General features: G+C 31.7%; 6 protein-coding genes across 12 annotated transcripts in view; 1 reads left to right on the forward strand and 5 right to left on the reverse strand.

Annotated features, from left to right (window-relative positions):
- Positions 1-10,141: 10,141 nt before the first annotated feature.
- On the forward strand, positions 10,142-11,229 carry LOC149496626 (uncharacterized). The gene is made up of 2 exons (XM_089720393.1): positions 10,142-10,622; positions 10,826-11,229. Exons 1-2 carry the CDS (start codon positions 10,142-10,144, stop codon positions 11,227-11,229), a joined length of 885 nt encoding a protein of 294 aa, XP_089576519.1.
- Positions 11,230-14,875: 3,646 nt separating this feature from the next.
- LOC105647139 (disease resistance RPP13-like protein 4) lies at positions 14,876-20,569 on the reverse strand. Its single transcript, XM_089720085.1, is given in 3 exon segments — positions 14,876-15,732; positions 15,734-17,615; positions 18,696-20,569. Coding segments are annotated over 3 exon segments (3,606 nt in total). The 5' UTR covers positions 19,778-20,569; the 3' UTR covers positions 14,876-15,090.
- A 3,275-nt stretch (positions 20,570-23,844) lies between these two features.
- Positions 23,845-27,812, reverse strand: LOC149496627 (disease resistance RPP13-like protein 4). The gene is made up of 3 exons (XM_089720879.1): positions 27,739-27,812; positions 27,613-27,660; positions 23,845-26,557 (listed from the first exon to the last, which is right to left on the reverse strand). The coding sequence occupies exon 3, from the start codon at positions 26,530-26,532 to the stop codon at positions 24,013-24,015; it is 2,520 nt and encodes an 839-aa protein (XP_089577005.1). The 5' UTR covers positions 26,533-26,557; positions 27,613-27,660; positions 27,739-27,812; the 3' UTR covers positions 23,845-24,012.
- Positions 27,813-29,735: 1,923 nt separating this feature from the next.
- Positions 29,736-39,630, reverse strand: LOC105647141 (putative LRR receptor-like serine/threonine-protein kinase At1g53420). Of its 3 annotated transcripts, none has more exons than XM_089720451.1 (28): positions 39,400-39,630; positions 39,224-39,289; positions 38,911-39,067; positions 38,652-38,723; positions 38,500-38,571; positions 38,299-38,370; positions 38,146-38,214; positions 37,984-38,055; positions 37,609-37,680; positions 37,420-37,491; positions 36,684-36,755; positions 36,427-36,498; positions 36,211-36,282; positions 36,027-36,101; positions 35,123-35,194; positions 34,331-34,387; positions 34,050-34,133; positions 33,424-33,504; positions 33,295-33,306; positions 33,165-33,205; positions 32,540-32,892; positions 32,289-32,418; positions 32,022-32,141; positions 31,813-31,934; positions 31,527-31,731; positions 31,216-31,450; positions 30,962-31,115; positions 29,736-30,156 (listed from the first exon to the last, which is right to left on the reverse strand). In XM_089720451.1, the coding sequence occupies exons 1-28, from the start codon at positions 39,596-39,598 to the stop codon at positions 29,935-29,937; spliced, it is 3,102 nt and encodes a 1,033-aa protein (XP_089576577.1). In that variant the 5' UTR covers positions 39,599-39,630; the 3' UTR covers positions 29,736-29,934. The 3 variants fall into 3 exon arrangements, with proteins under 3 accessions (XP_089576577.1, XP_089576576.1, XP_089576578.1); XM_089720450.1 differs by having other exon boundaries at positions 32,232-32,418; XM_089720452.1 differs by lacking the exon at positions 38,146-38,214 and having other exon boundaries at positions 32,232-32,418.
- A 5,539-nt stretch (positions 39,631-45,169) lies between these two features.
- LOC105647142 (putative LRR receptor-like serine/threonine-protein kinase At1g07650) lies at positions 45,170-49,149 on the reverse strand. Its single transcript, XM_089720394.1, is given in 10 exon segments — positions 45,170-45,268; positions 45,636-45,789; positions 45,869-46,094; positions 46,175-46,382; positions 46,484-46,598; positions 46,738-46,852; positions 46,944-47,139; positions 47,263-47,354; positions 47,357-47,629; positions 49,041-49,149. Coding segments are annotated over 10 exon segments (1,587 nt in total).
- Positions 49,150-70,462: 21,313 nt separating this feature from the next.
- LOC105647143 (putative LRR receptor-like serine/threonine-protein kinase At1g53420) overlaps positions 70,463-72,089 on the reverse strand; it is an 11,586-nt gene continuing 9,959 nt past the window's right edge. For all 5 annotated transcript variants that reach the window (XM_089720802.1, XM_089720805.1, XM_089720804.1 and 2 more), the window contains 5 exons: positions 71,980-72,089; positions 71,670-71,877; positions 71,356-71,587; positions 71,127-71,280; positions 70,463-70,935 (listed from right to left, as the gene is read on the reverse strand). The exon at positions 71,980-72,089 is cut by the window's right edge and continues 6 nt beyond it. In XM_089720802.1, coding sequence (XP_089576928.1) covers positions 70,684-70,935; positions 71,127-71,280; positions 71,356-71,587; positions 71,670-71,877; positions 71,980-72,089 — 956 coding nt within the window. In that variant the 3' untranslated portion in view covers positions 70,463-70,683. The remainder of the gene's footprint in view (positions 70,936-71,126; positions 71,281-71,355; positions 71,588-71,669; positions 71,878-71,979) is intronic.

Consider the following 72,089-nt stretch of genomic DNA (forward strand, 5'->3'; position numbering starts at 1 on the left):
GCCTTGCCCTTTACGGTAATATATCACCTCTGGATACCTTAGCTTTTACCTTTTTTTAATATAGAATTATAAACAAATAAAAGCTTTAATCATGCAAAATTAAAATATTAATATATTATCCATCCATAGCTAACAAACGAAGAGAGGACCTTTCCTTTTTTTTTTTTTTTTTTGAAATTAATTTTTCTCATATTCGTCCAAGAGCTTTAATCGTAAGTGTGATGATATTCTAAAATTCTATCCTTAAGGGCCTATTCCATAACAACTTTTACGAAAGCTATTAGCGTTTTTATTTGATTAAAACACTGTTTTCATTGGTCACAATATTATAATAATTTTTATATAATACTTTTTAGAGATTAAGGGTAGCATTTCATAATGATAAAAAAAATAATTATTTCTTTAAATTATAATAAAATTAGAGATAATTTAATCAAATTACTCTTTGAATGAAGAAAGTAATTAGGTTTCTATTATGGAAAGCAATTATTTGAGCTCCAAACAATTATACGTGGTTATTTATATTGATAGAATTTAAAAATTTCATAAATTTCTAAGTTTATTTATCTAGTTGAAAAATAATAGACTATAATTTATAAAATAAGTAAATTTATCAATTGCATTGTTTGATAAATCAAATCAGCACATTGAAGGTCTAGTCTTCGTTTTATATTATTTTTATTTTGAAGTGCATATGAATCATGTCATCCAACTCTAAAAGAGTTGTTTTCTTTTTACTCTTCTTTTCACTTTTTTTTTTGAAAAAAATAATTTTTTAACTCTTTGTGATTGTATATTTATTTATTTATATATAAACGTGGAGATTGAATATCAGGTAACCTTTCAAGTCTTCTTTTCAGCTTTTTATTTAATGAAAAAAGAAAAAATATTCTGAACGCACAAATTAATGGAATTTTGCTCAAAATTTTTTATTTAATTACATAACTCAATATAGTACGGCTAAGTTTGTTATATTGAATTAGCAAGAGGTCTTCTTACCTATAGATACACATGTAATATAACTATACATTTCATATATGTTATATTGTTAATTTAATTTTTTTTTTTTGTTATGAGCTTTTGGTTAAAGAATAATTCAATTGAAATATTTATTTTAAATTATAATATATGAAACATGATAAATTCATTTATTATGATAACAGCGTTTAAGTATTCAAGTAGAAAAGTAAAAAATTAATCGTACAGACATCTTACAATCCCGAAAAAGTAAAGGAGATGAAAAATGTATCATCCACAAGAGCTGCTATAGGTTGATTGATGTGATGTGTAGGCATGCGAATTTTGAAATTGAGGTTTAATTTTTCAATGTATTTGAATCTAATACATTCTAATTTGAAATTGGTACATTAACTTGTAAAAAAGAAACAGAACACTCAACTATATGGTGCAAAGACACTTAAGGTAGGCTTAGGAAGACCAAAGGAACGTAGACATTATTAATTAATTAATTAATTAATTTAGAAGAGAAATTAATAGATTGGTGTGGTTATAATTATTAAAGAAGGAAGATAATAAGTGTGAGGAAATAAATAACAGAAATATCTTATTACAGCCCTATAAATAAATAAACAATAAAAAAAAAGTTATAAGCCACAACTCTACAAATAAATAAATAGTAGTAAATAAAATTATTTAAGTAGGGAGATTAAAGGGTTTTAGAATAATTAATAAAGCGATAATTTTATCATATTTTGTTATTGAAATATTAGAGAATACCATAGTTTAATTTAGCAATAAAATTTTTATACATGAAAATGCTATTTATCCTGATAGTTTATTTTATATAAATTCAAACTCACCTAACATTTATTGATAATTTTCATGTCACATCAAACAATATGAAAAGACAATGTAAGACAAATTGCAAAGCTGGATATGGAAAATGCAAAGTCATTATATTAGAAAAAAATTTTTAAAAATAAAAAATAAAAGTTAAACATTTTTAGAAAAATTACAAGAAGAACATGTATGCAATGATTTAATCTTGCAAGAGGCTAAAATGTTTTCATGAATATAGACTATATGTTCTATACATCCCAATCTCTCTTTCCCAATGAGTTTTCTCTCAATTGTCTTTTCATTTTCCCTTTTTTTCCTTCCACTGCCTTCTGTTCAAGTCTACATTATTTTTTTCAACTACAAATTGTGAAAACCAACAGAAACTTCAAATATTGCACTCCCCTGCGCTAGAGGTGAGTAATTAATAAAGATGTGTTGGACAACAGCTTTTTAAGTAGTTTTTAACATTTTGACTAATTAAAACACTAAATGATATATTATCGAACACTATAAAAAATAGCGTTTAAACTAATTTTTAAAGATTAAACGTTTTATAAAAAGTTAACCTATACATTTTTTAACTTATAACGTTTTATAAAAAACTACTCAAACAGGTACTTTAATTGTGGTATATGTAGAAAAAGTTGGTACAAGAAGACCTTCTGTATAAAATTTGAAATGATGAATTGAGGTGGAGTAGACCTATTATTCTAAGTTAACAGCTAAATGCTACTAAAACTGCTAATTCATCGTTAACGGTATCCTTTCCCTAATAATAAAATGTAAATCAAGTTACCCTTAAAAAGAAAAAAAAAATTATAAATCAAGACCCGTATGATCGACACATGAATATAATAAAATTAATAATTCTTCCTTTGGCACAAGGCACTACACTATAATGACGTATGTTTTCACCAAACGACAACAAATGCTGTGCTGCGGTGATGATGCCCAACTGGTCTCAAACCACATGTATATCACCATTTTTTGTCATCATTTGTTGTCACCTACTTGAAAATTATTAGCTAGGGTTTTGCAACCCTCCATCCACACATATACTCCCCTCTTCCCAACACAAACACACAGAAAAAGGCACAACCACATTTTCTTTTCATAAAAAAAAAAAGAATAAATTTTAAGTATTAAAATTTGTGTAATATTTTTCAAAAATATATAGTATTTGGTTACATTAAAAATTAAAAGAAAGCAAAAAAGAAAGTAATAGGTAGACATATAGTTAGGGTTTAAACAGACAGAAAACAAGTGATAGAGCGTTGAAAATGTTATAAAAAGCAGAGCAGTCGTATACTTACAAAAACCTGATGTTACAACATCTCTATAACATGCGTGTTTGTTGGGTTAAATTCGAGGTCTCATATTTTTTTTTATCATTTAAAAAATATAAAGAAATCCATAAATTTATTTTATTTATTTATTTAGAGAATTAAAAAAGAAAGAAGGCTGCAAGCAAGCACGACTTGTTGTGCCAACTTCATCATCATAATTCCAATTTGTGTAGTTCGAGGAGCATAGAATTAGCAGAGAAAGAAGGTTACAATTTTCATACAAAATTAAATTTTAAAAAATAAAAACTAAATGGTTAGTCCAGTAAATTAGCTTTATTAATTTTATAATAATAATTATTATTATGCAGAGAGAAGAAAACAACATGGGACCAGATGCGCCATCGCTGGTTTCCCACTATCCTGACTTGGCCAACATCAAGAAAGTACAAAGACAAAGTAAAAAACAAACCCATTAGAGTACAAAAGCCCCCACCATGAAAAAAATGCACAAATCATCGATGAGATAAGTTGCTCTCAGTTAGTTTTTCTTTTCTCTCCCTGTATGGCTTTAATCAATGAGTTATTCTATGGCTTTAATAAAGTTGATTCCATCGCTATTAAAAAAAGAAAAACAAGATAAGCCGAACTAATTATGAACCTACGTACAATTGCAATAAAGATTCATTCTTTTATTTTAATAACTGTGCAAATTAAATTAAAATTTAGTTCTCTCTAGCTCTCTTATTTCTCTAGTTTTCTAACACTAGTTTTAATTTCCTACCTTCTACTTTCTATTATCTCTTTCGCTTCACCTTCTTTGTCTTTAATCTTCTTTACTTTAATAAAATCACATGTGTTTTTATTAAAGTAACATATCTGTCTTTTTTGTTATGTTATTGTTAGTTGTCTCCATATTTAGATTTTTTTTGTCCCTTCTTTGTGAGAGTTTATTACTAAATAACTATGATATTTGAATTTATTTGATTGGAGACTTTAGATCTTGATTTACAGGTGTGGATCTTTGATCAATAGAGCCTGGTAATGCGGCCTGTTCCTCAATTGATGCTATTGACGCTTAGCAACAAAAACTCATATGTATTCGTCATATGTTGCAAATTATTGAAAAAGAAAAAAAATGATTTGTAGAATTAGGATTATTAATTATATTTAATTAATATTGAAAATAGGTATAATATATTACTTTTGAATTTTTCACTTTTCACAAAAAATTAAAAAAAAATAATTGAACCACCTCAATTCTATAAAAATAAAAAATAATCGACTAAATTACTCTTTCATTAATTCTTTGTAATTAAGAGACACAAAATTTGATAGAGATATCAAGATAAGAGCAAATTGAAATAAAATAATTAATACTACATTAATTTCTAAAGTGTCATCTAAGTGGAATATAAAAAAAAAGTGAAATGTTAAAATTAACCTAACAGAGTAGTTATTGAAATTTGTTGATTGAGAAAATAAATTCAATTGTTAGATCTAATAATAATAATAATAATAATGACAGACTTTTTTGCAAGTCCAAGAAATCGCAAACAAGTAATAAAGAGTGAGTAGAGTATCGTTCCCACGAGTATTGTATACCAAGTATCAAAATTATATTAATCTATTATTATTTAAACGACAATAAGGAGAATAATTCTACAAATAAAAGAAATAAAATAAAGCGATGAAAAATAACTCAAGCAAGAAATTGTTGAGAAGAAATCAATGATTAAAAATTACTAGAGATTATGACTTCACTTATTATTCGCATATAATTTATTACTTTTTTCATATCAAAAACCCTTCTCTTGATAGTGATTAACGAAATAAATCAATCCATGGGAGAAATCTATGCCTAAAAATATTAAGTTCAATAATAAATATAACATGAACAAAGAAAAACAAATCTAATATTATAAATTCGAATCGAAATTAAGCTACATCAAACCCCTAGTATATGAATTTAGTTCAACATAGTAATTAACTTGTCAGGGATTGCACCTTAGGCGAATCCCACATCGGCTAAGCACAAGGTGGAAGTGATGTACATAAAGTGTGGCAGGCCTTGAGCTACTGAGGCGCCTTTTGGGTGGATTGCAAAGCCTGGCCCAATGGACAAAACCGTGCGGGCCTGCGTGGCCATCAGAGCCAAGCCTTGTCCCTATGGCTGGTGGTGGGGCAAACCTCAGCGAGGACGCTGAGTCCATCAGAGCCAAGCCTTGTCCCTATGGCTGGTGGTGGGGCAAACCTCAGCGAGGACGCTGAGTCCCTAAGGGGGGGTGTATGTCAAGGACTGCACCTTAGGCGAATCCCACTTCGACTAAGCACAAGGTGGAAGTGATGTACATAAGGTGCGGCAGGCCTTGAGCTACTGAGGCGCCTTTTGGGTGGGTTGCAAAGCCTGGCCCAATGGACAAAATCGTGCGGGCCTGCGTGGCCCAAAGCGGACAATACCTCAGTAGGCCTGGGATGTTACCTTGAATCTTGCCCTTTCAACTGGGCTATAAACTGAAAGTTCCATGTACAAATGAATCACCAGTTTAGCTATTCAATTGAATTACTGCTTTATTATGAATCAAAAGGATTTATAAATCAAGTCCTTGATGGGAAATGAGTTAATTTGTACATTATATATGAGTTAGGTCGAGAACAACCTATTTCTCTTGGTGGGCAACAACTATTTTCAATAATTGATGTCATTTTAGATAAACTAACATACGAACTATTTTAAATGTTAATGTTGGTTATTATTGGTTATTGCTTGACAGCTATATTCTTGCTAAATAAATGATTCAATTCTAGACCTTGCCATAGACTAGAAATTATATCTTTATGTCATGGTGAAGAAATTTATGAAGCTTTAGTTGGTATATGTTTAAAGTTGAGTTGAGTTACTTAGTAGGTGTATATATTAAAATTTAATTTAAATTAGCATTGGTTCTTAAAGGCTAGTATAGAATTTTAAACAAATGCATAAATAAATGTGGTTTATTCCTGAAGCAAGGATGATGAAGTAAAGGCTTGATGAGGAGTTTTATAATGATTAGAGCCTAAGTAACTATCAAATGAGAGTAGTTGAATTTAACTTATGTATACAAGTTTGTCTATAATTTATTTATTTTGTAATTAGTTAGAGAACAATTAATAATATCATTGGAACATGCTTGGAGGTTATTATAATTTGTAAATTAAATGGTGAATGTTGATATGGTTGTTTTGAAAGGAGGATGGGAATATAGCTGACTGATTGCCCGACGGATGGGCTGTGTGCATTGATTGATATATATATATATTGTGATATTTGAGCAGGTAGATAGTCCAATTTTTAGGAGAGATGCTGCCGAAATTTCGATAGAACTTAGACTAGTTTTAATTAACAATATAATTAATAAGTTTATTTAGATTAATTCTATAACTTAATACATAGTAAATAAAGTGCTCTAATTATTTTACTATCATCATTATTTATTTAATTATTCAATTACTTATTTATTTTCATTATTATTGTTTATTATTATTATTATTTATTCTATCATTGTTGTTTAATGTTAATATTATTTATTTATTTGCATTTGAGTATGAATGTCTAATTGTGCATTGCATTACGATGTTCAACTGATTAATATGTTTGCATCTAATTGCAATGTTTGATTAATTGTGTTGTGATAATGCTATGTTTTGTTTGTGTGGAGTTGGGATGAAGTGGGTCACCATGGGTTTGTGAGGACGGTTGGACTGTCGGCCGGGTAAATGGGAGATCGGCGCCCCCGTGTGTTCCTACCGTTGTGATTTGTATGATATGGAAAACCACAGGTTGGCTTCTTTATTGGGCGCACCTGATAATCTAGATTTGATCGCAGCCCGCAGGGTGGCCTCCTGTTGTGAGCGCCTGATGATCTAGATTTGATGGAGACGACCGGGATGCCTCCTATTGGTATGGGAAAGAAAAGAGAAAATGGAAAACAATGAGAGGGCTGGTCAAGTGAGGATTAGACCGGTAAGCCAGTATGGGGGATCGGCTCCCTGGTGCACATGTTATGAGATGATGGGCCATGTGGGAGGACGGCTCATCAGGGGGTTTCGGTGACGCCACAGACCAATTTCCACGTGATGTGATTATATGAAGATGTTAATGATTGTGAGTGCTGGTATGTGCCATTTGTGTGACTGGCTGCGTGAGCATATAACTAGTCGGATGACTAGATTGATATGTTTACACATTTGTGTGACTGCGTGTGTTGTGCAATAATTATTACTCCTTAGAAAACTCACATGTTTTGTTTGATGTTTTCAGGGAGTAAGTTTTTCTTAAATCCGATTTAGGCTATGTTCCTTCGGCGCAGGGCAATAGAGAAATTTTTCCTAGTTCCACAATTATTTTACTATGTAATTATGTGTATACAAAGCCATGTATACCAAAGAGTTAGTGACTCCGCAGTTGTAGAATTTACATACATCTAGTCGTGTAGTAATACAGATGAAGTAATTCTGTTGACCCATATTAGAAATGTGTTGTATAGTAAATGGGGCTCGAACTGTGTAATGTTGAAGATGATAAATTTAGGCCGAGGTATAATAAAATTTTGAGGTATATTTTTTTCATATTAATATAGGCTGAATGTTTGAAATTTATATTGAGATAATAGATTTTAATTATTCAGGCTTACTACGGGCCTCAGGGGCCTTAAGCTTACTTGGGCCCTAGTGCCGGTCCGGCCCATGGAAACGGGTCGTGACATAACTATAGTCAATTAAACTTGAAAATATTCTCATAATCAACATGAATAATGAAAAATAGAAACAAGAATAAGAGTTCAAAAATAAAAACTAGTCGACAATTGACTTGCATCGCTTCTTTGAATCTTGATCTCCAACTTGATTGCTTGAAGTCTTAAAGAAAGAAAACTGCATAGAAAATAATAGAACAAGAGATGGAATATATAATGAATGGATTCCTCCCTCGATCATGGCTAGTCTCTCTCGTTACATAGGTTTTCTGGAGTATTATCGTGTTCGTTTAGGAAAGTGAATTTCTATTGAATAAGAAATCTTTTGGAGATGAAAAATTATTTAGACTTTGTATTTCTTCCCAATTAAGACTCTCCTAGTATCTAAATAGGATTTAAACTTGATTGGCATGTTAGAAAAACATCTCATGTGGGTTTATGCAAGTAGTATGGGCTATAACTGACGTTCTTAGCCCAATGCAAAATTTGGTCTTCAGCACGAGCGTGCTCTCTAGCACGACTTGGGTGTGCTAGGCTCTGAGTCCTCAAGGTGATTGCAGTACGGGTCATGCTTGGATGAGCACGTTTTGAGATCGACAGCTTTTTGTAGCACAGGCGTGCTCTCTGGCATGGCTTGGGGGTGCCAGATTCTGAACCTCTGTTGAATTTATCTTGAACACAGCATATGGGTGTTGGATAACACGCTTAGGGCGTGCCAGCCTTTTTGCATAGGTACAGTATTTTCTGCATTTTTGGCTGATTTTCTATAAAAATGCTGCAAAATTCTTCAAGATCAAGCGAAATATGATTTAAGGAAGATTTATTGAAAAACATAAATAAAACTAAATGAAAACTTACTAAAGTAATTAAAAATACTAGAAATCTTAACAAAAATTATATTAAAAATAACATTATCAATAAACAATATAAAAATTCACCCATAAACTTATTACTTTAAATTTCAGACACCCTCAACTTTTATTTTGACCTATTAATCAATTTAACTTATAAAATTATGTATATTAAATATTTCAACTTGCAAAATTAGTTTATTGAATAGTTCAACTTGCAAATTTATCAATTAAATATTTATTATATAATTTAAACATGTAAAAATTATTATTCCAAAAGTTATATCAACTACACATCAAATCCATATTTTGCATTTAAAAGCTAAAAATTCTAAAAAATATTGCTATTAGTATGGAAAGGTGTGCAATCCGTTTGGAACAAATGAATTTCACAAAATTTTGTGAAATTGATTTTGGAAATCCAAAATATTGTGTTTGGAATGAAAAAAAAAAAAATTTGAATTCTATGAATTGAATTCTATGGAATTGAGAATGCATAATTCAAATTCTACTAAAATTGATAAAATTTTTAAATAAATTCCACAAAGTTGACCATTAAAATGTTTATTGACAAAATTACCCTCCACTATAAACTCAACTATTTTTTACTTTTTTTTTTCCTTTTTATTCATTTTCTTTGGAAAATTCCAAACTATAACAACCTCTGTTTTTTAATCCAATAATAACTTTAGTTTATATTTTTATATTTTTTTCCTTTTTATTTTTTTTTTGAAAAATTTCAAACCAGTAATGACGTTGTTTTTAAGTCTAGTAATAACATTAGTTATTATTACTATGAAAATTATAAAAAACTGAGCATCGACAATTGTTTTCAATGCAATTAAAAACAATAGTAACATTCTTAATATTTTTTTTTAGTTTTCAAATTAATTACTTAAAATCAACAAAATTTTTTACATCAATTAAAAATAATTATGATGAAAAATATTACTGCTTATATAATTAATCAATTAGTGTGGAATATTAGTGTACTTTTTTATATGAAATTTATTATTTATATTTTAATAAAAATGACAAGTTATTGTATTGTACATAATAAATATAATTGGTGTTTGTTATTAATTTATTAAATTATTATGTCAAGGGTGTTATAAGAAATAAAGAAAAATGAATTTTCATTTAAAAATTTATTCCAAACATAATTTTATATAATTTATTTGAATTCTTTATTTTAAATTATACCATACCAAACATGACAAATTTATTTACAGATAAATTCTATCTGGAATTCAAATAAATTCTACAATCATAATTTATTTATTCTGAATGGATTGAAAATTTATAAATTCAAATATACAATAGTCTTTCATAATGTTCAAAGTGACACAAAATTAAAATCTTAAAAGTTGACGTGTGAATCCATGTATTTGGTCATTCTTTAAAATTCCAAGTATCATCATGCTTACGACTAGTGCTCTCGTCATGAATGATGCACATGATGAGAAGGAGACACATGAGAAATATTAATTTAAGATTAAATGAAAGAACAAAAAAAAGGGATAACCAGTTTCGAGTTAACTTGCCTATTCTTCCTGGTTTTGAGCATATAAAGGTTTCAGACCTTATTTTGACACAAGGGGAACGTGCTTGGAATTTGCCTCTGATACACGGTCTTTTCAATCCTTCAATTGCTGAACTTATCACTTCTATTCCTTTAGTTACAAATATTCAGGAAGACACTCTTATATGGCACTGGACAGACTCAGGAGTATATTATGTGAAATCGGGATATAAAGTCGTAGCACCTCATTATGTGGATGTTGAAGATGATTTGCGGTCAGGTTTCTGGAAAGCTCTTTGGTCTCTAAAAATTCCGCCAAAAGTGAGGCATTTCCTATGGACGTGTTGTCGAGGTATTCTGCCAGTTAAAACAACTTTGGAAAGGAGGGAATGGAGCTTGACACAGGATGCAATTATTGTGGTGCTGCTGAAACGTTAGCTCATGCTCTTGTTGAGTGTCCAAAAGCAAGATTCTGTTGGCAGTTTTTTGGTGTTCAACCTAATATTGGCAATTTTCCAAGTTTCTTACAGATGTTCGAACATTTACACAGGGTCTGGAAGAGCGAATTTTTCGAGAGTTTTATTATGGGCTTGTGGAGTGTTTGACTAAGCCGTAATGAGTTCAAATGGAACCAAGTGGAAGAGGGACCTTATCATGTGGTTACTCGAGCTAGATGTATGCTCGCATCTTGGAAGAAAGCCCAGCTGAAGTTGTCAGGTTCGGATACAGGCATAGGTGCTTCTGCAGGGGATCAATGGTTTCCGCCACCCACTGGCACTTTTACAATAAACTTTGATGCAGCTCTTCTCCCCTCTGCTGGCCATGGAGCTGTTGGTGCTGTAATCTCAAACTGCCATGGCGGGTTCGTATCAGCAGCAACGTCTTCACTGCAAGGCTGTTCTTCTCCAGCAGTAGCAGAAGCTCAGGCGTTAAGAAAAGTATTATCATGGGTGCTATCAGGTCACCCTAATCTGACGATTCAGGTTGAGATTGATTGTTTGCAAGTTTATCATGCTCTGAAGAGTTCTACCCACGACTGATCTGAGTTTGGAGTTGTCATCTCTGAATATAAGCTACTCTTAGTCCAATTGCCTTATGTCACCTTGGCTTGGATTAGAAGACAAGCAAATAATATAGCTCATGTGTTGGCTAAATCAGTTCCTAGTGAGGCTTGTTTTCAAACTTGGGATAGTGCTCCCGACTGTATCGATCATTTCTTTCATTAATAATATGCATCATAATTCAAAGGTCAAAAGAAAAAAAAAAGGGAAACACTCTTTCTTTAATATATTAATATTTTGAAGACTTACCTTGATTAAAGCTAATAAATAAATATAAATAAATAAATAAATATATATATATATATATATATATATATATATATATATATATATTAGAAAGGTGTCCAATGTCCAAACGTAACAGTGTCCTGTTGTAGGGCATGATTTGATAAGGGTTTAAAAATTAAAGGTAAGAAGACTTGAGCTCGACCGATTTTCGACAACTATCGTATCCGTTTATTTGATAATTTTTGAAATTCTTGTAGCTTATTAGTCCCTAATAAATGATAATATAGTAATTAGATTATTATATTTATAGATAAAATATATTGAATAAGACTAAAATAATAAATTTTAAATATTATTATTTAAAAAAAAAGAAATACAATGACAATTTAGGATGGATGAAAAGAAAAATGAGACAAAATATCGGACGAAAGGGAATATAATATTACATGATCAGGAACTATCATTTATTTTTTAACCCGAATGAGAGTAATCAGTGTTGAAGAGCACTTGCGTGATTGATTACCACGACTTAAGTTATGAGTTTAATCCTTTGCGACTAAACTCCTCCTGCCAACCCTTTTGCCTCCGAAGGTGAATGAAGATTAGTTGAGTTTACTGTGGACCATAATAATGGACACAGTAAACTCTCATATATTAGGGATTTAATGTAGCTTAATTTTGATTCCAATTTATAATATTAGATTTGTTTTTTCATGTTCATGATATAATTTATTATTGAACTTAATGCTTTCAAGCAGAGTTTCTCCCTTTGATTGATTTATTTCATTAATCACCATCAAGAGAAGAGTTTTTGATATGAAGAAAGTAATAAATTATATGAGAACAATAACTTAATGCGGAAGCTATTTGGTTTGACTCATGGGGTTTTCATAAGTTAACGACCTTAGATTATGAATTCACAAACAAACCATAAAATTTAATGATTTAATTCATGTTTGATTGCTCTATTTGAAGATAGATAGTTAAACTGGATTAAAATAGTTAACAATACATCAAGAGAGCTTGTTACTGATTTTAGAGTTGTTTTTTCTGCTTGAACAATTAAAATTGATTATCAAACTAATAGAATAAATTGGATAAAATTAAATGAAGTCATAATCCCCAATAATTTTTAATCCTTAATTTCTTCTCAACAATTACTTGCTCGAGTTCTTTTTTTATCGCTTTATTTTATTTCTTTTATTTGTAAAATTATTTTTCTATTATCGTTTAAATAATAATAAATTAATATAATTTTAATACTCAATATGTAATCTGAAACAATACTATATTCATTCTTTATTAATTGTTATGATTTTGTATGCTTGTGAAAAAGCTTGTCGGAGCTCGAATCTTCTGATCTTTTATTTTCTTTAAGACCTTAACGATTATCATGCCCTGCCCTTGGCGATAATATATCACCTTTGGATACCTTAGCTTTTACCTTTTTTTGATATAGAATTATAAAAAAAAAAAAAAAAAGCTTTAATCATGCAAAATTAAATATCAATATATTATCCATTCATAGCTAACAAACGAAGAGAGGACCTTTCCCTTTTTTTTTTTTTTTAATTTTAAATTAATTTTTCTCATGTTCGTCATCCATGACAAGAGCTTTAATTGTAAGTGTGATGATATTCTAAAATTCTATGTTACGCACCTATTCGATAACAACTTTTAAAACAGCTATTAGGGTTTTTATTTGATTAAAACACTGTTTTCGTTGGTTATAATAGTACAATAATTTTTATATAATAATTTTAGAGGTTAGGGAAGGTTTAAAAAATTGTTAACCACACTAATGTTTAGCATTTCATAATGATAAATTTTTTTTATATTTATTTCCATTATTTTTTACAAATTAACAAGCCTTATTTGTGATATAAAACATTTCCTTTACTTTTTTTGTCCTTTTAAATTTAATAGACGAACACTAGCTTTAACTAATAGAAACAGAGTTTTGATCTAGTTGAACTGCTAAAAGCTACCTTAAATATTATTGTCGAACATATCCTGATAATTAGATTAGATGTATTCGGTGAAAATGAAAATTTTGATCAATTTATAGCGAACTATTTTATCAACTATAATTTGAGTCTTGCTTTATATTCCATTAGTCTCAAAATATAAATCGTTTAAAATTTTTATGTTAAATTTTAAAAAACAATTATTTCCTTAAATTATAATAAAATCAGAAAGTTAATTTGATCAAATTACTCTTTGAATGAAGAAAGTAATTAGTTTTCTAAATTTATGACAAAATCAAATTTATAAAATTTAGTTATCAACTTTGGAAATAAATAAAAAGTTATGGAAAGCAATTATTTGAGCTCCAAACAATTATAAGTGGTTATTTATATTGATAGAATTTAAGAATTTAATAAATTTCTAAGTTTATTTATCTATTTGAAAAATAATAGACTATAATTTATAAAATTAGTAAATTTATCAATTGCATTGTTTGATAAATTTATCAATTGCGATTTGAATACGGATATATTGTCAAGTCATATATGCATTTACCATTAAATTATAATTTAATTTGCATCAATTATTTCCGTTGTTGTAATTATAATGGTGCATTAATGGTTATACCAAACAATTGATGAGAATTCTTCCTTATCAAACAATAACCTCTACCACTTTGATACTTGATAGTGGATATCCCGTGATGAACCGTTAGTTGGTGGTGAATATTAATATTTAATAAAATTTTGATAACTGTAATTGGAGTTGATAAAATATAATATGCTTATTAAACGTATAACTTTTATATATATATAATTTATATTTATTTGAAAAAATAATTTTTATTAGTAATTATTTGATTTTACATACGATGAATTTCAATACTTGCCTATGAAATTGTTAATAAAAAAAAAATTGCAATTTAGCAGTGGAAATTAATAGTTGAATGGTAATGGATCAACAACACTATAGAAGTAGAAATCCAATTTGGAATTTAGAAATAAATTAACAACAGAATAGTATTGGAATATTAGTAACAAACACAGTTCATTGCTAATATATGTGATAAATCGTGGCCCTAAAATAGCAACTAATATCAATGGTTTGGCATTGGAATGTAGAACAAGATTTCAAATCGTGAATTAGCAGCAGATTGACCATAATTTCGTAACCGAGATTACAATCCGTTGCTAAATTTCATGGTCAAAAGAGAGTGAATTTACAAAGGAGCAGCAACCAATTAGAATGGATGTTAGCAACTGATTTTGGATCCGTTGCGAAAGTCCTTCAGGACATTCTTTTAGTCGCAACGGTTTAATAAGATTAGCCATGTAACATTTTGGGGACTGATTACAAAGAGATTAGTAGCAGAATGTAAAATCTGATTTATAATATGTCATGAGAGTTTCATTCTAATTAAATTGAGCAATGAAATCTAAGTTTCAACAAATTTTACAAAATGCATCAACAAAATACATACATATTATATAGCATGTCAATAAAATGCAAACATATAGTAATATAGTATTATACATAAAAAAAAAAAAAAAAGAACACCTCTTACAAAGCAAGTAAAAAAACTAATACACACATGAAATATTTAACAAGATTAAATAATCTTACATGAAACCCATCTCATATGCTTTAGTTTCTCCAAATCCAGCTCTTGTGCTCAGACGGTGGATTTTTCAAACTGGGACAATTGCTAACCTCAACATCACATAAAGAAGGCATAATCTGCTTTAATTTTTTCCAGTCGTCCTCGAAGAGTGGCAGGAACTTCAAGCACAAACCCACGAGTTTCCATTTCTCTTCACGAAAGTGTTTTATGTCTCCAAACTCAATGGACAAATACTGCAACTTAGAAAGTGTTTTGGGGTTAATCCATTCTGGTAGATGGTTACGACGATAGTGCCTAAGATAAACTTGTTCAAGACCTGGAGGAGGTTTAAGCCGATCTAGCTTTTGCAGATTTGTTGGTTCTTTAGTATTTTCAGTATCAATGGCTAAAACCTGGAGTTTCTCAAGTCTTGATAAGGCCTCCCACTCATTGTCCAAGATTTCGCTCTCATCACTCAACTTAATTCGCAGTACCCTTAGTTGGACTAGGTTTTGAAGCTCAAGAAGGCCACAACTTTGTGAATTTTCTCGTCGATGCAACTTGAATCCAGACAATTCTTCAAGTTTTGTTAGCCTTCCGATTCCTTGCGGTAAGAACATAAGACTATCACAGGATCCCAAGTCCAAAATCAAGAGCTTCTTCAAATAAATGATGGATGAATCATTTAGATTTTACTAAATTACTGCATCCACTCAAAACCAAAAGCTGAAGGTTTCGGAGTTTCCGAATGCGGGGAACATTTTTGAGACCAGGAGCCCCGCTTAGATTGAGATGTGCCAAGCGTTTGAGTAAAATGATCCATTTGAACAGATTCTCCACAGATTTGTCATCTAGCTTGCCATTGGAGAGATCCAAAACTCTAAGGGAACTCAGGGAGATTGGCATGTTTGATGAAATGCTTAAGCTAGACATCGATAGAATTGCCCTTAATTTTGAACATTGACTCAATGATGATATTGAAATATTTTCATCTGTGATACCCAACCAAAGTGAATCTTGCATTATTAATTGTCGTTGCTTGCCTCCACTTTCGAAACTGCAAAGTGCTTCTTCTCCTGCAGTTTTAATGGTTAAATCACGCACAAGATCATGCATTTTACAACTGTGGACTTTTCCATCATAACCACGCCTCCGTACTACTTCAACCAAGCATCTCCCAGCTAAGTCTGCTAAATATTCATACCCCAAATCCATTGCAGTTTTTGAATCCCGGCTCTTGACAAGGCCTTCGCCAATCCACCAGTGGACCAATTGTTCAGCTCGAATCTCAAAATCTTTAGGATAAATAGAAAAACTCAAGAGAAATTGCTTCAGGTGTCGCGGGAGTGCATCATAACTTAGTTGCAAACACGCCATTACTGGGACCTTCTCTTGAGTTAATTTCTGGAACTCATCATGAACTTTTTCCCACTCTTTAAGCTGGCGTTTTGATTTCAATAAGGCTGCTATGGTTTTGATTGCTAGAGGAAGTCCTCCGCATTTCTTCACTATCTTTTTTCCAACTTGGATGATATTCTCATCTTTACAGATATCGTCACTGGGAGAAAATGCAACCTTCTGAAACAATAACCAGCATTTTTCATCTTCTAAAGCTTTTGGATAATGGATTCGAGAACTGTTTACTCGCATACCGATTGCAACTTCTTCATTTCTAGTTGTGATAATGATGCAGGTATTTTGACCTTGTTTTCTATCAAGACTAAAGCATAAATCCTGCCAATGAGATAGATTGAAAACATTCCATATATCGTCTAAAATGACAAGGCAGAAACTTTCATGATCATCACCTCCTTGTGTCACCTCCTGCTGCTGTTTTTTCAGTTCTTCCAATATGCTGTTTATAATGCTTTCTTCATCGCAATCTTGAGAAACAGTCACCCAGATTCTGTTTTGCTTAAATTTATCAATTACTTCCTTGTCATTGTAAATTTCCCAAGCAAGAGTAGTTTTGCCTGAACCTCCCATCCCGACAATGCCAACAAATTGCAGTGGTGGCCTATTCTCGGAGAGAATCCATTTCTTGAGCTTTCTTATGTCTTCTTCCAATCCAACTAATGAGTCAGATAAGGTGAGGTGCTGAGAAATAAATAATCCCTTATCCATCCGTACTTCGTTCTTGTTCAATTGTTGTGATTGACTAATGAGATACTTGTTCATGCTATCCTCTACGTTTTGCAAACGTGAATTTAAATCTTTCAACTTTCTTCCCATTTTATAAGCGAAAATTGGATCATTTAGCGAGAAGCCGTGTCCATCTTTCTTATATTCCTCTCTGATCATGCAATCTGTTAAAATGTCATCAGCATCATAAGCCAAATCTCTCAACTGAGACCAAGCTTCCTTGAGAACTTGTTTCTGTTCCTTGAGCTTATCCATATCAGCAAAGAAACCATTGACAATTTTAAGCTTGTCCTTCAAGTTCTCGAGGTCACATTTGAAGTCAATTGCATATTGAGCTTGATTTTTGATCGCTTCAGTAAGTTCATCTGCTAGTTTTTCAAGAATCACAGATGCTGCTTCCATATTCTTTAATTGTTTGGGCAGCAACCTGTAAAGTTCTCACATTTAACAAAAGAATGTAACTCAACTGCCCTTAGGCTTGGGACTAAAATGAATAATCTGTTAATTTCTTTACATCAACTGTAATATTACTTATACAATAATATTCTAAAAATTATATTACATGTCCGAAAGACCGTTAGACTCCAACTTTAATTAAGAGAAAAAAATTTTAATCACTCTATCTCGACCAACATTGGCATACATGTCTTTTTATTAACAAGCTTTCATTTCTCCATATTTTTTTTTTTTTTTTGCTTTTTCAATTATGGTTATAATTTTTATAAAATTATAAACTAAATTACCTTTAATTTAAGTGTAGAAAAAACTAAGTTATACGATCCAATTTAATTTAATTTAGCATCACTTATATTTAGCTTTAATATTTAATATTTATTGTACTTTATTATTATTTATATAAGTTTTTTTTTTTTTTCACACTTTAGTATCCAAACTATTTCCCAAATAGAGTAGAAATATCAAAGTTAAATTATTACTGCCAACCTAAACAAACACAAAACTAATAAATCCCTGAAATATATATAATTTTTTTATCAGAAAAAATATCTTACTTTTAATTGATTAATTATATCCAGAAAAAATTTATAAAATCTAAAAACTATATCTGAGTCTATACAATCCTCAAATACACCCAAATCTATTTGAAAATGCTAACTGAAAAACCTGGATAACCTTAAAAATAAAATACAAGAAATTTTTGAGATAAGAGGAATGAATTTAAAACCAAAATTCAATCAAAATAAAAGTTCCCGTGAAAGCCCTTAAAAATATATTTATTGACCAAGTCAAAACTTATTAGGATTTCTAAACCAAATAGGGATTTGAAGAAAAAAAAAAAAAAAGAAAAATCTAATTAACTATATACATTAATTACATCACGATCCCTAATTAGAGTAAAATTTAACTTGTGAAGGGGGAGAAAAAAATGAAAAAAGGATTATTAATTGTAAATTATGACCCAAAAAAAAAAAAAAAAAAACAGAAGGATTATGTCAGTGAAAAAAAGAACTACGTGTGTATATATATAAAATTGAGAGCTTTCACGTACCTAAACATTGTGAATTCAACGTCATGCTCTAATTTAGCTTTGGCCTCTGGTAGCAATGAGTCAAATGTTTCATCTTGAGTAACAAAGGATTGCTTTGAAGCCCATTCTAGCACTTTGAGCACTTCGTACTGCACAAGCTCTTCGCTGTTCGGGACGTGCAAAGTAATGTAGCATAATAGAAGCAATGCTGAGTATTGAACAATTTGGTCTTTGAAAAAGATGAGCGAAATTAGGTTCTTTGCTCCTCCAGCTTTTATAATTTTCTTGGAATGATCATGACGGAGATTGTTTTCTTTGCAGGCAAACTTCGCAAGGGTGATTAAGGCCTCCTTTAGAACCTCAACATCTGTAATATCATCCAGAAGATTAACCAATGGAGCGATTATCCTTGCTTCAGCAACTCGAAATATCTTTGCCAAATTCCCAATACTCTTGATGCATGGGATTAGAAGGTCTAAATCTTGATTTTCTCTTTGAAGAATTTTCATGAGTTGATCAACAAGAATTTTGCAAATAGGTGAACTGTGTCTGAATGTGGTTCTTCTTACATCACTATCTTCCTCTACTATGGCAGTGATCTCCATCAATGCGGTCGCTGAAAGGTATTGAACACCCTTATTTCCTTTGTCTAAGAGAACTATAAAAGACATTAGAGCTCCTGAGTCAATGATGGTGCGGCATATAGAAGGATTGCCCTTGAGGAGGTTACAAAGAGCTCTGGCGGTCATAACTTTCATATTGGTCTTGGTCTCAGGGTCTTCATTTTCAACTTGGACTTCTCCACCTTTAAAGCTTGTACCAGGGAGTGAAACATTCTGTTGCTGAGGTTCCCTGGGCTTGTCATCATAGTATTCCTCAATTGCCTTACTTGTATTCAAATGATTCCTTGCCATTACAATTGCAAGAACTGACGTGGCTTTGTTTATAACAATAGCATTTGGAACGTGTTCTTGAACTACTCCAGATGCAAGATGGTTGATTAGCAGGCGAACTACATTACTCTGGCCAAAAATACCTTGGCATGTCGGGTATTTAGCCGCAAGATTTGATATAGTCCAGGACACCTCAGTTTGAACTTTCATAGAACCTTCTTTGAGGATTTTCACAAACACCAAACAGGCACCAGCATCGATAATGCGTTGAACGCTTTCTGAGTCAAAGCCTAGAGTCCCAATTACTTTTGCAGCTATGACTTGTGCTTCTATCCTACCTTCTTTCAGCAACTTCAACAATGGAACAAGCCCTGCTTCCTGTATGATCGACTTTTTATTCAAATCGCAATCTTGTGAAAGCGAAAGGAGCTTATTTGCAGCCTCATGCTTACCATCTATTGAACCATTATATAGTGCACCAATATCTGCCCATATCCAAGCAAGGAGTGGGTTATTAGAGGCAATTGGAGGGAGAGATAATTGTATACCTAGATGATCGTCGCTGGAAAATAATAAGCGATGGAGCCAAGAAACATCTGTTACAGAAAACTGCAATTGGCCTGCACTACTCTGAATTCAGAAGCAGAGACGATTGTGAGGAAGCGGCAGCATTTCAGCACAAGAGAACGGGCCCTTTGGAGTACTTGTTCAGTCTCGTCAATGATTATACGCGCTGGACGATCATAGAATTTACAGGATGCTTGAGCCACCATTTCGTGAAGAATTGCTGCGAGCTTACGAGTGTTGGACTTGATCTCATAGCACTCATCCTTGAAGACCCTTACACCCTTTGTAGATACTATAACTTCTTCAGCTAATTTGATTGATTTTGCCACTATTTGTTTCATGGTGGCTGCCATAGATGAGCTGCTACGCCAGATTAAACAAGGTTGAGAGGGAGAGGTCGATTAGCAGACTTATGTAGTCGTCGAACAAAATAAAGTTCCTGCCAAAGTTGCTTTAGCTAGTGGAATGTGGAGCCCATGTTCTAACTTAATTGAAGATTGAAGATAAAATTGAAAAAGTAAAGGTAACCCCTTCACTATAAAAAAATGTAATAATTGAATATTTATTTTAAAAAATTAATGTAATAGTCTATTCATTTTAACTCTCTCTTTACTTATTTAATCCTTTATCAATAAAAAAATCATGAAATAATTGTATTATGCTCCACTGGAAAGACAAAACAACAACAACAGAAGATACAGTACGATTGAGCTGAACTTTGTGCTCCACTAGAATGACTAATTACGCAACCAGAAGCTGCTATATATGAAATCATATTAACTGCATCAATTAGATGCTCTCAAACCTCTAGAGAATTGAAAATGCTCTAATTTAGCTCTGGCCTCTGGTAGCAATGAGTCAAATGTTTCATCATCATCCAAACTAAATGGAGCTTGAATCTTCTTATCATTTATTTTCTTTAAAACCTTAACGATTATCATGCCCTACCCTTAACGATACTATATCACCTCTGGATACCTTAGCTTTTACCCTTTTTTTTAATATAGATTTATAAAAAGAGATAAAAGCTTTAATCATGCAAAATTAAAATATTAATATATTATCCATTTATAGCTAACAGAAGAAGAGAGGACCTTTCCTTTTTTTTCTTTTTTTCAATTTTAAATTAATTTTTCTCATGTTCGTCATCCATGACATTGACAAGAGCTTTAATCGTAAGTGTGATGATACCCTAAATTTTATCTTAATGACCTATTCGATAGTAACTTTTAAGAAAATCATTAGCGTTTTTATTTGATCAAACACTATTTTCATTGGTTATAATAGTATAATAATTTTTATATAATAGTTTTTAGAGATTAGGAGAAGGTTTAAAAAAATGTTAACCCACTTAATGTCTAGCAATTTATAATGATAAATTTTTTTATATTTATTTCCATTATTTTTTACAAATTAACAAGCCTTATTTGTGATATAAAATTGTTCCTTTACTTTTTTTGTCCTTTTAATTTTAATAGTTAATTATCACATTATTTTTACCGAATACTAGCTTTAACTAATATAAATAGAGTTTTGACCAAATCGAACTGCTAAAAGTTTTTATGTTAAATTTAAGAAAATAATTATTTTCTTAAATTATAATAAAACCAGAGGTAATTTGATCAAATTACTCTTTGAATGAAGAAAGTAATTAATTTCCTGAAATTATAACAAAACCAAATTTATAAAATTTAGTTGCCAACTTTTCGAAATAAATAAAAAGTTATGGAAAACAATTATTTGAGCTCCAAACAATTATAAGTGGTTATTTATATTGATAGATTTTAAGAATTTCATAAATTTCTAAATTTATTTATCTAGTTGAAAAATAATAGATTATAATTTTTAAAATTAGTAAATTTATCAATCGCATTGTTTGATAAATCAAATCAGCAGACTTTCGTCTTCATTTTATATTATTTTTCTTTTGAAGTGCGTCTGAATCATGCCATCCAACTCTAAAAAGAGTCAGTTTTCTTTTTACTCTTCTTTTCACTTTTTTTTATAAAAAAAATAACTTTTTGACTCTTTGTGATTGTATATTTATTTATTTATATGTAAACACGGAGATAGATTATTAGGTAACTTTCCACTGTCTTATTCTCAGCTTTTTATTTAATGAAACAAGAAAAAATGTTCTGAGAGCACAAATTAATGGAATTTTCCTCAACATTTTTTATTTAATTACATAACTCAATATATTACTGTAAATATGAGGTGTGATCTGATTGATTTTTTTATTTTTTTAAAAATAAAAAGCAAAAGATCTTCCTAGCTATAGCTATATATGCAATATAACTATATATTACATATATGTTATATTGTTAATTTAATTTTTTTTGTTACGAGCTTTGGTTAAAGAATAATTCAAATTTTACGTGAACTGAATTTACTTAACTTAAAAAATAATTCAATTGTTGTTCTTTAAAACATGAAAGTGAGGTTTGGGGTCAAGCAGACCACTTTTTATATAACTCCAAGAATCTTTACAAAGGATGGAGAATCCCATAACAGTGGAGGATGGGACTTGACTTTATGAATTAGGTTAGGAAAAAAGGGCACGTTTTAGAATTATTTAATCCATCCTAACAACCAAAACTAGTATTAGTGCTGGACAAGAAGCCAAAAAGAAAAAGTTGATGGTTGCTGCAATATTATATCTTTATTTATTTATTTATTTTTATTTATTGTTTCCATTTTTTTTTACTATTGGAAACGCGATTTGAACATGAACCTATTGTCAAGTCATATATACACTTACTAATAGATTATACCTTGATATGCATCAATTATTTCCATTGTTGTTGTAATTATAATGGCGCATTAATGGTTATACCAAACAATTGATAAGAATTCTTCCTTATCAAACAATAACCTACCTTGATACTTGACGGCGGATACCTGGTGGCTGCTAACTGATAAACCGTTAGTTGATGAATATTAATATTTAGTAAAATTTTTTGATAACTGTAGTTGTAATTGATAAAATATAAAATGCTTATTAAAGGTATAATTTTATATATATATATAATTTATATTAATTTGAAAAAATAATTTTTATTAGTAATTATTTGATTTTACATACGATGAATTTCAATACTTGCCTATGAAATTGTTAATAAAAAAAATTTGCAATTTAGCAATGGAAATTAATAGTTGAATGGTAATGGATCAACAACACTATAGAAGTAGAAATCAAATTTGGAATTTAGAAACAAATTAACAACAGAATAGTATTGGAATATTAGTAACAAACGCAGATCATTGCTAATATATGTGATAAATCGTGGCGCCTAAAATAGCAACCAATATCAATGGTTTGGCAATGGAATGTAGAACGAGATTTCAAATCGTCAATTAGCAGCAGATTAACCATAATTTCGCAACCGAGACTACAATCAGTTGCTAAATTTCATGGAAAAAAAGACAGTGAATTTACAAAGGAATAGCAACCAATTAGAACGGCTGTTAGCAACTGATTTGGATCCGTTGCTAAAGGCCTGTAACATTTTGGGGACTGATTACAAAGAGATTAGTAACAGAATGTAAAATCTGATTTATAGTATGTCATGAAAGTTTCATTCTAATTAAATTGAGCAATGAAATCTAAGTTTCAATAAATTTATCGTGTATGCATAATCGTGAATGTCACATAAAAAACCTTTATATCAATTTTACAAAATGCACCAAACATGTATAACATTACACAATTATGCCAACAAAATACATACATATTATATAGCATGTCAATAAAATACAAACATATAGTAATACACACATGAAAAAAACACCTCTTACAAAGCAAGTAAAAAAACTAATGCACACATGAAATATTTAACAAGATTAAATAATCTTAAATGAAACCCATCTCATATGCTTTAGTTTCTCCAAATCCAGCTCTTGTCCTCAGACGGTGGATTTTTCAAACTGGGACAATTGCTAACCTCAACATCACATAAAGAAGGCATAATCTGCTTTAAGTTATCCCATTCATCCTCGAAGAGTGGCAGGAACTTCAAGCACAAACCCACGAGTTTCCATTTCTCTTCACGAAGTTCAAGATTTGGGCAAATGTGTTTTATGTCTCCAAACTCAATGGACAAATACTGCAACTTAGAAAGTGTTTTGGGGTTAATCCATTCTGGTAGATGGTTACGACGATAGTGCCTAAGATAAACTTGTTCAAGACCTGGAGGTGGTTTAAGCCGATCTAGCTTTTGCAGATTTGTTTGTTTTTTAGTATTTTCAGTATCAATGGCTAAAAGCTGGAGTTTCTCAAGTCTTGATAAGGCCTCCCACTCATTGTCCAAGATTTCGCTCTCATCACTTAACTTAATTCGCAGTACTCTTAGTTGGACTAGGTTTTGAAGCTCAAGAAGGCCACAACTTTGTAAATTTTCTCGTCGATGCAACTTGAATCCAGACAATTCTTCAAGTTTTGTTAGCCTTCCAATTCCTGGCGGTAAGAACATAAGACTATCACAGGATCCCAAGTCCAAAATCAAGAGCTTCTTCAAATAAATGATGGATGAATAATTTAGACTTGCTAAATTACTGCATCCACTCAAAACCAAAAGCTGAAGGTTTCGGAGTTTTCGAATGCGTGGAACATTTTTGAGACCAGGAGCCCCGCTTAGATTGAGATGTGCCAAGCGTTTGAGTAAAATGATCCATTTGAACAGATTCTCCACAGATTTGTCATCTAGCTTGCCATTGGAGAGATCCAAAACTCTAAGGGAACTCAGGGAGCTAGGCATGTTTGATGAAATGCTTAAGCTAGACATCAATAGAAATGCCCTCAATTTGGAACATTGACTCAATGATGATATTGAAATATTTTCATTTGTGATACCCAACCAACGTGAATCTGGCCTTATTAATTGTCGTTGCTTGCCTCCACTTTCGAAACTGCAAAGTGCTTCTTCTCCTGCAATTTTAATGGTCAAATCACGCACAAGATCATGCATTTTACAACTGTGGACTTTTCCATCATAACCACGCCTCCGTACTACTTCAACCAAGCATCTCCCAGCTAAGTCTGCTAAATATTCATACCCCAAATCCATTGCAGTTTTTGAATTCCGGCTCTTGATAAGGCCTTCGCCAACCCACCAGTGGACCAATTGTTCAGCTCGAATCTCAAAATCTTCAGGATAAATAGAAAAACTCAAGAGAAATTGCTTCAGGTGTCGCGGGAGTGCATCATAACTTAGTTGCAAAGACGCCATTACTGGGACCTTCTCTTGAGTTAATTTCTGGAACTCTTTATAAACATTTTCCCACTCATTAAGCTGGCGTTTTGATTTCAATAAGGCTGCTATGGTTTTGATTGCTAGAGGAAGTCCTCCGCATTTCTTAACTATCTTTTTTCCAACTTCGATGATATTCTCATCTTTACAGATATCGTCATTGGGAGAAAACGCAACCTTGTGAAACAATAACCAGCTTTTTTCACCTTCTAAAGCTTTTGGATAATGGATTCGAGAACTGTTTACCCGCATACCGATTGCAACTTCTTCTATTCTAGTTGTGATAATGATGCAGGTATATTGACCTCGTTTTTTCTCAAGACTAGAGCATAAGTCCTGCCAATGAGATAGATTGAAAACATTCCATATATCGTCCAAAATGACAAGGCAGAAACTTTCATGATCATCACCTCCTTGTGTCTCCTCCTGCTGCTGTTTTTTAAGTTCTTCCAATATGCTCTTTATAATGCTTTCTTCATTGCAATCTTGAGAAACAGTCAACCAGATTCTGTTTTGCTTAAATGTATCCATTACTTCCTTGTCATTGTAAATTTCCCAAGCAAGAGTAGTTTTGCCTGAACCTCCCATCCCGACAATACCAACAAATTGCAGTGGTGGCCTATCCTCGGAGAGAATCCATTTCTTGAGCTTTCTTGTGTCTTCTTCCAATCCAACTACTGAGTCAGATAAGGTGAGGTGCTGAGAAATAAATAATCCCGTATCCATACTTCCTTCGTTCTTGTTCAATTGTTGTGATTGACTATTGAGATACTTGTTCATGCTATCCTCTACCTTTTCCATACGTGAATTTAAATCTTTCAACTTTCTTCCCATTTTATACGCGAAAATCGGATCATTTAGCGAGAAGCAGTGTCCATCTTTCTTATATTCCTCTCTGATCATGCAATCTGTTAAAATGTCATCAGCATCATAAGCCAAATCTCTCAACTGAGACAAAGCTTCCTTGAGAACTTGTTTCTTTTCCTTGAGCTTATCCATATCAGCAAAGAAACCATTGACAATTTTAAGCTTATCCTTCAAGTTCTTGAGGTCAGATTTGAAGTCAATTGCATATTGAGCTTGATTTTTGATCGCTTCAGTAAGTTCATCTGCTAGTTTTTCAAGAATCACAGATGCCACTTCTTCCATATTCTTTAACTGTTTGGGCAGCAACCTGTAAAGTTCACACATTTAACAAAAGAATGTAACTCAACTGCCCATAGGCTTGGGACTAAAATGAATAATCTGTTAATTTCTTTACATCAACGGTAATATTACTTAAGCAACAATATTCTAAAAATTATATTACATGTCCTTTTATATATATATATATATATATAACTACGGGTGTCTGAAAGTCCATCAGATTGCAACTTTAATTAAGAGAGAAAAAATCTTAATCACTCTATCCCAACTAACATTGGTATACCTGTCTTTTTATTAACGAGCTTTCATTTTTCCATAATTTTTTTTTGCGCTTTCAATTATGATTATTTTTTTTATAAAATTATAAACTAAATTACTTTTAATTTAAGTGTAGAAAAAACTAAGTTATACGATCCAATTTAATTTAATTTAGCATCACTTATATTTAGCTTTAATATTTAATATTTATTTTACTTTATTATTGTTTATATAAGTTTTTTTTTTCACACTTTAGTATCCAAACTATTTCCCAAATAGAGTAGAAATATCAAAGTTAAAGTATTACTGTCAACCTAAACAAACAGAAAGCTAATAAATCCCTGAAATATATATAATTTTTTTATCAGAAAAAATATCTTGTTTTATTAATTATTATATCCAGAAAAAATTTATAAAATCTAAAAATTATATCCGAGTCAATAGGATCCTCAAATACACCCAAATCTATTTGAAAATGCTAACTGAAAAACTTGGATAACCTTAAAAATAAAATACAAGAAATTTTTGAGATAAGAGGAATGAATTTAAAACCAAAATTCAATCAAAATAAAAGTTCCCGTGAAAGCCCTTAAAAATATATTTTAAGAAAAAAAAGAAAAGAAAAATCTAATTAACTATATACATTAATTACATCGCGATCCCTAATTAGAGTAAAATTTAACTTGTGAAGGAGGAGAAAAAAAATGAAAAAAGGATTATTAATTATAAATTATAACCCAAAAAAAAAAAAAAAGGCAGAAGGATTATGTCAGTGAAAAAAAGAACTATGTGTGTATATATAAAAAATTGAGAGCTTTCACGTACCTAAATATTGTGAAATCAACTTGATAAGTGAGAGCTTTTGTATATATCCTGGAAAGGAAAACAAGTAGTTTTAGATGATTGAGGAATTTGTGGCTTGAAAATGGCAAGCAGAGATCACTCACTCACCTGTTTATGCAAATGACAACTAATTTTTGTACTAAAGTAATAACAATAATAATAAAAGTAATATCCTTTCCTTCAAAAGAAAAAAGTAATGTTCTCCAAAGAGAAATGATAATACATACAAGTTTTAGAAAGATAAAAAGAAAACAACATGGGACCAGATGCGCCATCGCTGGTTTCCCACTATCATGGTCATGGCCACCATCAAGAACAATAGGACAAGTTTACTGCAGTATCTACCGGCTATTAAAACAATTAATATTGCCAAATAAATTCAAGTATGTCAGGGTTTTTTTAAATAATAATTGAAATAATAAAATTTTTTAGTCATGGATATACAGGAGAAACGAAAGAAAATAAGAAAAAAAAAACAACGGAAACTTTTGTTAATAATGTAAGTCTCTGCATTAGTAGTAAAGAAGGAGGGTTTAAAAAAGAAAAAGAAGGTGGTCCTCTGTAGAGTGGACGAAGAGCAAGTGTCGGATGGAGAGAGAAGAAAAAGAAAAAGAAAAAGAGAAAAGGGAAAGTAGAAGAATAAAGGGGATGTAGCTTTGGATATTGGCTTGGTTGTTTTTGTTTGGGATTAGTGAGATTACTGTTTTAGGTTCTGAATTATTGCCATCTTTGAAGGTCTCAAATTAGCTTACTCACAAGGCTACACCAGGGTTCAGGTAGAAAATGATAATTTGTTAGTTGTAAAATACTAAATATCATTAATGGTCTCCTGTTGCTGTTTGGCCTTTGTTTTGTTAAATTGATAGTTCTTTTCCTTAAATTGGTCCATCCATGTTCTCTATTTTTCGAGAAGCTAATTGATCGCAATGACGTGCTCCATGAGTGCACAATCGTATAAATGGTATAGAAAAATTGTCGCCTTCATAAAAATTGATTGAAATATCCAAATCCTTGAAGAAAGTTAGCCTAAAATATCCAAGTCCTTTCTCTAAAGCGAAATGAATATCAGAATCAAATGATATCAAATGATTGAAATCCAATAAACAGGCGTCAACCCTTTTGCCCTCAAAGATGACCTATCTATAAGTCCAGCTTTCTAGGTTCAACAACATGAGGTTATGATATTAGGCTTCATCTTTCAGTCTATAACATAAATAAATATCTTTGTTAGATTAAAAAGAATCAAACCTATTAATTCATGTTTTGCCCAGAAAATTACTGACTTCTTGTAAATACGCAATGCATTTGAAGCAAAATCCTCTTTCCTTTCTTTGAACACTAAGCTTAAGTGATTTTACAAAAAAAAAAATCTCCAATGGTCCACAACTCAATTCACTTGATATTATTTGATTGTTATCAAAGAGATTTTTGAGCGATATTTTTTCTTTCTTCTTCTGTGTGTTAAAGAGAGTTCTATCTCTTTTTTTCTTTTATAATGTTTTTTCAAGAAACTGACTTACATTTTTTTTTAAATAATGGAAAGTTGTTTTATCTTAATAATCATTTTATTATAATTATTTTATATTTTTCTAACAATCTTAAACCCTCTAAATAAGGTTGACCACATATTCATAGCATTAAGTATCTAAATATTGATCAATCAAAATTATAAATGCGCATTAATAAAGAAAACAAGTCATTTATATCCAACTCAAAGCTAACATATAATTATAATCCCAACACTAGAACAAATCCTACTTTAGTTTATGCATAAAATCAGAACAAAACCGTACAAAATAAATCATTACCTGAATCCATTTACAATTTTACACAATATTCAGACGGCTAAAATTGGATGAGACGGGATTGAATATCCATCGAGTCAGGTATTTTTACCATCCCTACTCATACCACAAATTATTTGGATATTTGAAGCCTTAATAAATACAAGATTAATACTATCTCATTCCATAATATTTGTCACATTTGTGGTTTCAAGTTGTAATAAAATTTTTTTTTTCATATTTACCATTTGTATACAACTAATAATTATTACTTTAATTTAATGGTTTTCTTAGAAAATTAGTACTAAATCAAGAGTAATATAGTCAATTAACTCAATAATTTATTTGCCCATCTACTCAAACCATTACATTCTTTTAATATTTGCCCAAAAGGTTGCAATACATATAAAACTCTCCAAAAAAATAAAAAGAACACAATAAAACAACAAAAAAAAAAAAAAAAAACACCACCATAATAATAAATGAAAATAGAGTCTAAAATTAAATTCCAAGTGTGAAATTAAACCTTAGTCATATCCTCAACGGTTATTTTACCCTGAAGCACGCTCACTACATCTGATATTGGGGGTCGAATAGAAGGCCAATCGGTGCACAGCATTGCTAACTCAATGACGGTAATGGCTTGATATAGCGTTGTTGATGGTACTCTCCCTGATGGACGCTCTTTCAATGTTTCATCAATTAATTGTTCGTACATTTTTTGCTTGCGACACATGTCGGCCTACATTTAAACAGTTTTGCTATTTAGTTTAAGGCCCTGTTCGGCCTTTCAGCAGATTGGAATAAATTAAAATTCTTTTTTTATTAATTGTACTGTTTAATAATAGCTTTTGTAATAGGTTTTAAATGTTGAATGAGCTATATCAAATTGGTTTAATACTCATTGGTTTTTTCTCCAAAAGTCAGCTAATTAAAAATTTAATTAAACTACTGTTTTTATCGAATACTTTTAATTTAAACCGTTATATAAGTAGCTACCACATAATAGTTAACAGCTAATAGCTCATTGAACACCTAACAGCTAATAGAACAATTAATTGATACTATAACATCTAACCTAAGGGTCTTTTGATAAAATTAGCTGTTTTGATAATTGTTAAATGTCTTTTCGTAAAATTTAAAAAAGTAAACGTTACATGAATTAATTTTCTTTTCATAAAATGCTACCTTAATATCTAAAAGTTAATTCAACCGTTATGTTACCGAATACTACAAACAATAGCGTTTATTGTTTTAACTAATCAAAACACTAAAAGTTATCTAAAAATTTATTGTCCCGTCTATGTTTTTATTTATCAGCAAATAAAATTTCTTAATTTTATTAGAAAAGAGAAAACCGGAAAAAAATTTAACTAATTCAAGAATCTAACCCCAAGCCAATAGGCTTCCCCAATACACCCAACTAAGACCTTACTCTATCTAAAAATCTGTTGCGAAACAGCGCCTATGCTTCATCATTCAATTATGTTCACCTTATAAAAGAACTAATTAAATAAATAAATAAAAAATAAGTATGCATTCATTACCTTTTCCAAAAGATAAATACTATTGTCAGGATCTCCAAGGTTTTTATCAATCTCTTTCCCACTAATGATTTCAAGTAGCAGAAGCCCAAAGCTATACACATCAATTTTCACTGTTATGTTCTTTTGAGATGCATACTCAGGTGCCATGTACTTCCTGCATGTAACAATAACAATTATCCCTTCTTTTTTTTTTTTTTTTTTTGTTGTTGTCTATAAAGCAATAGCGAAGAAATTTTTGTTGTTTCGGTACTTACAGTGCACTTCTGGGATCTTTAGTGAACATAAATGGATCATCTTCCTCATAAAGTTTTGCCAATCCAAAGTCTGAGATTTTAGCATTATAATCTCTATCAAGCAGAATATTACTGGCCTTGATATTTCTATGGATTACGGGCGGCTCCATTTTATGTAAAAACTCCAAACCTAGGGCTATTTGTTCACAAATTTTGTATCTTTTTTCCCAACTAAGATGTGCTGAACGATTAGCATCTGCATATAAATACTTAATAAGTTATAAAATGGATATAAGATCAGTGAGCTCCTGGGATAAAAGAAAATTACGTACCAAATAAGACTTCCTCAAGGGATCCGTTTTCCATATATTCATAAATTAGCAAATGCAAGCCTCTTTTTGAATAAGAACCCAGTAATTTAACAAGATTCTGATTTTCTAACTTAGACAATGCAAAAACCTCTGCTCTTATTTCAGCAGCTGCCTTTGATTGAGGAAAAAGCTTCTTCACTGCTACTGTCAAATTTGGCAGTACAGCCTGCAAATAGAGCAGTGGAAGGAGAAAAACATAAGGAGCTATAATTAACGCCAAAAAAATAACAAGATAAAAGATTTCAACCTTGTAGACTATTCCAAAACGACCATCCTTGCCAATCTGTGTTTTTGGGCTGAACTTTTGAGTGGCATTAATTATTTCTTTAACACTGTAAGCCTGTGTTTCTGAAAGCTTTATACGTGTTTCTGTGTTCCAATTTCAAACATCAAATCAAAGAAGTTATAGTGTATGTGCGAGTGTTTATAAAAATTATTAGGGGATGAATGTCTTACTGTGCAACTCTCTGTCTCCTATCCATCCCATTCTCCACAGGAAAGCTAACAAAAGGAACAGAAAGAGGACGCAAGCTGCCGCAATTGCAACTATTTCCCAAGCTTTTAATTTTCTTGGAGCTTCAAAACCCCAAAATGCAGTAGCCATTATGAAGTGAAAAAACTAAAATGTGAGATCACACTGAAGCAACAAAATGTTCAACATTATACCATGCGTTATGGAAATAGCTGAAACGAGAGGTCCATTTTTATCTAGAGATCCCCTACCAGCCCAGAAGAAGTCTATCTGCAATGGTTCGTGGTCACGTATTGTAGCCGTGAAACTTTTCATAATGTTTTTATACTTAGCTCCTTTAGCCTCTTTCTGTATGTTGAAATCCTGTAATACTTTCTTTTTCTGTAATTAAAATCAAGAACTCGAAAATTAGTTAAGAGTAATACTTCAATCGTCGCAAGAGCATTATAACAATTTCTAACCATTAAAAAGAATCCCCTTTAGAAACAATTAGGCAAATTACCTGAATATGTACATCAAAAATGCGTTTCTTCAGAATACTGTGATCTTCATTTTTGGAAAATGAAGTTTCAGCAAAAAAAAGTTTGATACGGTATTTGCCTTTATGCAAACAGAAGGCATAATAGGTGAGGGAGATAGGAGCAACACGAGCATTGACGTATAGGTCTCCCTCAGGAACGGAGACTCCACATGTTAAGTTCTCTATGGTGGTTGGAGTGATGAAGTCTCCAGAAACGCTATAAGCCCAATTTCCATCAGGACTTTCATAAAAGTTTGATATTGCAGTATCATTTTCATAATTTTGCTTGTCAAAATTCACTTTGTCACCACCACAGTTTATAGACAGAGAGTGAGCTGCAACAAACATTTATTAGTAATTTCTATATTTAAAAGTTTTTATTTAGAGCCTATTTAGCAAAATTAGTTATTTTGGTAGTTGTTAGTTATTTTAATAGTATTTAGCTGTTTAAATAACTTTGGCAAAAGTAAATGTTGTAGCGTTTAGGGTTTCATCAGCTATTTATTTATTACTATTATTTTTTTATTTCTACAAGCAGTTAAATATATTCTTAATACATGAAAAAAAATACTCACTAGATTTTATAAGTTCTGAATAGTAAACTTACTTTTTTTACGACATTTTTTTCCTTTCTGATATATGTATTCTCTGAAAGATAAATAAATGTGTAAATTGTAATTAGAAACATATAATTCAAGATTCATTACATAAAATTAAAGATGTAAAAGCAAGCATACCTCGTTGGCTCTCTGAATATCCATCAACAACATGCAAGTAGTAAGCAAAAACGCAAGGTGAGTTTTGAAACAATTTACAACCCTCCAAACAACAGATAATGTGAAATATGTTTCCAATATATCTCTTACATAATAATCGTATTTAACGAACGTTGAAGTGTTCCATTTTCATGGTTTGGCATATCTGTGAAATCATTGTGTGAAAGATCACTACAAGACAAAATGGAATTATTCGCTAACGCCACACATAAATATATATAAAGATCAAATTACAATGTTAATTTTTATTTTGATGGATTATACACTTCGATTTATAAAAATACACATATTAAACACTTTAATTTGATCTATTGAATACCTGAATTTATAAAATTAGATCGATTAAATATTTTATTAAATAATTAAAAAATGTAAAAATTATTATTCTAATAATTATATTAGCTACGTATCAAATTAGTATTTTATATGTTAAAAAAAACCTTAAAATTACTGTTGCGAGTGTGAGAGGATGTTTAATCAATATAAAAAATGAAATTGAGGCGAACCCTATTTTAAAATTTAAAATGTCACAATATTTATTTATCAAGGTAAAGAATTACATCATATATTCCCAATGAAAAAAAAAAAAAATTGGACATGAATCTGGCGAAGAATACCTTGGTACCTAGACATGCTATCGAGTATATTCTTGAATAGCCCAAATTCAATAAATTAAGATTCAACTGTGTGTGTATATATATGTTTTGTGTACTTACAGTTCAAGTGATCGATAAAGCTGTGGTGATAGCTCACTGATCCACGGAGGAAATTTCCCTTTAAACTTATTTCTTGATAAAAGTCTAATAGAAAAAAAAAAAATGAACCCATTGGACATATTTCAACTTTGAATATTATTGTAATGAAAACAAAAGAATAATATGATAATTCCTATATAAATTGTGTATAGTAATTTAATTATTATCTATCATATGTAAATTATTCATTTGCATGATTGATTGTGATTAAACAATATTAGGAGAGAAAATATCTCACATACATCGTTCCTGTATTAAATTGTTGGATTTCACCATTTAAGTTGTTGAAGCTCAAATCACTGCAAGAAGGAAATATCAAACATTAATTAAATAAAACTGGCTTTCACTAAAATTAAAATTAGTGATATTAGACGGTTACGTTTTTTTACATAAAGTCTTTCTTGAAAATTTAAAAGTTCTCTATTTTTTTGTCTCCTTTCATGAACGGTCAAAGACGAGTTTTCACTGGATCAGTTTTCCTTTTATTTTTTTTCTGAATAATCCTCATATTTTTGTCCTTTGACATAGATTTTGGTTATTATTAGGATGATTATTGTACATATCTTGAGATTTTTCTCTTAAATCGGGTTGTTTTTTACCGTTTCTGGTTTATCATTGTTATCGTTACAGTGATTTTACTTATAAAATTTTATTGTTTGGATAATTATATGGAAAAATATGCAAATCCTCTCTAATAGAATGAAGAAATTTAATAGAAGTAAAAGATCAGTTTACCCTATTAACTCTCATTGGAGATTTCAAATCGAGATTGGTTTGTTTATTCTTTATATCTTTCAAAAGTCTATATTTCATATCCGTAGAAAATGGATTATACTAGTTGAACATACGAAAATAGTACAGTTAGGAATTTAAAGAATAGATTAAAAATTGTAGGGAAAGAAGTTACAGTTAAATAGCAGTTACAGTTCTGTCATTTTTAGACCATTTAGCAATATATTATTTCCTTATCTAAATAAGAAATTTTAGACCATTTAGCAATATAAAACAAGAACACTGATTAGAATAATACTTACAGATGGGTCAATTCAGGCCATTTAGCAATATAAGGAGGAATTGTGTCATTGATTGAGCAATTCCTCAGCACCCTGTAGCGTTTTATAAAAAGTTAACTCATGGGGCGTGTAGCTTTTAGCATTTCATGAAAAACTACTCAAACCACTAAAAGTTAAATGTTACTAAAATAGCCAACAGCTAATTTTACCGAATAGACCATTCATACAATATTACATTAACCTTTAAAAGCTAGCTCAAATGTTATGTTACCCAACACTATACAAAAATAACATGCAAAATCTACCTAAAACAACCAATCAACAAGATAAAATCTACTTAAAAAATTATTGTCAAACACAACCTAAATATTATGTAATATTTAATTATTTAGCCATTCACATTTAGTATAATATTACTATTTACTCCCATTTATTTACTACTCCCTCCGTTTTAAAAAGATATCACTTCTATTTTCATACAGATTAAGAAAGTAGCAATTATTATTGTTAAAGGACAATTTTATTCATATAATTTTCCTATTATGTTCATCTGAAATAACACATGAATAATTATTATATTATAATAATAAGTGAGAATTAATGAGGGTTATTGAAAATAAGATAAAATTTAACAAGGGTATAATAAATAATTTAAGCATTAACTATAATGCAAAAAAAAAAAAAATTATATTTTGGGACAAACCAAAAAGAAAATATAAACTATCTTTTTGGATGGAGACAGGATTACATTGATATTTAATTCTTCTACTTAACGATAAAAATAACATTCCTTGAAAAACAAAAATAAAAAAAAAAAACCAAAATTTGACCAATCCTTCACCAATTTTAGACCAATTACAACAAAATGCAAAATTTAATATGTTTTTAATACATTGGAACAATATATGTACACAGAAATACTCACAAAGAATATATGTTCGTCATCAAGTCCGCTTGTTTGGGGAAAGCAAAACCAGGATTCCTTAAGCCACTAACCCACCTGAAATCATTGAACCACTTCTTAGAAAGCTTTAACTAGAAAACGACAGCGCTTCAACTGTTTCTTGAAATGAAATTATAAAAAATAATTGTCATTTAACTGCACATACAATTTCTCAAGATCTGGAAGCTTGAAAATCCCTTCTGGTAGATTCCCTTCAAAATTATTTCCCAGAAGATTCCTGACAAGTTTGTAATGGTACAAACATTCTAAATTCTTTAATTTTTAGTTTTAATAGTAAAATTACAAAAAAAATAAACATATTATATCCTAAAATTTTGAAGAACGTTTATTTGTATTAAAATAAATTCTTAAGAAATCTTACAGATGAGTGAGGTTCGTCCAGTTTGCAATGTAATCACGTAGAGGGCCAGATAAATAATTTCCAGCTACGGCACTGCATTGCATTGATCAATTTGGGAACTTGAAAGATATTTACAAATTCACATCAAGAAATTCCTTAAAAATAAAAAATTTCTTTTTGAAGTCTGACTTCAAAAAATAAAGTAAAGAAATTTATAAACAATTATTTATGCGATTTATTGCATAAAAAACCAAATAATAATGATAGGAATGACTTACAAGATTTCAAGTCCAGTAAGTTGGGAATAACTTTGTGGAATTTCACCTGTAAGATAGTTGGAATTCAACCAGCTGCAATCATAAAGTTTTAGTTAAGAGTAGCTGTAATACATTAAAAAAGTAATTTGTAAATTCGGTGGATACTATCTCTATTCCATAATATTTATCACATTTTAAATTTCATGTCTTTTAAAAAAACCATTAAATTTATCTAAGTTACAATAAATTATTGAGTAAATTAACTATTTTACCCTTAATTTAATATTAATTCTCTAAGAAAACCATTAAATTGAAGTAATAATTATTGTTCATATACAAAGGAATGGTAAATATGAAAAAAGTAACTTATAAGTTTAATAAAATATTATTTCTGTTTCATAATACTTGTTACATTTGGAATTTCACGTCTCTTAACAAAACCATTAAATTAATTTAAGTTACAATAAATTATTGAATAAATTGACTATATTACTCTTAATTTAATATTAATTCTCAAAAAAAACTATAAAATTAAAGTAATAATTATTGGTCGTATCCAAAAAATAAATATGAAAAAAATATTTATTACTCCTTGACTAATTTAGTAATTAAAAAGCCTGTAGCAAATTCCTATTTTCAAAAATTACCTCTTACAGTTCCCCTTTTAATGACATTTAGAATTAGTTAATAAGAAGAAAAATATACCTTTTCATAATAAAAAAAAATACGAAAATAAATAAAATTAAATGAAACTTACAAACTTTTAATATTGCTCAATTTTCCAAGTGCTTGAGGAAGTGGACCGGTGAGTTCATTGTCATCCGAAGACCTGATTTTTTTTTTTTTTTTTTTTTTAGTATACAGCATATGGTCTATAGCATATACATAACTTCATACATAAGGATATATAAATAAATTAATTAAATTAAATTAAATGACTTCATACAGAAAATCAAGTTGAGTGAGGTTCCCCAGTTCATCAGGAATTGGGCCTGATAACATGTTACTGTCAAGATACCTGTAAAGCCACAATGTTTATATAATTAAAATTGTATGTACGTAATATTACTCATTCGTCCTAAATATAAATCATTTTTGGGTGATTATTTTATTTCAATGTATAAGTTATTTTGAGTATTTTTAACGAGTAATAAATGATGAATTTCTAATATTACTTATATTCACATTATATACAAACTTTTATCCAGTTACTCTTGATTTGAGATAAATGATAATTTGATCAAATTATTTTTGATTTAGTTGTAATTTAAGAGAATTAATTATTTTCTTAATTTTCATGCAAAAATTTTAAATGACTTACAATGTCTCCAGCGATGAGAGGTTACCAAATGATTTAGGTATGGATTGATTCAAGAAGTTGAAGGTCAAATCCCTGTTGCATGGAGTTTTTCAACAGCAGTTATAAGCTCAAATTCATTTAATGTACTGAAATAATTCTATAGGCAATAAGGGAAGTACTCGCATTCGAATCAAATTTTGCAGATTGCCCAATCCAGTCATTGGCCCATTCAAGAAATTCCTAGAAAGATCCCTAATTTTGCACAAAACTCAACTTAATATATATGCTCACACAGTCAAAATAAAATCAGAGATGTTAAATAATTAATTAACTTACAAGTACTCAAGTGAATTTAAAGCTTGAAAGCTGTTGGGAATAGTACCTCCGAGCTGATTGTTCTCTAGATTGCTGATCAAATAGAATCACAAATGGCATATTTGGTTGTTTCAGTAGTAAAGTAATACTGAATGTCTTTTGTTGAAGACAATTAAACTATTCATGTCAAGATTAAAGAATTTGCAAGTTGATTATACTTACAGGTCTGTCAAACTAGTTAAATTTCCCATGCTTTGTGGTAGGGATCCAGTCAGCTGATTGGATGAAAGATCCCTGAAATTTAAAAAAACAAATACAGAATTAGTGTCATATTGTTTGCTATATTTATAAAAAGAGATGAGATGGGAGTTTACAGAATTTGCAAGTGTTGAAGCCCACTTATTGCATCATCCATATAACCACTTAGCAAGCTACTCATCATATTTCTGTCACCAAAATGAAATGTGAAAATTAAACATATACAAAGATATTTCATTTTGGCAAAAGCTATAATTATTATTGAAATATAAAAATACGGAGTCATGATTGAATCCTCGCAAAGTTCAGGAGACACAAGGATAATTTACCGAATGTCAAGATCAAATTTATGCATTAGGCCACGTGCATACGTACATTTCGGTTATATGGCAAGTGAAATTGCCATCCTTGTCCTTGAAACTGCAATTACACCTTATTTCAGCACCAGCCACCAGGTTGCTGCTATTTTCACAATGTGAAACATTGAAGTCTGTGACGCCTAAACCGGTTAAGAAAGTTGTAAGAGCATCCACTGTCAAATATTTCAAAAAAAATTTACATCAAACCCAGAAAAAGTCAAACAGTGATTTCATATTCTTCAATTTGAACAGAAAGGAGAAAACAAAAAAACGATTAGCACTGATTCTTGAAAGAAAAGAGAGAGTTAAATGTGGGTATGGAAGCTTACACTCGTCACAAGGCAGAGTTTGGTTTCTGTCACAATATTCCCTTCTAGATGTTCCACCACTATAAACTGTAGACAGAATTAATGTTAATCCAAACAAGTAACAATGGAATTAGCTGATTCTTGAAAGAAAAGAAAAGAAAAGAAAAGAGTTTGAAATTGTGTTTATAGACGTTTACCTCTACCACAATCAGGTTTATAGCTGGGACATGTACAGGAAGAATAAGGTCTACCACTTTTACAGTAAGGATTGCCATTAAAAACTGATTGCGGTTTTCTAGTAATGTAAGGTTTATCAGCTCCATGAACAAGTTGCCATTGAAGAAGGAAAGTAAGAATGGGAATAAGTAGAGCCCTCACTGAAAGTTTACTACACATTGTTTATTCTTTGGAAGGCTCTTTCCGTTACTCCTAAATTTATAGAGCCTCAAAGTGTCAATGGCAAGTCTCCTCTTTGGTCCCCATATATACGAATAAAGAAAGGAATCTTCATCCTTATCAACCAAATAGACTCAGTTTAGAAGAAAAAAACCAAAAATGGAAACTAAGTCGTCACGGTCAAGTTTTATTATCTTTTAATTTTTTAAATCATTAACTATAATTAAAAGTGAAATATATAAATTTATCCTTAAATTTTGTTATTTTAATTTTGAAGCAGCTTTAACTTTTATTTTTATTCGTCAAATATTTTAAATTACCATTGTTAAACGTTAATTAGATTAATGAAGCGCCTATTACGTAAATAAATATTATAAAAATTATTATTTTAATATATATTTCTCATTTATCTCTTCATACACATCATCCTTCATTTATTACGTTATCGGTGACAGGTGCATTTACTCTAAGCATGATGACACTCTCAAACTCAACTTAGTAAATTCTCGAAGCAATATATGAAATAATAAATTAAATTGTTATTGAAAAGAAATAAATTATTGTATTCCATTGTACTTCTCACATTTAAAATTTTATCTCCTGTAAAAGAATTATTAAATTTATTTAAATTACAATAAATTATTAAATAAATTGATTTTATTATCCTTAATTTTAATTCTCCAAAAAAACTATGAAATTGAATAATAATTATTGATCATATACAAAATATAAACAAGGCAAAAAAATTTTATTACTCCTTAAAACTACGAACGTGGCAAGTATTTTGAAACAAATTATTTTTTCAAATGTGATGAGTATTATGAAATAGAGGTAGTAATTATTAATTTAATGTAAAGAATATATTATGAAATAAAAGTGGAATATCATAATTTCTAAATAATATAGAGTGTAAAAATCAAATAAAGATACAAAATTTATCGTTTACAACGACTTCAAAATAAAAAAAAAAAAAAAAAGAAACTTTATTTAAAAACGCAATGAACAATAGAAAGACAAATTCAGAGCATAAAAATTTAAAAACTTGAAATGATAAATAGAATGTGAATCATATAGAAAGAGTTATTTTAAGCTTTTATACAAAATAAAAAAGATAGAAAATTAGTATTTGATAGCATATATGCTTTTCAATGTAAGGTTAAATTGTATTATTTGAAAACTAACTAACAATATTATGTAATAATTTTATTTATAATAATTTAGAAATAATAAACAACTATATATTATTATACAAAACTAATTAATATTTTTATTTATGTAACATATTAAAATAAAAAATATTATATATATGTATATCCAACTGAAAAATATAATGCATTATATATTTATTAATTTTGGCTATAATTTAGAGAATTTTATTTTTTTTCCCTTTAATCTATTCCGAGTTAGTATAAATGATGTATTAGAAATATTACTAATAAAAAGAGAAAAAAAATAAAGAAACGGAAAGACCAAAGCATTGTGCCCTTTCTTTCCAATTAGGGCCACGATGACACGCAACACAAAACAAATGAACATTCAAGTCCTTTTCTTTTGAGTCTTTTTCTTTTTCCCCTTCTTTTTATAATAATAATAATAATGGCAATTCTTAAAAACAATTTATTGTATGTAAAATAAAAAATTAAGGCGATGCTAAAGTAATTTCTTTTCTTGATAATTACAAGTAAAATGATAATGAAATATTAATTTGGAAAAAAATTTTAGCAATTATTTTTGTAAGGTTTAAATTTTTTAAAATAATATTTAATATAAATTTATTATTTTAAATAATTATAAAACAAACAAATGATAAAAAAATATTAATTTAATCTTACTATTAATTTGTTTTGAAATTTAATTAAATCTAAATATAATATAAATGCAGATCAATTACTAATTTATACAGAAAAATTCCAAAACTTAATTTAATCAACAACCCATTAGAATTCTGTCTACTATTAGCTGCACAATATTAATTGCATGAATCATTTCAATCAAACGACTTTCTAAAACAATAGTAAAAATGTTGTTGATTTATATAACCTACACTCTGCAATATTTGTCACGTTTAAGAAAATAATTTGTTTTAGAATACTTTACATTTATAGTTTCAAAGTTTCAAGGAGTAATAAATTTTTTTAAATATTTACCTTTGTATATGGCCAATAATTATTTGGTATTTGAATATATTAAATTAAAAATAATATAGTCAATTTACTCAATAATTCATTATAATTTAGACAGATTTAATGATTTTTTTAAGAGATAATGAAATTTTAATTGTGAAAAGTATTATAAATTAAAGTTAGAATATGTCTTCAATTGTTCAGGTGAAGTCTCAATTATTGCGTAACATTTCTGTCTCAAAAGCATAAATGATTGAAAAAAGTAAAGTTCCATTAATATCCCACTCTTGTAGAATCTCTTTACAAATTTATTGGAAGCCTGAATTGGGTAACGTGACCATTGAACCCAAACAACCATTGGTGTTGGGAGGAAAAAAAAAAAAAACAAAAAGCAAAAAGAAAAAGTTGATAAGTGAGTAGTACAAAACAAGTATCCTTTTTAAAACAGTGGTAGTTTGTTTTTTTTTTTTTTTATTATTAAGCTTTTTATAAAACAAAAAGGCAAAAATAATTGATTGGAATTTGTAATGTGATTATACTTGATATTCATTCCTAACAAATAAGGTAACTTGTCTTACTCATATGTTACTGTTATATAATATTAGTTATTTTAACGGTGCTTATCGATTTTTTAGCAATTAGCTAAACGTAAAAGTGGTGATGGAGCGGTGGTCAAGGTTTGGAATGATGATAAAAAGTTGAGTTTGATTAGCGTTCAGGGGAGATTACAATGGAATTACAATTACAATATGGGGTAAAAAAAATTCATCAAAACATTATAATCAATTAGTAATGTAATATTTATTTCATTATATAGTTGATTGCAATGAACCAAATGCAGCCTTATAGAGTATTAGAATACTGACATAGCAAAATACTAAAATATTATTTTACCTTTTATTTTAAGAAAAACTATTTCTTTAACATAATTGATAGAGAGTTTGAATTAATATAATTAATGACACTCTTCAATTTTTCAATGATTAATAAAATTAATAATGTTATTAAAATTTTTGAAAACCTTACAGGTTTTTCTTTTTAAATAATTTACGGTTTTTCATTAATGTTTCATATAAACATGTAAATATTAATAGTAGCTCACGCAATTGGTTCCTCCAGGTTTTAAAATCATATGTGCAATTTTCACTTCACAAACTAATCTAATTAGTTAAAATTATCATAAACAGCGAGTTAGGTATGTTTGAGTTTAGCAAATTATGCATATTCCAAATAGTATATAATAAGGGTGATGGCCTGAGATCTCAAGGTTTCAATTTATATTTTTATGTTTGAAATTAATAATTTTTAACATATATTTCCGTCTTATACGGATTGAGGTTATCTTTCCCGGGTTTTATATTATTCTAACTGTCGTAGATAATGTAAATTGTATAATATTCCACTAAAAGAGTGTCGAAGATATCAAAAGCGTCAAGACGAGTGATTATAAATATTCATTGGAAGTTCTTTATCCATTAATGGGCCGACCTAAAAGAGAGTGAGTATTAGTGAATTAATTAATTAAATAAATAAATAGAAGAGTAGTGGATATAACCCAAACCAAACGCCACTTGAGAGGGTTAAAGAAAAAATGGTTTTGGTTTGATTTTCCTTTTTGTGTGAACCTTATGCAACATGTAAGGAACCATGCAAAGTGGTCACCAGATGCTAGTTATTTGTGTTTCATACTCTTTTTGGTTCTTCGTTGGAAATTTGATGCTTACCTTACAACAACACACCCACAGACACCTTAAGTTATTAGTAAAAGCCTCTTAGGAGATTTAGAAACTCTCACTCCCCTGTCTGCATGTGGTGGCGTAGGCGTGACTATGTTCAATTCCTTTTGGGACCACCTTCTTATTTCCCTCACCTTTTTCTTTCTTTCCATCCTCTCTATTTACTGTTCTATCCTCCTCCTAATTATATATTCCCCAATTTCTAATCTCTAATTACATTCATTTTCATATTTCAAATCCCACTATTTTATGATCAAAACTTATTAGTTAATTAGATCCGGTCTATGGATTTATTTATGAACCAAACTAATGAAAATAAAAAATTTTTAAAAATTATTGTTAAAAATACTCTCGTTTAAATAAAAAATTATTTTTCATTGTTTTCAACTGCAAATTAATCCCAATATAAATTAGCATGCCTTTACAAAATTGCTATGGTACTCTTATAAAATATTACAAACTTTTTATGTGTAAATAAAAAAAGTAAGAGAGTAGAAATTAAGCTTTATTAAAGTTTTACTATTTCCACTTGACTGATTAATAAGCAATAACATCTATTTTTAGGTATATATTCAATTAATCTTAGTCATATATAATAAGACAAAATTGATGAGAAAGTAAATAAATAGAAATAAAAAAATAAATAGGTGGAGAAAGTAGAAATAGAAGTCCTCTACCTCTGGAATTCTTCTCTATTTATATCTTCCTATCCTTTCTTATCTATGAAGCCTTCAAAGTTTAAAGATGGAAAAGGAGCAGATGAAGAAGAACATGTTTCTCATAGGGTAGAGCTACTATTAATATTCTTTTGTTTTTTTGATAACTAATAAAACTAATAATTTCATTAACATTTTGAAAATCTTTCACTTTCTTTTTTTAAATAATTAACAATACTATTAATATTTATATCTACGTAAATATTCATTCTCTTCATTTTCCTTTCTATTGATATGAAATTCACATGGATTTATCTTTCAATATAAATAAAACTATAAAGAAACACAGAACCATATGTTCAACAAAAAGAAACGAGACTCTCTTTGCAAATAATATCAAGATTATTTTCACGGCATTTTGTTAATGTGAGCTTGATTAATGTGGCAACAACAATGTAATTACAAAATGTATTCGATTTCTTATAATCAATCGAGATGTGATTTTGTGATTTGTAAATCAACCTTTAACTATTAGCATGTTAGATCCACACGGAAGCATCTTACGTGTTGTTATTAATTAGGTGTTTATCTTTATGATTAATTATAGTGTGATTCGACACGATATCATTTAACTCATAAAATTCATGTTTTCAAGATGCTATTTTTTTCTAATTAAAATTAAAATTATAATTCATTTTATAATGTGATTATGTGCGAAATTCTATTCAAAGCATTAAGTTTTACAAAATATATAAAACAAAAAAGAAAAAAGAAAAAAAGGAACATTGAAAACAAATAAACAACACCATATATAGGAGTGCATGAAGCAGAGTTCACATAAGAAAACTCCAAAGTAAATCAAAAATATTAAATTAGACTTGGGGAAGGATCCATATCTCTGTTTCTACTGACTTGGGAAGCCCTAGTTTCAAGTAATGTCCTAATATCCTCAACGGTTTTTTGGCCCTGAAGAACACTTATGACATCTGATATTTGAGGCCTATTAGAAGGCCAATGCTCTATGCACAATATTGCCAAGTCAATGATGGTGATGGCCTAGTGTAGGGTTGTGGGCGACACTCTCCCTGATGGATGTTTTTTCAACGTTTTATCGATTAATTCTTCATAATTTTGATGCTTGCAACATTTCTCGACCTGCAAGTGCATTATCTCAGTTAGGGATTCGAACTTGAAAGTATATATTCTTTTCTTAAATTTACATGAAAGTGGTAGTTTTAAACTTGGTTTGATAACAGTTTGTGCCCTAACTTTTAACATTTTGACCAAATCATCAATCAATATTCTATCTCTATTAATTGTTACATTCAGTAACATAACTATCATAACAGGTTTTGAAAGTTGAATGAACTTTTTGTGAAACATTAAATACTATAGTATTTTACATTTCCAAAATATTAATTATTATTATTATTTTTTTTAACATTCGAGCCTCACTCTTCTCCCATCCCTTCCCCCTATAACTATAGATGGTGATTAATAAATAGGAGGAGCCTGAATTTACCTTTTCTAAGAGATAAATAGTATCCTCATCATTTCCGAGATTTTTATCAATCCTTATCCCACTAACGATTTCAAGGGGTAGAATGCCAAAACTATAGACATCGGCTTTCACTGTTATTTTTCCCTGAGATGCATACTCAGGTGCCATGTACTTACTACAAGAAAAAATGAAAAAAATTACTTTTAATCAACTTCTGAAAGTAAAAAATAAAAAATTGATGGCTCAATACTTACCGTGTGATTCCTGCTTTGGCTAGCATAAATGGATCATCATCTTCATAAAGCTTTGCCAATCCAAAATCTGAGATTTTTGCCTCATAATTTTCATGAAGCAGAATATTACTAGCCTTGATATTTCTGTGGATAATGGGTGGATTCTTTTTATGTAGAAACTCCAAACCCAGGGCTATTCATTCACAGATACTGTATCTAGTTTCCCAACTAAGTGGACGATCAGAATCTACATGCAAGTCTAATTAAACCTTTGAATAATGAAATTTATTTGTTAGAGTATTGAGCTCGTGGGATTAAAGAAATTACCAAATAAAACTTTCTCAAGAGATCCGTTATCCATATATTCATATATTAGCAAATGAAGCCCTCTCTTAGAATAGCAATCCAGTAGTTCAACAAGATTCGGATTTTCCAACTCCGACAATGCCATGATCTCTGCTCTTATTTCTTCAACTGTCTTTGATTGAGGAAAAAGCTTCTTCACTGCTACGATCAAATCTTTCTGCAATTGAGCCTACAATCATGTATAATGCAGGGAGAAAATATTAAAAAAATGACCAATAACTAATTAAGGCCGATATGTACATGTATATACATATCAAGATAGAGGTTAACCTTGTAGATTATCCCAAGACGACCATCTCCAATCTTGGTTTTTGGGCTGAACTTTTGAGTCGCATCAATTATCTGTTTAACAGTGAAAGACTGCATTCCAATCCTTACGCGTGTTCTTATTTTCAATTGCAAACATCAAATTGAACAAGTTATTAAATTAAATAGAAACATGAATCTTAAATTTTTATAATCCACCTTATATATGTCTATGCATGTGTTTATAAAATTATTAAGGAATGGATTTCTTACTGTGCAGCTCTTTGTCTCCTATCCAACCCATTCTCCACAAGAAAGCGATCAAAAGAAATAGAGCAAGAACACAAGAAACTGCAATTACAGCTATTTCCCAAGCTGTTAATTTTCTTGGAGCTTCAAGAACCAGAGTGCAGAGCAGTCATTAAGTGAAGAAAGAAACAAAAAAGAGAGAAAAATGAAGAGAGAAAATTATTGAACATTATACCGCGTGTTATGGAAATAGCTGAAATGAGAGGTCCATTTTGAAATGTTCGACTATATACAGATCCCTTGCCGGCCCATAAAAATTCTACTTGCAACGGTTTATGGTCAGCTACTGTAGTCGTGAAACTTTTCATAATGTTCTTATTGGCACCTCCGGCTTCTTTCTTTATATTGAAATCCTGTAATATTAGCTCTCCCTGTAATCAAAATCAAAAGGAAGACCTAATTAATTAGAACATTTCATTCACGACAATGGGATTACAAAAATTAATAAATTTAGCAAGTAATGATATGATTAGTGTGAGAAAATTAATGATTACCTGAATATATACATCAAAAAGGCGTTTTCCCACGATATTGTAATCTCCCTTTTCAGAAAATAAAGTTTCAGCAAAATAAAGTTTAACCTCTATTTTCCTTTATGCAAGCAAAAAGCATAATATGTGAGAGAGACAGGAGCAACGCGGGCATTGACATATAACTCTACTTCAGGAACAGAAACTCCACATGTCAAGTTATTTATGTAACCGCTTGCATTGATGGTCGGTGCGTTGTAGTCTCCAGAAAAACTATAAGCCCAATTGCCTCGAGGGCTTTCATAAAATTTTGATAAAGCTGTATCTTTTTCATAGTTTTGCTTGTCAAACTTCACTGCCTCACCACCACAGTTTATAGACAATGAGTGATCTGCAAAAACTTTATTAATCAGCGACAGTTGCAAAAAATATAATTGAAGATTGGTAAGGGAATAACAGAAAAAATAATAGGGATTGACTTGTCTGTACCGAGTTTATGACTCCACCAATGGACCCTCAATGAAAGATACAGTGAGCGTTTTCAGGTGTATTTGGTTCTATCTGTTAAAGTTACAGCTACAGCTATTGATGCAAGTGTTGTTGACAATTTTTGGAGGTATTTTGTTAAAGTCATTTAGATTTTGTTGTATTTTGTTGAAATCAAGAGGTAGGTGAACTACCTTGCTTTTAGGTAGGTTTGGTGAACAACCTTCCTTGACTTATGGAAGGTTGGTGAACAAACTTTAGACTAGCTCTACTATAAATATTTACATTATGCTGCAATGGAATTAATAAGAAATTAATTGTTTCTTCACACTCACAAAATCTGCAGCTTTTTCTTTTTCTGCAGAATTTCCTTCTCTTCCTTAATTTTCTGCTCTTCTAAACCAACAAGTGGTATCAGAGCAACCTTGATCTCAAAGGGCTATGTGTGTGTTTGAGTGAAAGTCATAGAGAAAGCCACCAAATAAACCAGAATTTGTGAAGTTTTTCTGTTTATTTGCTTTTCCTCAAATGGCTTCCAGCAGCATGTCTCTTTCACCACCTCATTTTAATGGGGAAAACTATCATGTTTGGGCTGTGAAGATGAGAGCTTATTTCAAGGGGCTTGCATTATGGCAGTATGTGGAGGAAAACAGAGTACCTCCACCTCTTAATCAAAATCCAACCCTTCAGCAGATTATACAACATGAAGAAGAGGTTGATAAGGCTCCAAAAGCTCTGTCCTATATCCATGCAGCTGTTGCAGATCCTATCTTCACCAAGATTATGACATGTGAGACAGCACATGAAGCTTGGGAGAAATTAAAAATTGAGTATCATGGATCTGAAAAAACTAGACAGATGCAGATATTCAATTTAAGAAAAGAATTTGAAATGTTGAAAATGAAGGAAAATGAAAAGGTGAAAGATTATGTTGATAGAGTTATGAAAATTGTAAACCAAATTCGATTGTTGGGAGAAGAGTTAGAAGAGAAGAGAATTGTGGAGAAAGTTATGGTGACTCTCCCTGAAAAATTTGAAGCCAAGATTTCTTCTCTTGAAGAAACTTGGGACATGTCACAAATATCCTTGAATGTGCTTTCAAATGCTCTACAAGCTGTAGAACAAAGAAAAGCCTATAGGGAAGAAGAAACCATTGGAGAGAAGGCTCTTGTTGTGACTCATAAAACAAAAATGCAAGAAGGAGGTTCAAGAGGCCAGCAAACTGACAGAAAACCAAAAATGAAGAAGAATTTCAGAAAAAATTGGAGGAAGGACAGATTTCCACCTTGTCCACATTGCAAAAAAACAAACCACACTGAGAACTACTGCTGGTTCAGACCTGGAGCTCAATGTAAGGTGTGTAAGCAATTTGGTCACACCGAGAAAGTTTGTTCTACAAACCGGAATCAGCAAACACAAGCCCATCATCATGCACAAGTCACCGAAAATTCTGAAAAGTATGAAGAACAACTATTTGCAGTAAATGAAATTGAAAAATGTGGTGTCTCAATTGAAGCTAAAGAAGCATGGCTTGTTGATAGTGGCTGCACTAACCACATGACACCAAACTTGGTGAATTTCGATAGCTTGGATACAACCTATTCTTCAAAAGTCAGACTTGGAGATGGTAGGCTTGTTGATGTCAAAGGCAAAGGAGATGTGATTGTACAAACTCCTTCAGGTACAAAGCTTGTTTCCGATGTTCTTTACGTACCAGAACTAAATCAAAGCTTGTTTTCGGTTGGTCAATTGCTGGATAAGAATTACAGTTTGCTATTTAAAGATAAAACTTGTGAAATAAGTGATCCTTCTGGCTCAAAGTTATTTGCTGTCAAAATGAAACGGAGAAGCTTTCCTCTAAATTTAAGAGACTTCAAAGAAGAATCTTGCTTGAGTCATAAAGAAGAATCTGATTTGTGGCATAAGAGACTTGGTCACACCAATCTCAATTCATTAAAATTGCTACAATCCAAGAAGTTAGTTGCTGATTTGCCATCTATAGTTGAAGAAGACAGCAGTATATGTGAAATATGTCAGTTAGGCAAACTCAGCCAAACACCATTTCCATCTGATCAAGCATGGAGAGCTTTCTATGAAACTTGAATTAATACACACTGATGTGTGTGGCCCTATGAGTGTTTCATCTTACAATGGCAGCAAGTATTTTCTATTGTTTATTGATGACTACACCAGATTCTACTGGGTATATTTCCTCCAATTCAAATCTGAAGTTTTCAAAATGTTCTTGAAGTTTAAATCAATGGTAGAGAATCAAGCTGGCTCCCCAATCAAGATTTTAAGATCTGATAATGGGGCTGAATTTACATCCAATCAATTCAAGCAATATTTGCAAGAAGCTGGCATTCACCATCAATTAACAGTAGCTTACACACCTCAACAAAATGGTGTAAGTGAAAGAAAGAATCGATCTGTGATGAATATGGCGAGATGTCTCTTGTTTGAGAAAAATCTACCCAAAGTTCTTTGGGCTGAAGCTGTAAACACTGCTGTATATCTTCAAAATCGGCTTCCAACCAAAGCTATTGATGGAAAAACTCCTTTCGAAAGCTGGTTTGGAGTTACACCATCGGTTGGTCATCTCAAAATCTTGGGAAGCATATGTTATTCATTTATTCCAAATGCAAAAAGAGGGAAATTGGATCAACGAGTTGAAAAAGGAATTTTAGTAGGCTACAGCAGTGAATCCAAAGCCTACAGAATTTTGAATCCTGTTACTAAACAGGTGTATGTCAGCAGGAGTGTCAAATTCGATGAGAAAGGTGAATGGGATTGGAGTAAAATGGAACCAGAAAATTCTAAATCAATTCTTGATTTTCAGCAAGAGCAAGAACTTCCAGTTGACAATGAAGAAGAATCAAATGAAGATGATTATGCAATTAGAGGAACTAGATCCCTGGAGGAAATTTACAGCAGATGTAATGTTGTCTCACTTGAACCAACTCAGGTGGATGAAGCCTTAAAATTGCCTGAGTGGAGAGCTGCCATGGAGGAGGAGTTGAAGATGATTATGAAGAACGAAACATGGATTTTAGTTCCTAGACCATTGAATAAGCATGTAATTGGAACTAAATGGGTATTCAAATTGAAATTAAATTCTGATGGCTCCATCAATAAGCACAAAGCAAGATATGTTGTTAAAGGCTACGCTCAACAGCAAGGGGTTGATTTTACAGAAACCTTTGCACCAGTTGCAAGATTTGACACTATCAGATTGATTTTGGCACTAGCAGCAAGTGAAGGTTGGCAAGTCTTTCAATTGGATGTGAAATCAGCTTTCTTAAATGGTTCTTTGAAGGAAGAAGTGTATATTGAGCAGCCTGAAGGTTTTAATGATGGAAGCAATAGAGTGTGTTTGTTGAAGAAAGCACTCTATGGTTTAAAACAGGCCCCAAGGGCCTGGTATGCCAAGATTGATCATTACTTGCTGAATTTGGGTTTTAAACGAAGCTTGAATGAGGCAACACTTTACGTAACTCAACAAGGAAGTGATGTGCTTATCGTTTCTGTGTATGTTGACGATCTACTTGTCACAGGTAACAATTTACAATTAATTCAAGAATTCAGATTGAAGATGCAGCAGTTTTTTGAGATGAATGATCTTGGCTTAATGTGCTATTTCCTTGGGATTGAAATTGCTCAAGATGAGCAAGGGATTTTTATTTCACAAAAGAAATTTGCTTGGGAGCTGCTTAAAAGGTTTGAACTTAGCAAATGCAAACCAGTGAGTACACCTACAACCCATGGAATAAAATTGCAAAAGGATGATGGTTCTCACTCTATAGATGCTTCAACTTATAGGAGCATGGTTGGTTCTTTGCTGTATTTATCTGTAACAAGACCAGATATCATGTTTGCAACAAATTTACTGTCGAGATTCATGAATTCTCCAACCGAAAACCATCTTACAGCAGCCAAACGAGTTCTGAGATATGTGCGAGGAACTGCTGAATTTGGTTTGTTTTATAGAAGATTAAATGGTGTGAAGTTGTTGGGGTTCTCAGAAAGTGATTGGGCTGGTTCATTGGACGATATGAAGAGCACTACTGGTTTTTGTTTTTCACTTGGTTCTGCTGTCATTTGCTGGGGAACAAGAAAGCAAGCTTCAGTTGCTCAATCAACTGCAGAAGCAGAGTATGTTGCAGCATCTGCTGCTGTAAACCAAGCTATATGGTTGAGAAAGGTATTAGTTGATCTGAATTTTCAGCAAGAAAATCCAACTAAAATACTTTGTGACAACAAATCAGCTGTTGCTATGGTTAAAAATCCAATCTTCCATGGAAAAACCAAGCATATCAAAATCAAGTATCATGCAATTCGTGAAGCTGAAAAGGAAAATGAAATTCAGATTATTCATTGCAATTCTGAAGACCAAACAGCAGATATTTTCACCAAGGCATTGCAAAAACCAAGATTTGAATTTCTTAGGAATAGACTTGGTGTTTGTCTCAACTCTTGCATCAAGGAGGAGTGTTAAAGTTACAGCTACAGCTATTGATGCAAGTGTTGTTGACAATTTTTGGAGGTATTTTGTTAAAGTCATTTAGATTTTGTTGTATTTTGTTGAAATCAAGAGGTAGGTGAACTACCTTGCTTTTAGGTAGGTTTGGTGAACAACCTTCCTTGACTTATGGAAGGTTGGTGAACAAACTTTAGACTAGCTCTACTATAAATATTTACATTATGCTGTAATGGAATTAATAAGAAATTAATTGTTTCTTCACACTCACAAAATCTGCAGCTTTTTCTTTTTCTGCAGAATTTCCTTCTCTTCCTTAATTTTCTGCTCTTCTAAACCAACACTATCTATAATTTGGCGGTCTAAAGTAGCTCTTGAATTAACTAATTTAACAGCAATTTAGCGCTAATAGTGTAGCGATGTTTGCAACAGCCTCTATTGTAGCTAAAAATAATTATCACTACAATCATAAAAGGGGTGCTAAAGGCAGTTCCAACCGCCCTATAAGTGGTGGGAAACATTATTGAGGAAATTTTAGGAACGCATTCAACCGTTACTAATCATTGATAGTTAAATTCTGATGGAAATTTATTTAAAAGTGGTTCTAACCGCCACTACAACTTGTAAAAATTTATCGGAACAACACGGCGTGGGAACTATATGGGAGCTTATAAATAAATCTGTAGGGTATTTATAATCGCCCTCTAGCATATTGCGGCAGGTGAAACTACCGGAAGACAACTGCGTCTACCATATTAGCTACCTCAACTCTTGAAATAACTACTGCTACAATATAATATAGAGACGGGACTATAGCACCGGCATAGCGGCCGTTTCACAACCGCCTAAAAGACATACAGAGGCATTTAGAATCGTCTCTGTACACAAAAGAAACTGCCTCCAAAAATCTAATTTTCTGTAGGGATCCCTTATTATTTTCTATTTTAATCTTCGCCCGTGGACGTAGGCCAACACGGAACGTAAAATTATGTCTTGTTCAATTTTTTATTTAACACAAATTAAACATTCACTTCTACCATCAATAACTAAACATTATGACTAAATTTTATAGTTGTGGAAAAGTAAACATACAATTCAGGGCATTCTTTTCCTTTTCCAGATATGTAGTTGCTGAAAGAGAAATAAATTTATAATTAGAAATATATAATTCAAAAGTTCTCATATTGCAATATATATTTATATGATTATTACAGATGTAAAACATACATGCTCGGCTCGCTGAATGTCCACCAACAATATGCAGTTAATAAGCAAAAAACTATGGTGAGAATCGAAACAACACATAGAGATTAGAGAGAGGGAGAAAAGGAGATATATTTATGTTATTACTAAATTTGCTTACATAATAATTGTATTTGGCGAATGTGAAAGTGTTCCATTTTCTTGAATTACATCTGGTACATCTTTGAAATTATTGAATGAAAGATCCCTATTAAGGCAACAACGTTAAATTATTAGAATTGTGAAAAATTATTTGGACATAAATTAATGCACGACAACAGATTAATCGCACTGTGTTAATGTTATACTGTTGATTTCAAAATTATTAGGTCAGAATTCTCCATGTCTCATACTTCTTTATACGACACAGACACACACAAAAATTAAAAAAATAAAATAAAAAAGAAGAAGAAGAAGAAGCTTCTCATAAAACTATATCAAACAATATCAAAATAATAGCCATACAAAAAGAAGCTTTTCATTTATTGATATACTTACAGTTGAAGTGGTTCATAAAACAGTGAGAACTCCGATTTCGTGGCATTACTGATCCATGAAGGAAACGTCCCGTTAAGCCTATTTCTTGTTAAAAATCTGGTTTAAAAAGAAAATTCAAAAAGAGGAATGTAATCCTACATGAGATTAATTTGATATTCAACAAGAGTTCAGAAGTACTCTGAATTTTTTTTAAAAAAAAAAAAATTAATTGGTGGGGTGCTTCCGGGACTCTTCCATCAAAAGTAAGAGATTTAGCTTGGCAATGGGAAAGTCTAATCTCAAAAGGAAATTCTTTAATATGGATGTCCATCTTTTACTTGATCTTATGGACCATTTAGCAGGGGAGAAACACATTCATTTTTAAGCAAACATGATTAGAAAATCGCTGGACAGAATTAAAGTTAAAAGTTTCTGATATGTCTTATTTTTATAGTATTTTTAATATAGTTTTTATAAGGATTTTTAATTAATTTAATTAGATTTTGTTTAGATTTATTTTTATTTTTAATTAAGTTTCCTTGATTTTTGATAAATTTGATTTGAAGGCTTTTTAGCAGGAAAATAGCCAAAATCTACATCAAAGAGGTTGGAGCTAAAAAATGGAGATAAAAGCTCAATATGAACAAGTCAGTAAAGTACACAGTATGGCCGTATCAAATGCAGCGGCCGTGTTTCCAAAAAAGATGAAATTCAAGTGTTGATTAAAACTAAATTTCCATTCTTTTCTATTCTTCTCAGCGGCTGGTTCCTCTTTCCTACTTTGGTGCAATCATGCGAATTTTTAAAAAGAAGAAGAAAAATAACAAGTTAGTATTGTTTCTCGTAAATCTGCTTTTCCCTTCTCGTGAAAAGTAGCCACAGTTTTTTATAAGTTTTTGGTGATTATTTACTTTGTAGTTTTGGTATTGCAGTAAATTTTTACTTCTCATGCTCGATGATGTCTTTGGTGTAGAGGGAAAATCCTGATGGCTTGGATTTATCTCCCCCGATGAGTTTTTTCCTACATGCAATTTTATCTTCTCTTAAAAATATATTTTATTCTCTTTTGCTGATAAAAAAAAATAATCTAAGATTTTAAAATGGCATACATTCTTTTTGTTTTTGTTTTAACTATGTACATATAAATTTAATAATTATTTGAAAACAAAAGACAAATAGGAACTAAATAGGTAAAAATACGTAATATAACAACCAATAAAAAAATTTCTCAATAAAAAAATGAATGTAAAAAAATATTTTAGAATAACCCTCAAACTCAAGATGGTAACAATACTTACAGACGCCTCAATTCAGGCCATTGAGCAATATATGAAGGTATTGTGCCATTAATTGAGCAATTCCTCAGTATCCTGCATATTTTAATTTTATTTATATCAAAATTTAATTAATAGTAATGTAGTAGTTTTACTATTATATCTGTCGATAAAAAAACATATTAAATATGGGTAAAATAGTAAACTTCAAATATTAATCATTTTCAAGAAAGAAAATAAGATAACAATTTGAAACACATAAAACAAGGAAAGTAGGAAATAAATTATGAAACGGAGCAAGTAATTTTTAGAACTGTTCTTTGGAAAGGAACAATAGTATTTATGTAATATTCCTTCGACAGGGATAAGTTATGTAGTTGAATGCATAAATTTATCCATAAATTTTATTACTTTAATCTTGTGGCACATTTAACTTTTATTTTAACCCATTAAACACTTTAACTTATACAACTAATTAAACACTTAAGTTGCATAATTATTTTATTAACACTTCAAGTCGAAAAGTTAGATAAATTAAACACATTAAATAATTGAAAATATGAAAATTATTGTTAAAAGTTATGCTAATTATATATCAAATTAATATTTTGCATATAAAAACCAAAAAAATTCTAAAAACTACCGTTATTAGTGTGCAAAGGTGTGCAATGTTACCAGAATTTGCATGTTCAAGTACAAATCACTTACAAAGTTCAGGGTGCCATGGACTTAAAGTTGCAAAAATTAGAAGTGAATTTATGTATTTGACTTGTGTGCATACGTAAATAAAAGTACTCACAAAACATTCATATACTTGAAGTTTGCTTGCTGGGGGAAAGTGAAACCTGGTTTCCTTAAACAATTGGAGCACATCTTAGAAAGCTTTAACGAGAAAACGACAAAGCTTTAATTATTTTCTCCAAATAAAATTATCAAAAGAAGACAGACTAAAATTCCCAAACGACAAAGCTTTGTTGTGTGACTGTACGTACAGCCTCTCAAGACGCGGAAGTTTAAAAATCCCTTCTGAAAGACTCCCTTCAAAATTATTTCCCAAAAGGTTCCTGAGAGGTTCGCAAAGGTACAAAAAATATCAGATCAAAATTTCGCTTTTCCCTTAATTTTCATCCCAAAAAAAAGAAAAAGACATTCTAAATTTGAATTTATAAATGCAAATTTCACCCATACGAAACACTTCAAATGTGAATTTATGGATGAATTTCTTTCTCGAGTGCAAAAAATTTTAATTTTAATTTTAAATGAATGTAATTATTCAATTTTAATTTCAATTGTACAAAAAATTTAAAATATATATGATATGCATACTACGGCATAATCTAATAATAAGTAATGTAAATCTGATAATAAATTCAGGTTCGAATCATCTCCCCAATACTCAAAAAACATAAAAATACATATAATTTCAATTTCAAATGATTAAATATTCAAATGGACTTCAAAATTTCATAGAATTTATAAAAATAAACTCTTAATAATACTTACAAAAAATTGAGGTTCTTCCAATTTGCAATATAGTCATGTATGGGGCCGGATAAATCGTTTCCAGATACTTCACTGCATTGAACTGTAATTTTGGAACTTCAAATATATTTGCAAATTTACATCAAAAAATCTCTTAAAAATAGGAGATTCAAAATGCCATTTCTTTTTTAACTTTGCTTTAAAAATTATTTTATTTTATTTTATTTTTAAATGGATTAAAAAAAAGAAAAAAAAACCAGAAAAAATGTTTGTGAGTCATTGGGTAAAAACTATATATATATATATATATATATATATATATAAAAAGGGCTTAGAAGGATTCTAGTCAAGTAAGTTGGGAATAACTTTGTGGAATATTCGCAGGACGTCAACCTGCTGCAATAATTAAGTTAATTTGAGTAGTTAGTGACAAATAATTATATAATATAAATAAAGGAATAATTGAAAAAAGATAATTTATTACTCTATAAAAAATTCAAAATATCTTATATTTTGAGATAAAATAATCACTATAAAATGACTTATATTTAGGACGGAAGGAATAAAATGAAAAATTCACTTAAATTAAGGTTACATTATTTTCAGATTCTTCAATTTTCCAAGTACTGGAGGAAGTGGACCGTTGAGTTCATTCTCACCTAAAGACCTGTTTTCAAGATCAAAATAAATATAGGATATATAACATAGAGTCAGAATAATATTATCTCCATCTACAAATATAAGCAGTTTACATTATATTAAAAAAATAATTAATTCTCTTAAATTATATCAAAATTTTTATTAATTTGACTAAATTACATTTTTAAAAAATTATAAATATAGTCTATTTAATGAGAATCTAACCGGAGAGCTCGAATCACAAATTTGGTTTGTTTTAATACTAATATTATGCAATTAAGTTTTCCTATGTAATGCTAAGTCAATCATATAGCACAAACAAACTAAGCAGGTCAAGAAAATATTTTTGTAAATTAAGTGTAGTCTATTCAATCTTTCCATTTTCTATTGAAGATATAAGTTGGTTGGGTTTGAATCTCCTACTGTGTAATCACAATATTAATCAAGGACATTTGGGCTCCAATAATTTTTTTTTAAATGAAGTTTTGCCTTCAGGCATTAAAATTCACCTCTCAAAAGCTAAATATAGTTGTTACTTACAGCTCTTCCAGACTAGTTAAATTTCTCAGGCTTTCTGGTAGACATCCAGTCAATTGATTGCTGTAAAGACGTCTGAATTTTAAACAAACACGATATATATTAGTGAGTCAGCGCCATATTTTTTGCTATCTATATAAAAATAGAATCAGATGGGAGTTTACAGAATTTGCAAGTGTTGAAGCCCACTTATTGCGTTGTCGATAGAACCACTTAGTGATCTACTCATCATATTTCTGTCGCTCAAAACTCATGGATTAAACATTAGTAAGAAACAGAGTTGACACAAACACACACACATATATCAGAATTTGGACATACATACATTTCAGTTATATGGCAAACGATATTTGTTGTGGGATCCCTCCAACATGTGGGACCCATACACATGTTTTAAATAAAAAAAAACAGCTCATGTGGGATTAATGCTCATCCACATGAGCTGTGTACAGCTCACCCACATGAGCTGTGTTCACAGCTTGCATGAGCTGTGTGCACTTTCTTCTCCTATAAATAGGAGAAGAAAACTGCTTCGATACACACAAAAACATAAACACACAAAAATAAAGGAGTTTGTAATTTTAGGAAAAGGGTCCTAAAATTGGGAAAGAGAGAAAATAGTGAGGATTATAATTTTTGGAGTGTTTTTGGGAAACACTTAGAGTGCCACTATTTTTGTAATCTCTTTTGTACCTACTATTTTTAGTGGAAGAATTATTCAGAGTTTTTGTCCCGTGGACGTAACCCATAATAGTTGAGAGGTGAACCACGTAAATCTCGGTGTCCTTATTTTTCATCTGGCATTTATTGTAAATATTAATTTTTACCATGGTTATTATTTCTGGTGGATTCGATTGTCAATATCCAATACGTGGAGGTATGTGTGGTAATAGTAATTTAAATCTTTATCAGCGCTATTAACTTTTATTGTCGGTAATTTTATTTTACTTCTACCATCAGTATTTTTCCGCGGGCCCCACTCGGGATCAGTAATAATCCCAACAACTGATATTAAAGCCTTTGGTTGGTAAATTCTATCAGTTTCTACAAAGTTATTATTCACATGAATAGTGAATTTTGTGAATAGTGAATTTTTGTCAGATACAGAATTCGACATGGCTAACGACGGAGCAATGATCAAATTGACAGATCCGAATTATTCAATATGGAAATCCAGAATGGAGGACTACCTCAATTGCAAAGATCTGTACGATCCAATTGAAGGTAATAGTGCAAAACCAAAAGAAATGAAAGAAAGGCAGTGGGAGAAATTAAAAATGCAGACATTGGGTACAATACGCCAATGGATAGATGCTAGCCTGTACAATCACGTGAGAAATGAAAAAGTCTTCATGATTCGTAAAGTCGTGAACTTGAAGCTGTTAGAGGGACGATCAATTACACAACACCTAAACGATTTTGAAGGACTCATAACTAAGTTAGCAGTTAGTGGTATGTCCTTAGATGACGAGATGCAAGCATGTCTACTGTTGGGATCTCTACCGGATAGTTGGGATACTATTGTGGTATCATTGAGTAACTCAGCTCCAAATGGTGTGGTAATAATGTCTATGGTCAAGAATAGACTACTCAATGAAGAACTACGAAGAAGAGATGTTGCCAATACCAGTTCACAAGCCCTTGTCACAGAGAATAGGGGCCGGAGTAAGAGTAGAGGTCCAAGGCATGAAAAGTCAGGTGGTAGATCCAAGTCCAGAGAGATGAGAAAGTGTTACCATTGCGATAAGGAGAGTCATCTCAAAAGAAATTGTCATTTACTCAAACAGGATAATGCAAACTGAAGACAGGAGAATGATAGAAATACATCTGCTACAGTCTTAGGAAAAGATGGTGAGGTGACTTTAGTTACTCATGATGCAGATTACTGTCATGTTGGAGATGCAGATACCGAGTGGATAGTAGACTCTGGTGCGTCATACCACTGTGTTCCAAAAAGGGAATACTTTTCCACTTATAAAGCAGGAGATTTTGGCACTGTTAAAGTGGGAAATAATAGTGTCTCGCAAGTGGTGGGAATCGGTGATATCTGCATAAAAACAAGTGTTAGGTGCACATTAACACTTAAAAATTTGAGACATATTCCCGATCTTCGGTTGAACCTGTTGTCTGTCAATGTACTGGACAAGGAAGGCTATCACCATCATACAGGTGATGGTAATTGGAAACTCACCAAAGGGTCTTTAGTGGTGGCGAGAGGAAATTATATTGCTCGCTGTATAAAATGCACGCAACAATATGTGCGGGTCAATTGAATACAGTTGAAGATGATGCTTCACCAAATTTGTGGCATAAGCGGCTGGCGCACGTTAGTGAGAAAGGGTTGAATATGTTGGCTAAGAAGTCCCTCATACCATTAGCCAATGGTAAAATAAACCCTTGTGATCATTGTTTATTTGGGAAGCAACATCGTGTCTCTTTTTTGAAAAGCTCTAGACGGAGAGACAACAAGTTGGAGTTGGTACACTCTGACGTATGTGGTCCCATGGAGGTAGAATCACTTGGAGGAAGTAGGTATTTTCTTACCTTCATTGATGACTTCTCTAGAAAAACATGGATATATTTGTTGCACACAAAAGACAAAGTATTCAAGCACTTTTAGCAATTCCATGTGATGGTGGAAAGGGATACTAGAGTTGCATTGAAGTGTTTGCACACGGATAATGGTGGTGAGTATATCTCTAAGGAGTTTAGAGATTATTGTAGTCAGCACGGTATCAGGCATGAGAAGACAGTTCCTGGTATGCCTCAACACAACAGCGTTGCTGAACGGATGAATCGCACCATTATTGAAAGAGTCAGATCCATGCTCAAAATGGCCAACTTACCTAAGCCATTTTGGGGAGAAACTGTCAATACTGCTGACTACCTAATCAAGCAATTACCTTCAGCACCTTTGGATTTTGATATCCCGGAGAAGGTTTGGACAGGTAGAAATATTTCATACTCTCATCTGAGGGTATTTGGCTGCAAGGCATTTATGCATGTTCCGAAGGAGCAGAGATCAAAGCTTGATGATAAGTCAGTTCCTTGCACTTTTGTTGGTTATGGAGACGAAAAGTTTGGCTACAGGTTGTGGGACCCAGTGAAAAAGAAAGTTGTCCGGAGCTGAGACGTAGTATTCCACGAGAATGAGATCGTGGTAGATACAACTTGTGAAGAATCCACAAGTGATGATGTTGTTGATATTACACCAGGAAGCATTCCCACAGATGATGCCACAGGAGGAGGAATGCCAGAATCAGAATGAGAAGAAGAAGAAGAGCCAGTCGTAGGGGATCAAGAGACAATTATAGATGATAACAGTGATGCAGAGGGTGTTGAGCAGGGGGAGCCAGAGAACCCCATTCCACCAGAAGGAGTTGAACCTCAGTTAAGAAGGTCAACCAGAGAATGCCAACCATCTACAAGGTACCTTAGTTCTGATTACATTTTGATTACTGATGAGGGGGAGCCAGAAAGCTTCCAAGATGTGCAATCTTGCAAAGACAGAGATTGTTGGACAAAGGCCATGCAAGAAGAGATGAATTCTTTGAAAAAGAATGACACGTATAAGCTGGTGAAACTTCCAAAAGGGAAGAGAACACTCAAGAACGAATGGGTGTACAAACTGAAGAAAGATGATGGCAATCTAGTGAGATACAAAGCTCGATTGGTCGTCAAAGGCTTTACTCAAAAGAAAGGTATTGACTTTGATGAGATTTTTTCACCAGTTGTGAAAATGAGTTCTATTTGAGTTGTGCTAGGTCTAGTAGCCAGTTTGAATCTTGAGTTGGAGCAGCTTGATGTATAAACCGCATTCTTGCATGGGGATCTAGAGGAAGAAATCTATATGGAATAACCAGAAGGTTTTAAGGTCAAGGGAAAAGAGGACATGGTTTGTCGCTTGAAGAAGAGCTTGTACGGGTTAAAATAAGCACCGCGACAATGGTATAAAAAGTTTGATTCTTTCATGGTGAATCAAGGATACAAAAGGACAGATGCAGATCCTTGTGTATATGTCCAGAAATTTCCTGATGGTAAATTTATCATCCTTCTCCTATATGTTGATAATATGCTAATCGTTGGACCAGATGCACACATGATTAGCAAGTTAAAGAGTGATTTGTCAAAAGCATTTGACATGAAGGATTTGGGATCGGCAAGGTGAATTCTCAGAATGGAGATTATCCAAGACAGAAAGTCCTGTAGGTTATGGTTATCGCAAGGAAAATATATTGAACGAGTTTTAAAGAGGTTCAATATGAAGAATGCTAAACCAGTTAGCACTCCGCGTGCCACTCACTTCAAGTTGAGTAAGAAATCCTACCCATCAATAGAGAAAGAAAAAGGAGACATGTCAAATGTTCCATATTCTTCAACGGTCGGAAGTTTGATGTACGCAATGGTGTGCACGAGACCAGATATCGCTCATGCAGTTGGCGTTGTGAGCCAATTTCTGTCAAATCCCCTGAAGACACATTGGGAAGCAGTAAAGTGGATTTTTAGATACCTGAGAGGAACTTCAAAGTTATGTTTAACTTTTGGAGGTGAAAAGACTGCATTTGTTGGCTACACAGATGCAGATATGGCCGGTGATCTTGATGAAAGAAAATCTACATCAGGATACCTATTTACATTCTCAGGGGGAGCTATGCCATGGCAGTTGAGACTACAAAAATGTGTTTCGTTATCAACAACCGAAGTAGAGTACGTTGCAGCAACGGAAGCAGGAAAGGAAATGCTTTGGTTAAAGCGATTCTTTCAAGAATTGAGTGTGCAGCAGGAAGAATATATAGTTTATTGTGATAGTCAAGGTGCGTTAGACTTGAGCAAAAATACTATGTACCATGCACGGACAAAGCACATTGATGTAAGATATCATTGGCTTAGATTTGCCATTGAAGAGAAGCAGTTCAAGTTGTGAAAAATCCACACAGACAGAAATGCTGCAGATATATTGACAAAGTAGCAGGGATGGAGAGTCCCACCATGTAGTCGGGAGGGGGAGAATTGTTGTGGGATCCCTCCAACATGTGGGACCCACACACATGTTTTAAATAAAAAAAAAACAGCTCATGTGGGATTAATGCTCATCCACATGAGCTATGTACAGCTCACCTACATGAGCTGTGTTTACAGCTTGCATGAGCTGTGTGCACTTTCTTCTCCTATAAATAGGATAAGAAAAATGCTTCGATACACACAAAAACATAAACACACAAAAATAAAGGAGTGTGTAATTTTAGGAAAAGGGTCCTAAAATTGGGAAAGAGAGAAAATAGTGAGAATTATAATTTTTGGGGTGTTTTTGAGAAACACTTAGAGTACTACTATTTTTGTAATCTCTTTTGTACCTACTATTTTTAGTGGAAGAAATATTCGGAGTTTTTGTCCCGTGGATGTAGCCCATAATAGTTGAAGGGTGAACCACGTAAATCTCGGTGTCCTTATTTTTCATCTGGCATTTACGGTAATTATTTAATTTTTACTGTGGTTATTATTTCTAGTGATTCGATCGTCAATATCCAATACGTAATTATTGGAGGTATATGTGGTAATAGTAATTTAAATCTTTATCGGCGCTATTAACTTTTATTGTCAGTAATTTTATTTTACTTCTACCACCGGTATTTTTTCAAGGGCCCCACTCGGGATCAATAATAATCCCAACACCTTTGTTGTCCTTGAAACTACAATCACACCTTATTTCACCATTAGTCACCAGGTTGCTGCTCGTTCGACAGTATGAAGCGTTGATAGACATTGTTGGAGTCGCCTTCAAACTGTCTAAAACAGTATAAGAGCATCGACTGTCAAAAAGAAAAGAATGAAATTTCTAGTTAAATGGAATTTTCATGAAATTGAATGGAATAGGTTTTAATTATTAAAAGAAAAGAACAGGAACTACGTCTGTCCACGAGTTAGTTCTAGGGCTGAACACCACTCCGATATAAAAAAAAAATTATTGAAAGAAAAGAAAAGAGTTAAATGGAATTGAAAAACATAGTTAAAGAAGATTACACTCGTCACAAGGCAGAGTTTGATTTCTGTCACAGTTTGCACTTTTAGATGGAATATTGTAATCCCCGTTTACTGGGTTCGAAGGATTAGAAAAATCCACTACCCCATAAACAAGTTGCCAATCCAGAAACAACAAACCAAGGATGGGAATAAGTGAATGTTTAATACTCATTATTTCACACCGCACAGCCTTTCTGGTTGGCTCTTTCAATTACTCCTAAATTTATACAAGCTTTGTAATGCCAATGGCAAGCATACTCTCGAGTTTCATTGACTTGACAACACAAAAAAGTGAATTAAATTACCAAAACCCCCATTAGATTTTGCAATCACAAGTAGAAATAAATTACTTGGCCAATAAGTATGATCTGACTGGTTTTCTTGTTTATGTTGTTAATTTCAGTTTGAGTCGTTTCAACCACAAAATTTTTTCACTAATTTAATGAGTTGGGGAATGACTACCCTTGATTGTGAAATCCACAATATTATTGCAGCCTATTATACCTCTTGAAAAATGAAAAAAAAAGGGAAAAAGAAAAACTCAACTTTACACTAGATAACCAAAAAGACATAAATCTAGGCTAAAAAAATAAATTAGGGACCACCAAATCTCCAGCTCGGGATTTAGTCACAGTTAGACCTTTCCACCCTTTTTAAGTATGTTTAATGGAGATTGAACTGAGAGCTCTTTTCACATCCAACTAGCGTTGTCAACTGAGCTAAAACACATAAGTAATAGTTTAAGTCAATAAACACATAAGTAATCGCTAAAACACATAAGTTGTATCTGTCTTATTTCAAGGAGAGCAGGTCATGCTCTTTATAGATACAACAGTAACAAAATACAACTTAGAAAATCACTAGGATCATGTAAAGATAAAAGCAAATCACAAATTCAAAGTATAGATATATTCCAAATAAATATTAGTTGGGATATATCTGAAAACATATCTCACGTGCTATTAGTTTTTTAATTAGGTTAATTAGTTTTTAATTAATTGGTTTGTCAATTTTGTTACTTATATTATTGGTTAGAGTTAAAAGAAAAAATATTGTTGTTATAATTTGTTAATTTATTGAGTTAAAAAAAATACCTTTTAGGATAGTTAGTTTCTTAATTAGTTAATTCGTTAATTAGTTTTGTTTTTTAATTAGGTTAGTGATTAATTAATTGGTTCGTCAATTTTGTTATTTATATAATTGTTTAGAGCTAAAAGAAAAAACTTTTTTCTTGTAAATTTTTTGCAGATTCAAGCATCTCACTTGTTAAAAAAGTGCAATTTTGGTACTCATTTTCTCTCTTTCTTTCTTTATGTAGGAGGTTAAGTTTTATACTAAGTGTTTTAATTAGGAAAGTAATAAGAAATAAATTAGAAAAGCATAAACTTAATAATGCAAATCTAAAGAATAAAACTTAATGATCACATAAATTTAATTAGGAAAGTGATAAAAAAGAATTTTATCATACGCTATATTTTCATTATAATGTAAGTAGTGTACTAATTCTAGCTTTTTAATTAGGAAAACATAAAACTTAGCATAATCATAAAAACATCTTTCTTAAAAGCACAAACTTAAACACTCATATGAATTAAAAGCATAATTCATATGAATTGAAAGCATAAAACTTAAACATTTATATAAATTAAAAGCATAAACTTGAATATTCATATAAGTTGAAAGCCTATTTAGCATATTTTTTATATTTTTTTATTATGCATTTGATTGCAATTTATTGGATTTTATGGATTTATCGACAACTTATGTTAAGTGGAAGCCTAGTAGTGGCAATTGATGTGGATGTTGATTTATAAAGTGTTTCATTTTATTTGTGTATGGAATGTGATGATTGGAGGCCCAGTAGTGGCCAATGATGTGGATATTGATTTATAGAAATATTTTTTTGCGTTTGGAAATTTTGATTTATTAGCTTTTAAAGGAAAATGCTGTCGAATTTTTCCTTGAAAATATCATAATGAACCATAATCAACCTAATTAACATAAAAACAAGTATCTTAGTTGCACATTTGATGTCTTTCTCAATCCGGATGGAAGAGAAGGCATTGAATTGTCAAAGTTGGACAATTTAGAAATGTCTTTTAAGTACAAAATGTACGAACACATAGAATAGTTATTTAATTATCTATTGGATTTCAGTAGTATCTCTCATTTTTATGTTCTCCGCATTCACAATGAAATGGTTATATTTCACTTTGCGGACTTGGAAAAATGGGGAAGATGCTGTTGAAATTTCATTAGATGCTTATGAAAGCTATTGTATCTGTCTGTACTATGTACTTATATTGCATTTTTGAATGTGCTAAGTTCCCATCCATATGTTTATGACTCATAATACACTTCTGTCATCGTAATAAAATAATAAATTAGCTTCTGATAACTAAACAGGACAAAATGCCTGTTGATCGTATGTGGATGTACCAAAGGTACGAGTTGAATGGTTTATTAAGGAGAGATTTCGTGGAGTGTCTGAAGTCCTTTATGCAGTTTGCAATCAGTAATCCATGATGTATGGATGGAGGGAAAATAAGGTGTCCATGCAATCTTAAAAAGTGCAACAATAAGGCTTTTTATGATGTTGAAATAGTGAAGCTCCATTTATGCAAAAATGAGTTTGTAGAAAACTATTATTAGTGGGTATACAATGGTGAAACCTAGATTGACAATAATTTGAGTTGAAAATCCAGTGCATCATAGAGTCAGGGCGTAGATTTGCATTCAGATCCAATATTTCGATTGTAAGATATGGTCAAAGATGTGACTGGTCATGATTTCCATTGGGAGAATATGGAAGAGTGACCAAACAAATCTGTGCAAAAGTTGTATGATATGCTAAGTGCCACCAATCATAAAGTTTGGCAATATTGTCAGAGACATTCTTTGCTTTCTGTAGTATCGCGAATGTTGCACAATAAATCAAAGCACCACATTTTTGAAAGGTGTTATGATGATTTTATGCAATTAATGAAAGAAGTGATGCCCGGTGATAATTCCATGGTTGATAACTTTTACTAAATGAAGAAGCTAGTTTAGGGCTTAGGCTTGCCAGTTGAGAAGATATATTGTTGCCATAACTGTATGATATTTTAGGGTAATGACAGTGAATCAAGGATGAGCAAGTTTTGCAACTTTCTTAGATATAGAAGGTGATGTCAAGGAACTGGGAGACAACAGAAAGAGAAAACATTCAAGAAAATATATTACTTTTCGTTGACTCCACGACTTTAAAGGCTATATGTCTCTCATGCTACAACTGAACAGATGCGATGGCATGCGGAACATGAATGTGAAGTTGATGTTATGCATCATTCGTCAGATTCTGAAGCGTGGAAACACTATGATTAGCATCCATCATTTGCTGCTGAGATTAGAAATGTCAGACTAGGACTGTGCACGGATGGTTTTCAACCATTTGGATAGTCAGGCCAATAATGTGACACCTTAGGCAAATCCCACATCGGCTAAGCACAAGGTGGAAGTACTATACATAAAGGGTGGCAGTCTTGAACTTGTGTGAGGCCTTTTGGGCGGGTTGCAAAGCCTGCCCGAGAACAAAACAGTGAGGGGGACGGCAATACTTAATGCCCCAAAGCGGACAATATTACACAAGGGCTGGGCTGTTACAATATGTAACACCTTAGGCAAATCCCACATCGGCTAAGCAGGAGGTGGAAGTACTATACATAAAGGTTGGCAGTCTTGAACTTGTGTGAGGCCTTTTGGGCTGGTTGCAAAGCCTGAGAACAAAACCATGAGGGGGACGGCGATACGTAACGCCCCAAAGCGGACAATATTACACAAGGGCTGGGCTGTTACAATTTGGTATCAGAGCCAGGTTTTGTCCATCTGGCCGGTGGTGGGGCAAACCTCAGTGAGGACGCTGAGTCCCTAAGGGGGGGTGTATGTGACACCTTAGGCAAATCCCACATCGGCTAAGCACAAGGTGGAAGTACTATACATAAAGGGTGGCAGTCTTGAACTTGTGTCAGGCCTTTTGGGCGGGTTGCAAAGCCTGCCTGAGAACAAAACCGTGAGGGGGACGGTGATACGTAACGCCCCAAAGCGGACAATATTACACAAGGGCTGGGCTGTTACAAATAATATTTTTCATGGGTTGTAATTGTGACACCATATAATTGACCCCATCCATGTGTGTAAAAGAAGAGTATATGTTCTTTTGTGTTATTGTGTCGGGACCAACGACCCGATGTATAGTGATTAGTGACCCTATTTATGCTCCAAGTTGTTTTGCTATGAATGATTAGTGACTTTCCCTCACTTTCAATGTTATCTGGGTGGAGCACTACAGTTTGAATCGCTTGTCCATATTGCATGGAAAATACAGAAGCTTTTACTTTGAAAAATGGTGGAAAGCAGTGTTGGTTTGATAATCACTGAAAATTTCTCTGAATTTGACCATGCATGGAGGCGAAATCGACAGTATTTTCGAAGAGTAAGGTTGTTTATGACTCCCTCCACCTAAAAAGTTAGGCACAAAAGTTTTGTTAGAAATTGAAGAGTTGGGGCTTATGAAAGTGACTGATTTGGGACATAAAGAAGTAAACAGTAGAATTGGTCGGAGCAATGGATGGAAAAAATGAAGTATATTTTGGAATTTGCCGTGCTGGAGTACATTACTTATCCAACGTAACCTTGATGTCATGCACATAGAAAATAATGTATTTGAAATATCTTTAACACTGTGATGAATATTGATGGGAAAACAAAGGATAATGCCAAAGCTAGAGCAGATATGAAAGAAATTTGGCGTCATCCTGAGATAGAACCGATAGCAGAGACGAGACGATTTCCAAATGCTTATTTCACTCTAGACAATACGCAAAAGCAAATATTGTGTGAATGGGTCCGTGGGTTGCAGTTTTCAGATGGATATGCATCAAAATGGGTCGATGTGTTGACATGTAGAAATATAGATTATTTGGGATGAAAAGTCATGACAATCATGTTTTTATGCAAATGCTAATACCAATAGCTTTCAGATTGATACAAGCAGGGGGATCAAGGACTCTCCACAAGGGGGATGATGTCGAGGTATTCGAGGACGAGGTGGTCGTACTAGAGCACTTGACACTCATACAGTCACGCAACCCCCCTTGCCTCCATCCTCCTTCTACTTAGGCACATACTTCTGATTTTGCAGCACCATCTGCACCAGCCACTGCAACACCATCATCATTAGCAACCCCTCCACCCGATAATATACAATTCACTATTATTGTTATTTTGTATTTTTATACATTAGTATATTAACATTGACATTTCTACTAATGCTCATTTTCTATAGTTAAGGGAGATGCTAGATCGAAGTTGAAGATCGTGAAAAGACGGTAACTGACAAACAACATTTTCTTTACTTTTTTATTTTTCTATCTAAATTTCAATATTTTTGTGTTGTTCTTATCCTACTGTATTCTATATTTTTTCGGATAACTATACTACTGGGAAGGAGTGAGCCACTACATCTCAAGCTTAGATTGGTCAGCAGCTTACGATCGATGAGTTGCAGCTTGATCTCGAGGCTGTAGGAGGCGAAAAAAAGAGAAAAGTGTATGGTATTTGTTCGTATTCTGATATTTTTTATTGTCTCACACATGGGGCTTCAGCAAGTAGAGCCACACCAGCTGAGCCGGAGGCACGTAGCCAGGAGATTCAGGATTTACGGGCTCAGATTCAGGCGCAGTAACAAATGTCACAGCTAATATTGCAGCAGCAACAGTTGATGGATATGTATGCCCGAGACCAACCTACTGCACTGCCAGCTCCCTCTGCACCGATAGGTCACTCTGATCCCCTCGCTTCTTCCATTCCGCCTACTTCTTAGAGCCCCATTAGAGATCTTGCAAATCTGACCCCTCAGGCTTCCTTTTCATTATCATAATTATTTTGTATATATTATAGTATAATTTGTATGGTTTTCTTCGCACATTAATAATACTTTATTTTTCATAATTTAGTATTTCTTTCATTGCTGCATTTGTTTGTGTCACATGGTATATATTGCCCTTTTTTATAGGTGAAAAATTCTTGGTGTACAAAATTTAAATTTAATTTTTTTATTTCCAAAAATAAATAACGATCGATTGGTGACAGAATAGCAACAGATCACAACCATTTGCAATGTGATTGGGGACAAAAAATAGCGACTGATTTGCGACAGCCTAGGCAACCGCTTAGCGACTGATTAGTGATGGAAAGTAGGACATTATAAATGAAATACAGCAACAGATGAACTATAGCTTAGCAACACGATTTAGCAATGAAATAGTGATGCCGAGATTTAATGACAGAACAGTGATGATCATTTCTTTGATGGCAAAAAGTGATTCAGCGACCGAGTTGATATGACTCGGTTGCTAATTAGTAACAAAAGTCACAGTTGGTCGTTATTGTGTTAGCAATTATAATTTTGTTGCTGATTTGGTTGGTCGCTGTTCAGTCCTTATATCCGTTTTAGTGACAGAAAAAAAAAAAGAATTAAGAACCAAGTTATCAGTCGCTAAAACACTTTTTTTTTTTTTTTTTGTATTGTTTGCTGCAAGGAGAAGCCTCGTAAAAGTAAGCAATCCTTCATTGCAATTAGCAAAAACAAAAAGGCCAATCCCTTTGACAAAACAAAGCATTACACTTCACAGTACAAAATACAAAACAAAAAAGGAACACTGGAAAATACATAAACAACACCATAATAGTGTACAAAAGAGTGTTTATATAAGAAAACTCTAAAGTAAATCACAAATGTTAAATTACCTTCGGAAGGGATCCATCTCTGTTTTAACTGACTTGGGAAGCCTTAGTTTCAAGTAATGTCCTAATATCCTCAACGGTTTTTTTACCCTGAAGAACACTTACCACATCTGATATTTGAGGCCTATTAGAAGGCCAATGCTCTGTACATAATATTGCCAAGTCAATGATGGTGATGGCTTGGCGCAGTGTTTCTGATGATACTTTGCCTGATGGATGTTCTTTCAGTGTTTTATCGATTAGTTCTTCATAATTATGACGCTTCCGACATTTCTCAGCCTGCAGATGCGTTATCTCAGTTAGGGATTCAAACATAAATTTACTTAAAAGTGGTAGTCTTACTGTTGTTTTTCAGTTTATCTCACAATTAGGTATAAAAGACTTGATGTTTTGGAGCATAAAAACAAAACATTACCCAAAAAAATTAGAAATAGATTGATGATTAATAAAAAGAAGAAGCATGCATTAACCTTTTCTAAGAGATAAATAGTATCCTCATCGTTTCCGAGATTTTTATCAATCCTTGTCCCACTAACGATTTCAAGAAGCAGAATACCAAAACTATAAACATCAGCTCTCACTGTTATAATTTCTTGACATACATACTCAGGTGCCATGTATTTACTGCAAGCAACAATGAGAAAATTACTTCTAATCAATTTATGAAAGTAAAGAAATTTTTTATGGTTGAATACTTACCGTGTGATGCCTGCTTTGGCTAATATAAATGGATCATCATCCTCATAAAGCTTTGCCAATCCAAAATCTGAGATTTTAGCCTCACAATTTTCATTAAGCAGAATATTACTAGCCTTGATATTTCTGTGGATTATAGGTGGCTCTTTTTTATGTAGAAACTCCAAACCCAGGGCTACTCGTTCACAAATACTGTATCTAGTTTCCCAACTAAGTTGCAGTGGACGATCAGGATCTACATGCAAATCTAATTAAACTTTCGAACAATAAAATTGAATTTGTGAAAGTATTGAGCTCCTGGAATAAAAGAAAATTACCAAATAAGACTTTCTCAAGGGAACCATTATCCATATACTCATATATTAGCAACTGAAGGCCTCTATTTGAATAACAACCCAGCAGTTTAACAAGATTCTGATTTTCCAACTCAGACAATGCAAAGATCTCTGCTCTTGTTTCTGAAGCTGTCTTTGATTGAGGAAAAAGCTTCTTCACTGCTACAGTCAAATCTGGCTGCAATTGAGCCTATAATGGAGGGAATAAAATATTAAAAGAAAATGATCAACAACACCTTAATGCCAATATATATATATATATATATATATATATATAAAGACAGAGCTAGACCTCGTAGACTATCCCAAGACGGCCATCTCCAATCTTCGTTTTTGGGCTGAACTTTTGAGTTGCATGAATTATCTGTTTAACAGTGTAAGACTGGGTTCCAATCTTTATGC

This window comes from Jatropha curcas, chromosome 4 (genome assembly GCF_041381405.1).
Source record: "Jatropha curcas cultivar XTBG-Jc1 chromosome 4, XTBG_Jcur_1.0, whole genome shotgun sequence".
Taxonomy (NCBI): domain Eukaryota; kingdom Viridiplantae; phylum Streptophyta; class Magnoliopsida; order Malpighiales; family Euphorbiaceae; genus Jatropha; species Jatropha curcas.

Bases quoted from the DNA above. Each gene is read 5' to 3' on its own strand.
- LOC149496626 (XM_089720393.1), top strand. From the start codon at position 10,142: ATGAGAAATATTAATTTAAGATTAAATGAAAGAACAAAAAAAAGGGAT. The intron at 10,623-10,825 runs GTTAGCTCATGC...AATGGAACCAAG, and splicing joins TATTGTGGTGCTGCTGAAAC to TGGAAGAGGGACCTTATCAT.
- LOC149496627 (XM_089720879.1), bottom strand. From the start codon at position 26,532: ATGGAAGAAGTGGCATCTGTGATTCTTGAAAAACTAGCAGATGAACTT.
- LOC105647141 (XM_089720450.1), bottom strand. From the start codon at position 39,598: ATGTGTAGTAAACTTTCAGTGAGGGCTCTACTTATTCCCATTCTTACT. The intron at 33,505-34,049 runs GTAAGTACACAA...TTTGTCTTGTAG, and splicing joins CTTTATCGATCACTTGAACT to TGATCTTTCACACAATGATT. The intron at 32,893-33,164 runs GTAAGTTTACTA...TGTTTGTTGCAG, and splicing joins AAAAAAATGTCGTAAAAAAA to CTCACTCTCTGTCTATAAAC.